The 72089-nt window shown below is 41.9% G+C and overlaps 1 protein-coding gene across 1 annotated transcript; it reads right to left on the minus strand.

Annotated features, from left to right (window-relative positions):
• Positions 1-267: 267 nt before the first annotated feature.
• Positions 268-21431, minus strand: Rbbp7 (RB binding protein 7, chromatin remodeling factor). Its single transcript, XM_042680428.1, has 12 exons — positions 21105-21431; positions 20101-20245; positions 12149-12294; positions 9927-10100; positions 8732-8847; positions 6678-6838; positions 5709-5835; positions 5518-5595; positions 4672-4748; positions 3133-3190; positions 1398-1508; positions 268-727 (listed from the first exon to the last, which is right to left on the minus strand). Exons 1-12 carry the CDS (start codon positions 21118-21120, stop codon positions 659-661), a joined length of 1278 nt encoding a protein of 425 aa, XP_042536362.1. The 5' UTR covers positions 21121-21431; the 3' UTR covers positions 268-658.
• Positions 21432-72089: the final 50658 nt, after the last annotated feature.

A 72089-nucleotide genomic window follows, 5' to 3' on the forward strand; every position in this document is an offset into this window, starting at 1 on the left:
AAGAGGCAGTCTTGTTTTGCTTTTCAAAGACATTTTGTAGAGATTTTTCACTAATGTGAATCTGATTTTATCTACTCAATTCTGTATAGATTAAGTAAATATGTATGATAAATTTAACAGCTTCTGTGTATTTTTTTTTGTTACTCATGTGGCCTTTGTTGTAGACTAGTAAGTCCAATGGTAAAATTCTGTCCATTCCTGCTGAAGAGGGGGTACACACCCCCATACCTCCCACCTTCCCCAGCTTCTGAATGAATGCAACAAAAATTTATTTTAAAACTTTTATTTCTGCAAAGCCAATCAAGAAGTGTCGGAAGGAAAAAGTGAAAAAAGTTATCCTTGCATATTTGGGAACTTGAGCAAGCACTTAGTTTGGGAAAATGAGGACTTAAAACATCTGAATCAAAAGGCAGTACCCTGCAACTTGTACTTTAAAACGATGATGATGTTCTCCTTTAAGCAACATTCCTTTTTTCCCTAATAGCTACAAATATGATACAGTACGCAACAGCTCACTTGAAAGTGCTAGAATCAGAGGGTAAAGAACGCCAGAAGCCATCCCACTTACATTTTCTACTATACAATGCCTTTTGGCGCTTGACAAATCAAGCATTCTTGTAAGCATTACATTCAACAGAAACATCTTATACTTTGGGGTTTAAGATCCTTGTCCCTGCAGTTCCGATGTTGTGACATCTGCCTCTTCATCATTGTAAATGTTTTCAGCCTGGAGATAATTAACAAAATCAATTCACAGATAAAACTCCCCCAAGGTGCTCACAAAACGGCCTAAAAATGGAATTTTCATCTGTGAATGCCAGATTTTAAGATTCATGTCAATGTGTCTCAGTGCTAGAAATTAAACACGACATGTTCTTAATTTGTTGACTGCTTTCATTGTATTTTGCATTTTCTAGACTTCAAGGAAGGAAAAAGCAGGCACAAATTAAGTTACCTGCCAATATGTAATTGGCACATACATACCCGGCCACCCACACACGAGTCATTCAGAGAAAGGTGCTCTTTGCAAACACTTCTGGCATCACTTACAGGAATGATAGGGAAGGCTTAGTTAACTCGGCACCTCAGAAGTGTCAAGTATTTACCGCTTGAACACTTCACCATTTCCTCCTTGTATTCTTGCCTATGGCACAACAGAGACACTGGAGACAGAGCAGTGATGCCAAGATGCCACTGGACAGAGGGCTGCAGTGACATTTCAAGCACATAGGCTGTGCATCTGTGTTTACATAGATGTGCAGAGACTGCCCCCAACCTGACTGGCGCTACAACATATTGAACAAAGCACCTGTATGTAATTGAGCGAAACCTGAAATGTCGTCTTTAGTGTCCTCACTTGAAATGTTTACTATAAATTACAGTCTATCCCAGCTTACCATCTGCCATATTTGCATGATGTTATCCTCTGACACTGAGCAAATGACCCAAGGCTCATTGGGGTTCCAGCTGAAGTCGGAAATCTTGGCAGTGTGCCCTCCATGAATGAACTGTTAAGGGTAAAGTCTTGGTTTCAAATCCTCTCTTGTTAATCCTAATACAGGTTTTAAAATAGTTTCTAGATCACATTTTTTGGAGGGGGGAATTGCCCCACAGTTTAGAGGGCAGCTGATTCAGCCTCCTGTGTCCCTATTCCATTACTTCAGAAACCTTGAAACCTTCAGATTGGGACATAGAAGTACCGTTTTTGTTTTCTTTTTAAAACAAGAACAAAAATATTATGATTTTGAATTGGGAAGTGACACTTGTGTGTGTGCTGTCTAAGAGTTTGAACTCAGGGCCTGGGTATTGTCCTTGACCTTCCCCCACTTCTAATAGCTAGCACTCTACCACTTGGGCCACAGATCCACTTCCATTTTGGTGGGGTTTTTTTTTGGTAATTTATTAGACATAGGAATCTCAGCTGGCTTCAAAACACAACCCTCAGATCCTAGCCTCACGAGCAGCTAGGATTATAGGTGTGAGCCACCGGTTCCTGACTTGAGAAGTGATGTGACGCTTTGACATTACTAGACTCTAGTTTGACAATGAGGTCTCAGCCAATTATTTGCCATGTTAGTTATCTAGTCATTTTATCCGTTAAAAAATGTGAGATGGGGTATACAAGCATCTCAAATATTAAGTACACAAGTGAAAAAAACCTCAAAAGTGGTACAAATGCTGAACATGAAAGAAGCTGAAGACTCTAGGATTTACTCCTAAGGGCTTTCTTTACTCCTCAAGACTTGTGAGTGAAGCACAAGTATACCCAAAATTAGTACTGTCATAAGAGCAATATAAAATGAGTGATGAATGCAGAAGACAAATGTTGAATGCAGAAGAAAGACAATGAATCATTGCTAAATCTGGCAATGCTTCATATGAAAGTGACGTGGATTTTTAAAATCAGGTCATTAAAATGTTTCCCATGGAGCTGGGAAGGTGGCTCAGTGGTAGAGCGCTTGTCTTGCATGCCTGAGGCCCTGGGTTCGATTCCTCAGCACCACATAAGCAAAAAGAAAAAAGCCGGAAGTGGCACTGTGGCTCAAGTGGTAGCGCACTAGCCTTGAGCTGAAGAGCTGAGGGACAGCGCCCAGGCCCAGAGTTCAGGCCCCACAAGTGGACCAAAAAAAAATAAAATAAAATGTTTCCCATAAATTACGTATTGCTAAATGAAGAACAATGCTATCACTGCTATCTTCTCTCACTACCAAAGGCCTTCAGGAAATATTACAACTAGAATAAGATCGTTTCCAGGACTCCAACTACTATTACTAAACTTCCCTATTTTGATAAGTGTCAAGGCCCAATCACAGTAATATTTAAGACTTCAATTTTGAAATCACCGGCACAAGTACAAATTGAAACTGCTTTTTCCCCCTCCACCTGTACTGGGATTTAAACCCAAGGTCTCATGTTTGCTCAGTTGGCATTCTACTATTTGAGTCATGGCTCCATCCCAGCCTTTTGCTGGTTATTTTAGGGATGGAGTCTTGCAGACTTTTCTGCCTGGGTTGGTTTTAAATCAAACTCCTGAATACTTAGGATATTACAGGCATGAGCCATTAGCTCCCAGCTTGACACCTGATAACCTAATCTGTATATTTCATGTGGAATAAGAGAACTAATGCATACCAGGAGTTCTGGAGGTCCATCTTCTGCATCTTCGGCAGATTGCTCTTCTCCAATTTTGCTATTAACAAAGAATGTAATGTTTTCATTATTGTATCTTAGCACATATGAAAGTACATTAAACCAGAATCAGGCCAAAAAGTTCATACACAGATGTGCACATTCACTCTACAAACAACTTATTTTTATATGATAATCAATTAGGTACTATTTGGTGAGAAGGTAGGATGTTTACTTTCTGGATGTGGTTTAGAGCTATTCATAACTGAACTGCAGAATGAAAAATTGTTCCTCACAATAAAACTCATTTCAAAATTCCTTCAGTATTTTAATGTGGTGTTTACTGTATTAGAATTAAAAAGCCAAATACATTAAAAAAAATCTGGGGGAGAAAGATGGAAGGAGTGACACTGATCAAGATGCATTGCATTACAACGTATTTGTTGAATTGAAACCCTTCTGTACAACTACTTAAAGCTAATAAATATAAATTTAAAAACTACATGTGTAGCCTTTATACTCTTGCAGCCTTTTGCATTTCTCGAATAAAATTATTATGCATTAGTAACATGAATGTCTAAATTGCTTTTGGGTTTTTTTCTTTTTTTTCTGGCTGGTTGTGGGGTTTGAACTGGGGGTCTGGATGCTGTAATGCTGTCCCTGAGCTCTTCAGCTCAAGGCAGGTGCTCTACCACTTAAGCCACAGAGTCACTTTGGGTTTCCACAGACTTTCCTGCCTGGGCTGACTCTGAACCATGATCCTCAGATCTCAGCCTCCTGAGTAGCTAGGATGACAGGCGCCTGGCTAGCTTTGTCTTTTTTGGTGGAGGTAGAATTTAAACTTATCGCCTTGCTGCTTCCTCAAGCAGGCACTCTACCATTTGAGCCACTTCAACAGCCGCCAACAAACACCTTCTCACTATGCAATGTGTAAGCCAAATAAAGCTGTTTGGGGGGCTTTTTTACTTTCTTGATGCTAGACTGAACTATGGCCTGACACATACTAGGCATGTTCGAACACTGAGCTATGCCCCAGCCCAAAATGAAACAATCCAAACACACTAAAATCTGAGGATCTTACTTGTTTCTATAGAAAGTGTATCTAGCTGGGCGCCTGTGGCTCACGCCTGTAATCCTAGCTACTCAGGAGGCTGAGATCTGAGGATCGTGGTTCAAAGCCAGCCCGGGCAGGAAGTCCATGAGACTCTTATCGCCAATAAACCACTAGAAAACCGGAAGTGCGCTGTAGCTCAAGCAGTATAGTGCTTGCCTTGAGCTGAAGAGCTTGAGGGATAGCTCCCAAGCCCAGAGTTCAAGACCCACGACAGACAAAAAACAAAAGTATCTACTATAATCATCTGGATGTAAACATACATATGAACAACCTCATGTCTAAATTATCAACAAACTGAAGGTACTTTAATGTTATTATTAGGTTTCCTGAAGTTAAATTACAGCAAGGTGCTTTTTGTTTACGGACTATTATAGGCTCTACCACATTTGCATATTTATGTAGTATTTGGCCCTCAGATTCTTCATTACCTTAAATCCCATACATTCAGGCGGCGATCAGTACCACTTGAAGCCAGAATGGTTTCATTATGTGGAGACCAGTGGACCTAATGATATAAATTTTGAAAGCACAGGTTAATCTCTGTTCCCAGGTTTGTAGCTATTGTTCTAATCGATAATAATATCTTCCCATCTCAAATTCTGTAACCACCTCTCAGTCTAGAGTTGTCATTATCCCAGTCTTTCAAGAATTCTTGGAGTGCCTGCCTTCCCAGCCTGTCCCTAGGAAGGCTATACTCCCCAATATGGAGAAAATCCACTAGGGAGTACCAATAAAGCTAAGTTTGTCCTAACTTATTCAAATTTTACAAAACTATCTACAAGAATATTTTTTTCATTAGTGACACACCTAACCGAAGAATCCTTGGATTTCACAGCTTCTGTTTTGCAAAAGTAAAATAAAATTATTTTTGGACTAAGGGCCTTTCACAAGAAGCCCTAAGCGATTTTCCACTGTATTATTTATATTGTAGAATTAAGAGCTTTAAAAATGATTATCCCATGCCCATCATATAAGAGGAAATATTAAAAAAAATGTCCTGGCTTGGGGCTGGGAAGGCGGCTCAGTGGTAGAGCGCTTGCCTTGCATGCATGAGGCCCTGGATTCCATTCCTCAGCACCACATAAAGCAGAAAAAAGAAGCCGGAACTGGCGCTGTGGCTCAAGTGGTAGAGTGCTAGCCTTGAGCTGAAGAGCTGAGGGACAGCGCCCAGGCCCAGAGTTCAGGTCCCACGACTGGACCCCCCCCAAAAAAAAATGTCCCGACCTTAAATGACTACAAATCTGAAAATAGACACCAGAAAATCTGTCACATACCTGGAAAATTTCATCCTTATGCGATTCAAAGGTATGGAGTTTTAACTTTAAGTTACGCAGGTCCCACAAAGCTACGGTCTGAAGATGGGGAGAAGAATGATTTTTATGATTTAAGACATTTGAAGTATCCAATTAAAACACAAAATAATCGAGTTTCTTGTACAGATCAAATAGGTGAAAAACTCTGAAACCTTATCCGCAGAGCCAGTTGCTAGAATGAATTCACTGTAGGGATTGAATGAGAGGCAGTTGACCTCAGCGGTGTGAGCATCCACCAAGTGGCTTGGCTTAGAGGTGGTATTAGATCTGGTGTCCCATCTAAAACACAAAGGTACAAGGTACACAGCACTCAAAGAGGACATCTATCTTCCACATCCTCTCACACATTCATGCTTGGCTGTTGGAGCAATTCCACTCTGCTGAAAGTTCTGCTATTCTCATCCGTCAGCAAAGACATCAACTACACAGCTGTCCATTGCGACTGGGACCACGAAATGATAATATCCTACACATTCACATAATAAACAAGAGCTATTATTTCTGGTTCCTTTCTTAGATCCTGTCCAAATTACCAACAATTTCAAGCATACACAATCTATATGTACAGAACAAGAAAACAATTTGATACCTATAACTAGATTGCATTTTCCTTCACATTTGCATAGATATTTTCAAAAATAAAACTGCACATTCATATAGCAGTTAAATCTTATGTAAAAAGATTACTACATATATACCACTAATTATTTTTTGTAGCAGTACTGGGGCTTGAACTCAGGGCCTGGATGTTATCCCTGAGCTTTGTTTGCTTAAGCCCACTTGTGGCTTTTTTGGTGGTTAAGTGAGAATCTCATGGACTTTCCAGCATGGGCTGGCCTTGAGATCCCCAGAACTCAGACTCCTGAGTAGCTAGGATTATAGGTGTGGGTCACTGGCATTGAGCTTACATAATTTTTTTTTAAAAGAAGACTAAGAGTGAGACTAATTGAAGCATCCTGTAAACATGTGTGGAAATGTAACAATAAATGAATCCCCTCTGTGTAATTAATGTAAGCTAATAAAGTGTAGAACTAAAAAAAAGTAATCAAACCAGTCTATATCACAATCACTGATGCCCATTCAGATCAGCTATCAATATCCCGCTGAACTTTCCGCCTTACATCATAAGTTTCTGATCGTCAGCAACAGATCCAAACAGTGACTCATGCAGCAGATGCCAGGCCACATCTTCGACAACAGCAGAGTGGCCGGTAAAGATTGCTTTGGCATCCACAATTTTGCCTTCCTTTGGTCCTGCATTAATATCCCACAGGCAGACAGTCTGAGGAAGAGGGGCAGGGGAAAGGAAATAAGATGTATGATACTAAAGTTCAAGGGTAACAGCTTATTTTAAAACATCACTAAAAACAAAACAATTTAACTACATAAACCATCAGCTTCCATGATAGGAAATGCAAAGTAAGGAAACTGAACTGGTGGTGGGTGAGGGACATTTGAGCTGAAATCTCCATCTAAACACAGACTTTCAAGTATTCCAAACTCATCAATATAAGCACAATAAATCTGAGCAACAGAACTCACTTAAAAAAAAAAATCACACTAGATTGGGAATATTTGGAATAAAAACTAAAACAAGGCTCTTAGATTATGCCTTTGAACAAGTTTCTTAATGGTACAAACCACTACCGACATCAGGAGGTACGGCCAGAAACGCCTACAAGGTCAAAGCTTAGAGTCTGCAGACAGATCCCAAAGGGCCTGATCCTTGAAACATCAGAAGAGTTCAAGGAGAGTACTTCAGGCCTCAGAGAACACATACATACATCATGAGGCTTCATGATCAAAGATTTCTTCTGATGTACAATCTTAAGTTTTAGAAAAAAAAATTGTTAAGCTATCAGGCAATGACTCACATCGAATGGTTTAAAATCCAAAGTAATTCCTTTGAAGCGTATTAGTACACTAATTATAAATCCGCGGATATTTGTACTGGCTTCATCTCTTTCTGAACCACTTTTTCTTTCCATGTTAGTCTGTTGCGACTTGTACATTCTGACATATCGTTAATAACTCGCACGAAAGAGAAAGGAATAATGCAGGGCTCCTATCACCCACGCCAGCCCCCACCTCAGAAAGGGCCTGGAAAGATTAACACCATGCCTGGCAGTTGGGAAGCCACTGTTAAATGTCAGCTATTATTATTAGTTAGTAATTTCCACTTGGTGTTTAAGGTTCACTTAAGTTAGAGTAAAGCCCTATCCAGGAAAGCGTCACAAATAGATTTAGAAGGAAACAGAAACCTCAAGGCAGACCCTTTTTCTGAGGTTCTCTGGCAGCTGAGTTCGGGAATACAACAAGGATGTTATCTACCTCCCCACCCCATGCTGACTTAAGAGCAATTGGAGGGTAGTTCTGACAATGGGGATGTGGGGGGAACCAACGGCCTCTTTCCATGGGGGACTGAGTGATATATGCACTGGCTTCATTTGGGTTGTGAATGTGGCAGAAGGGAAACAGGGAGTAACTGCTTATTGCTATGGAATTTCCTTTTGAGACACCTGGTGAAATATTTTGGGATAAGAATGGTCATAAAACTTTTTTTTTGGTGGGGGGGGGTCGGTCTTGGGGCTTAAACTCTGGCTCTGGGCACTGTCCCTGAGCTCTTCAGCTCAAGGCGAGTACTCTACCACTTGAGCCACAGTGCCACTTCCAATTTTCTGGTGGTTCACTGGAGATAAGTCTCACAGACTTTCCTGCCCCAGCTGGCTTTGAAATGTGATCCTCAGATCTCAGACCCCTGAGTAGCTAGGATTAGAGGCGTGAGCCACCAGCTCTTGGCATAAAAGACTTACAAATATATCAAAACCCACTGTATCTGAAACAAAAAAAATACTTTACAAGGATTCAACTCCACAAAAGCCCTAGAGAGGTTCCAATATAAGGACCTAGAGATCCTCTTTTAAACATTGAGAAGGCTTTTGCCCATCCTCCCTCTATTCTAAGGTTGCTTTAAAGGGCTTTGTCAAATCTCAAGACTTCAATAGAGTAGACAAGAACCACTACTCTGAGCCCTGAGAAAATGGTAGCACAATAATCAGCAGTGTTATCTTAGAAAACTTTTCATCTATTTAATGCTTCTTCAGTGCAGAGCTGAGTTGCCCTGTGACATTTTAACTCTCAGGAGTTGAGCAGTTAAGAAGAACATGGTTCTCACATGGTCATCGGATGCACTTAGGAGATGTCCACTCAGATTAGAGTTCCAGGAAAGACCATAACCTTCCTTTTGGTGACCTCTTAGCCTAAGATCAGGATTACACTCTCCACTTGGGTCTAAGAGAAAAAGAAATACGTTATGTTTACTAAAATTGGTAAGAGCAACTTTTCACTCCATTAAGTGAGTTTAACAGCAATTACACACAGGACTTTGTCTGACCCACAATAGCTTCGAAAAGCTTTTGTCTCCATTGGTTTTATATTATACACATAATGCAAAGTGAACCTCATGACTATTAAATGTTTTCCTTGGAAAACCTTTCACTATCTCCAACAGAAATACTAAAACTATAGTTATACCACAAATCTGTGTAGCAGCAACCCTATCCTCTCAGCCCTGGGGCATCTTTAGAAATAATTCTAACACAGCAGGTTGGATCACTCAGCTGTAGTATGTCTCTAGGGTAGCCTGTAACCATAAATGACCCTTGCCCAGTGCCTGAGAATGTGACCTTCAGAAAGCTTCTTAAGTCACTGTCTGACAAAAAAAACTGTATATATGCCCAGAGCAATGGGATACGCTGTAGCAACTTGTTAAGACTTGTAGGGTTGTTTAGCAAGAATTCACAATGTACCTAGCATCACTGTTGGATGCTGAGTTTTTATTACCACAGCTGGTCACAGAACAAGATGTGTCTGTGACCAAGACCTCCATAAAAACTCCAGTTCCTCAGACTCAAAACAGGCTCTTCTAGGCACACATTCAACACATGTTCTCGTGGTTTGCTGGTATAGAAAGAGCATGTCCTGTGTGGCCCCAGAGAGGAAGGCCTCAGAAGCCAATGCCTGACCTCTCCAGAGGGTTATCCACATTTGTATCTATCTTTTTAATCCTGCTGTGTTCTGGACCTTACCTTATAATAAATTTTCCCTGTGATAACCCGTTGTTAGAGCCTTCTGGCAAATCACTGACGTTGATTGGTCGTTATGGGACTCCCCAAACAATCTGCAAACCTTTAAGTGACTTTGAAAGGGTAGGGATATAACTCGGTGGTACGGTGCTTGCCTAGCATTGATGAGGCTGTGGATTAAATCCCAAAACCTCAATAACAACAAAAAAGATCTTAAAAGCATTATCATTTTGAATTAAAAAGGCTCCAGTAATGAATGGTCTGATAACTTTTATCATTACATACCTGGCTTAGCAGGATGCTTTGTATAGTCAAAAACCAACACATCAGAAGATGGTGTTTTTGTAGCAATGATGTGAGGATTCTGCGGCATGTAACGAGCACGGTTCACCTCTCCTTCATGGTTAATCTTAATCTCACATTCAATTTTTCCTGTCACAGAACCAAAGCCGCCAAATTCTAATGTGAGGGTAGAGAAAGAAACATATAAAGTTCAGTTTAAAATTCGTAAGTCACTCTATTTAATCAACCCAACAGAATTTACACTAAGAGTATCAGACAAATTGATGTGAAAAAAAGAAAAAACTAATGTGGGCCACCTGCCACTTGGAATTGATGTATTTTCAAAGCCCATCTGCACTGGAAAATACATTATTAATTCAGTTATTTACAGCAATTAAAAACAGTATTTCACAGTTGCTAAGTATGGCTATTTATATTTATTTCAAATAACTGGTACAAGGTCCTGATCTCAAATCCTAGTCCTGCCAAATAAAAAAACAATCAAGCTAGATGCTGGTGGCTCACACTTGTAATCCTAGCTACTTGGGAGACTGAGCTTGTTCCAAGGTTCAAGGTTCGAAGCTACTTTGAGCAGCAAAGTCCATGAGACTCATCTCCTCCCATTAACTATGAAAAAAGCCAGAAATGGAGTGCAGCCCAAGTGATAAGAGTGCTAGCCTATGGGCTGGGAAGGTGGCTCAGTGGTAGAGCACTTGCCTTGCATGCATGAGGCCCTGGGTTCGATTCCTCAGCACCACATAAGCAGAAAAAGCCAGAAGTGGCGCTGTGGCTCAAGTGGTAGAGCGCTAGCCTTGAGCTGAGGGACAGTGCCCAGGCCCAAAGTTCAGGCCCCACAAAGGACAAAAAAAAAAGATCCTAAATCATCTGAAGCTATACAGAATTAACCCGGTCTCTCTCTCTCTCTCACCACTACTGACCCACGGCCAACTCTTAGGAACATGGATCTCAAAATGTTCTTCCCATCACTGATGGATTGATGCTTCTGTTATGTACACTAGGAGCAACAGACCATGCTGTTCTAGTTTGCCAGGGTTGCTCTGCACAAATATCAAGGCTGATATGTACCAACTTTCATCACTGGGACCCTGAGTTTCAGTTGTCCTGGTTGCTGGCCAGCAGGGTATGCCAAGCAGCTATCCAAGAAAGCCTTAGATATAGAAGAGGGACTGACTCCCTATGGTCTTGTATGGGCAGAGATAACCCACATATGTCCTTATAGCTTCTGCCATAGAGAAAACATATCTTGTGTGGCCTTGGATGAGACTGTGCCAGACCTCCTTGGACTTGCAAGTACTTATCTTGTTCCCGTTGCTTTTGTTCTGCAGTCTTTAATAACAAACTTTAATCATAAATATAATTTGTTATTGAAATGTTTTGAGTCCTACTAGCAAAAAACACCAGACTTGAGGTGGTCATGGGAGTACTAAAACAGAAATATTTGACATTTTCAAAAAGTCAATTGCTTCCTAGATTAGTGCCTCTCCCCTAAAAACAAAACTATTCCGAGTTTTTTCTATGCATCTACCCAACACATATTGCTTTTACCCAAATAGGTATAATAATAATTATACTCTTTAGTAATTCACTCATCTTGGATACCTTTACTAGTGAATACTTATTTTTTTTCTCTCACGTTTTTGTTGCCCTTGTGCCAGTAATGGGACTTGAATGCGCCTCATAGCTGGTGCTCTATCACTTGAGTCATGCCTTGAGTTATGACTTTTTGCTGGTTAACTGGACATAAGAATCTTCCTGATTTATCTACCTGGACTTCAAACTGTGATTCCCAGAAGATCTTACAGGCATCTAGTTTTTTTTTTTTTTCTCATTCTTATTAAGAGCCTAGACACTGGACTGAGCTTTTTCTTTTCTGCTCAAGGCTAGTGCTGAGGCAAAGCTCTACTTCTGGCTTTATGGTGGTAAATTAGAGATTAAGAGTCTCATGGACTTTCCTGCCTATGTTGGCTTCAAATCACAATCCTCAGATCTCAAGTCTCCTGGGAGGCTGGCGTGAGCCACCAGTGCCCAGCTGATCTCAATGTTTCAATCCTGTAAATAATTTAATGTGAAATCCTTGCACACATGTAAGTAACTCTGTAGAAGTTATGCTGAGTCAAAAGCTAATAGCATACACTTTTAATAGTATATGCTTTGAAAAAGGCATACTCATTCTGACAGCAAACTAGAATATATGGAATACCTACCACCCTTGTCACTGTCACAATGGGAAGCATCAAACTGTGCATCATCATTGGGAATATGAACTCGAGCAACCACCAAATGATTCTGCTCATCAGATGTATGAGTTCCCAGCACCAGCCAGTGAAGAGCATAATCCTTTCCTTCCGGCCTGTTTAAGGAAGAAAACAAGTCACACTAAGCCTACAGGTATCTTCACTTGTTAACAATTTAGGATATTCCCTCAAAATATATTAAAATTTCTTTAGCAAATATATGCTGAGGATGGACTCAAACCTATTCCCTAATTTACCAACTGTTAAGTCACCACATATTCAAAAGAAAGATTCAAATCACAACATAGAGTGCTTGCTTCTTCCCCCCAAATCCACTCTCCTCTGCCTAAATTAATGTGAATAATATCTTTTCTGGAGCAGCCCTATGGAGAAGGAAGACCCAACAAACCATCTACACAAGAGTCCATCACTGATTCCACCTTAGTCTTTTTCTTGAGCGGGGAAAAATTCTACCAATAAGCCATGCTAACAGTTCCTTACAATTTTTAACAAGGCAAGCAATGTGCATGAGCACATGTCCACATTTTTGGAGGAGGTGCCAGTCCTAGGGCTTGAACTCAGGACTGAGGCACTGTCCCTAAGCTATGTTTCCCCCTCATAAAGGCTAGTGTTCTACCATTTGAGCCACAGTTCCATTTCCAACATTTTGGTGGTTAACTGGATTAAAAGAGTCTCACGGATTTTTCCTGCCCAGGCTGGCTTCAAACTGTGATCCTGAGATCTCAGCTACTTGAGTAGCTAGGACTACAGGTGTGATCCACTGGCATCACTTTTTTAGTACTTAGAAAGTCTGGCTTTGAACAATGTCCTTCAGATCTCAGGAAAAATACTGTTAGAGGGAATAGTGCCTTAGAGTGAAAGGAATTTAAACATATCTCATAAAAATACTGGAAAACAATACGAATGCCAGAAAGGAGGTACACCACAGAACAATATCAGAACCGATATAAATGATGTGCATGGTTGGTGGAAGGGAGAAAACTACAACAAAAACTTGTTTTGGTGAAGTAGGAAAAATAAGACTAAAAGGTAAAAGTGACAGATTGATAGAACTTTTCTAAGGAGCACTGTCTCAAGTAGACTAGAGGTTATTTTAAAAAAATCATCTAACCTAAATTCAATTGTTCCAGTTTCTCCTGACTTTTTTTCTTAACCATGCATGGGCTTCTTTCATTATAAATCCTTTATTATAAATCCTTTTGATTTTTGTCATTAAAACATAGCTTAGGAAATGGAGGTATGACTAAAGTAGTAGAATGCTAGCAGTAAACAGAAAGGCCTTGAGAGCATGAGGCCCTGAATCCAAGCCCCAGTACTGGTATAAAAAATAAACATCCCAGGCTGGGAAGGTGGCTCAGTGGTAGAGCTTGCCTTGCACGCATGAGGCCCTGGGTTTGATTCCGCAGAACCACATAAGCAGAAAAATCCCGAAGTGGTGCCATGGCTCAAGTGATAGAGCGCCAGCCTTGAGCTGAAGAGCTGAGGGACAGCACCCAGGCCCAGAGTTCAGGCCCCATGACCAACAAAAAAATAAAAATAACCATCCCACAGCCTACTTCTTAAAACGACTCTACATGACACTGTTCTCTAATTCTAGAGATTCCTAATAGTTGAAGAAGCACTAATGGCAAAAGAGCTTATTCAGCTGGACACTGGTGGTGCATGCCTGTAATCCTACCTAGTCAGGAGACTTGACATCTGAGGTTCAAAGCCAGTCTGGGCAGACAAAATCCATGAGACTTCAAGTTCAGAAAAAGTAGGGTCCCAAATTTGAATCCCATTACCTACCTACCTACCTACCAACCAACCAAGAGCCTACCCATCTTCAGTTATCACAATCCTTTGATCCTGTAACTCTACTGGAAAGAAACTCAACAATTGCAAAACTGCTCTATTTCAAGATCTGTGTATGTACATTTGCCTAATATGTGCAAGGCCTTAGGTCCAATCCTCAACTTTTAATATATGCCAAAATAAAGTTGCCAAACTTTTAAGAGAACAGCTTGGAAAATCATTAGAAAATATGTTAAGTACAGGTACATGAGATAGAGCACCGTCCTTCAATGAGCCAGGCAGTTAGAACAGGCAACATTTCTATGGCTGTGTATGGTAATAAAACACAATCATAATTCCTTCAAACTCTATAAAATGGAACTCTGCAGAGCACCACATAGTCCCCAATATGCAAGAAAGAAGACTGCCTGGCATTTTTCTTTCCAGGACACTAAATATCCTACAATTCAACCCCTTAAGTTTTCCCCCCGCTTTTTGGCTTGTCCTGGGGCTTGAACTCAGGGTCTGGGTGCTGTCCCCAAGCCTCTTTGTGCTCAAGGCCTTTGCTCTTACCACTTCAGCCACAGCACCACTTCCAGCTTTTTCTGAGTAGTTCATTGGAGATAAGAGTCTCACGGACTTTCCTGCCTGGGCTGGCTTTGAACCATGATCCTCAGATCTCAGGCTCCTGAGTAGCTAGGATTATAGGCATAAGCCACTGGCACCCAGCCCACAAATTCTTTTTAAAATATCGTACAGAGGGGTTACAATCACATGAGCAAGGTAATGAGTACATTTCTTATCAAGCATTGTTGCCTCCTTTGTTTTTCCCTTACCATTCCCCCCCCCCCTTCCCTCCCATCTCCACAACTACATTCCCACAAATTCTTTATATATGAATCCTATAACATAAAAGCAAACCATCTGGGCTGAGAGTAACATAGCTGAATAACCCTAATTCAAAAATTTGAGTTTTTGTTTTATTGGCAGGAAAGCCCGTGAAACTCTTATCTCCAATAAAACAGAGAAAACCGAAGTGGCACTGTAGCTCAAGTGGTAGCGTGCTAGCCTTGAGGTGAAGAGCTAAGAGACAGCGCCCAGGCCCAGAGTTCAAGCCCCACGACCAACCCAAAAAAAAAAATTGAAATGCCCCAATATTGGAAATTTGCTGAGTGCTGACATGACATCACAAGTTGAAAATGCCACACCTGACCTCATGTGATTACTCAGTCACAACACAGGTATACTAAAAATATTGTTTAAAATTACTTTCAGGGGCTAGGAATGTGGCTTAGTGGTAAAGTGCTTGCCTAGTGTACATGAAGCCCTGGGTTCAATTCCTAAGTACTATATAAAGAGAAAAGGCTGGAAGTGGCAATGTGGCTCAACTGGTAGAATGCTTGCCTTGAGCTGAAGAATGAAGGGATAGCGCCCAGGCCCAGAGTTCAAGTCCCACAACTGGCAAAAAAAGGTCATAGACAGTGTCCAGGCCCTGAATTCAAGCCCTAGGACTGGCAAAAACATTGCTTTCAGGTTATGTGTAGACTTGAGTCCCAGCCCCAGGATATCTTGATAAGTATATGCATATAATATGCCAAAATAAAAAAAGTTGCCAAACTTTAAATGCTTGTAGTCCCAGCCATTTCACATAAGGAATATTCAGTCTGTTTAAAATTAAGTAAAACATTATAGCTTTTAAAATAGTTTTATATAACTGTTTGAAGATAAGATAAAAAGTGGTTTTTATTGAAATTAAAAAATCCTACACTTTTACAAATTATTGTTTAACAGAAAGGGGTAGGAGAATCAGCCTTCGTCACCACTTCTACAGATCTTACTCTGCCAAACACACTTTAACATGTAGCACCTTATTTAATTCCCTCAAATGTAAGCAGTTATTTAATACAAATATTCATCCACTACAGACCAGACAATTCAGGGACAGAAAGGCTAAACAATTTGCCTTAGCTCATAAACCACCTAACAGGATCAGAATTCAAGCCTAAGTCTCTGACCTTGAAGTCCCTTCCCTTTGCTATTATACTGTAGTAGTTTCAAAAGATCCAAAAAGGATAACTTGTTATTAAAAAGGCTTAAAGCACATTAGCAAGAAGAAAAAAGCAAATGCACACAAAGCTCCAAACCATATGAATATTGTTCAATATATGATGCTCAATCTACTTTTAAAAAATTGATATAGGTGCCGGGCGCTGGTGGCTCACGCCTGTAATCCTAGCTACTCAGGAGGCTGAGATCTGAGGATCACGGTTCAAAGCCAGCCCGGGCAGGAGAGACTGTGAGACTCCTATCTCCAATAAACCACCAGAAAACCAGAAGTGGTGCTGTAGCTCAAGTGGTAGAGCACTCCCCTTGAGCTGAAGAGCTGAGGGACAGCGCCCAGGCCCAGAGTTCAAGCCCCACGACCGACAAAAAAAAAAAAAAAAAGTGATATAGGAACTCATTTGTGTTGCTCAGACTGTCCCTGAACTTAGGATCCTCCTGGCTGAAGAGATTTGAAAACAGACTGTGCTAGGTATGGTGCTGCACACCTGCAGTCCCAGATACTTGAGAGGCAGTAAGGATCTCAGTTTGAGCCTAGTTGAGGTAATATTAGTGAAGAACACACCTTAAAAAAAGGACTAGGAAGCCAGGCGCTGGTGGCTCATGCTTGTAATCCTAGCTATTCAGGAGGCAGAGATCTGAGGATCATGGTTCAAAGGCAGCCCGTGCAGGAAAGTCCGTGATACTGTTATCTCCAATAAACCACCAGAAAACCAGAAGTGGCCCAGTGGCTCAAGTGGTAGAGCACTTGCCTTGAGCTGAAGAACTGAGGGACAGCACCCAGGCCCAGAGTTCAAGCCCCAGGATGATTGGGGGGGGGGAGGTCTAGGAGCTTACTTCAAGTGTAGAACAATAATAGAGCACTTGCTTAGTATGCATAAGGTCCTGGGTTCAATCCCCACCACCGCAAAACATTTTTAAGGCGGGAACCAGCTGCCCATGTCTATAATCCTAGCTATGCAAGAGGCTGAGCTCTCAGGATTAGTTTGAGGCCAGGCAGGACAGACAAATCTGAGATACTTCTTTTGTGTTGTCCCTGAGTTTTTTTACTCAAGGACAGCACTCTACCACTTGAGCCACAGTTCTACTTCTGGCTTTTTCTTTGGAGCTTAACTGGAGATAAGAGTTTCAAGACTTTCCGGTCTAGGCTGGCAGCTTCGAACTATGATCCTCAGATCTCAGCCTCCTGAGTAGTTAGGATTTATAGGCATGAACCACCAATAACTGGAAAATCAACTGTCCAGCAAAAAGCTGGAAATGGAGGTGTGGATCCACTGGTAGAGCAGCAGGAACAGAACAGGACTAGTGAGAGCACAAACCCGAATTTAAGCTCTAGTACTGCTGCACATGCACAAGCGCATGTACACACACTATCTACAAATGTCCATTATTTAGCACTCCCAGATTCTTTCACGTCTGTACATTCACTTTTCTTTTTTTTCTTTTTTCTTTTGTCGGTCGTGGGGCTTGAACTCTGGGCCTGGGCGCTGTCCCTCAGCTCTTCAGCTCAAGGCGAGCGCTCTACCACTTGAGCTACAGCGCCACTTCCAGTTTTCTGGTGGTTTATTGGAGATAGGAGTCTCAAGGTCTCTCTTGCCCGGGCTGGCTTTGAACCGCGATCCTCAGATCTCAGCCTCCTGAGTAGCTAGGATTACAGGCGTGAGCTACCAGCGCCCGGCTACATTCACTTTTCTAAAATAGCTTTGTGCAGTGGCAGTATCATAGCCACTGAGGTTTATAGGAGAAGTCAATGTTCACATATGAAATCTGGACATCATGCATCATTTTATGTAAAATTACCTCTTATTTTTATAACATCAGAAAATCCTATGAGTTTGCCTTAATCTTTAAATTTCAGGTTTCACAATACGCAACTTCAATATATGCGGCTATTAGAAAAGGTGCAAGTCTGAGAAAAGTAGGTAGCCTGATGAAGTACTGTCTTCCTTCTAGAAAGAACTGGTCGGAGTTGTTAAGTTAGGGTTTGTACATGGCTAGGCCCAAGCAATCACTTACCAGCTGCTGCATGGTTTTGGTTGCAGTACTAACCTCTCAGGCTAATGAGTACAACTTCAATTTCCTCATTGGTAAATCAACGATGATTAAAATGTACGTACATCATAGTAGGATTAAAGCAAATAACTGACAGAACTCCTCAGATACATCAAGACCTGTTCTTAGTGTGCAATAAATGCCAACAATTATTACCAGAGTTATTTATTTTTGTGCCAGTCTCTTTATTTTTTGTCAGTCGTGGGGTTTGAACTCTGGGCTTGGGTGCTGTCCCTGTGATCTTCAGCTCAAGGCTAGCCCTCTACTGCTTGAGCTACAGCGCCACTTCTGGTTTTCTAGTAGTTTATTGGAGATAAAATTCTCCAGGCAGGGCTGGGAAGTTGGCTCAGTGGAAGAACGCTTGCTTTGCATGCCTGAGGCCCAGTTCAATTCCTCAGCACAACATAAGAAAAAAGAAAAAAGCCAGAAGTGGCGCTGTGGCTCAAGTGTTAGACCACTATCCTTGAGCTGAAAATCTGAGGGACAGCGTTCAGACCCAGAGTACAGGCCCCAGTTCAGACCCAGAGTACAGGCCCCACAACCGGACCCAAAAAAAAAAAAAGTCTCAGGGGCAGGGCACCAGTGGCTCCTGCCTGTAATCCTAGCTACTCAGGAGGCTGAGATCTGAAGATCGCCGTTCAAAGCCAGCCCAGGCAGGAAAGTCCCTGGGACTCTTATCTCCAATAAACCATTAGAAACCTGGAAGTGGTGCTATGGCTCAAGCTGTAGAGCACTAGCCTTGAGCTGAGGGACAGTGCCCAGGCCCAGAGTTCAAGCCCCACAACCGATAAAACAAAAAAAAATCTCATGGACTTTCCTTGCTGGGCTGGCTTTGAACTGTGATCCTCAGATCTCAGCTCCTGAGTAGCTAAGATTACAGGCTTGAGCCACTGGCACCCGGCTTGAACTCGAGTGTCTTGCTCCCACTTGGCTTTTTCTGCTCAAGGCTGGCATGCTACCACTTAAGTCATACCTCCACTAGTGGCTTTTCACTAGTTAACTGGAGACAATGTCCTGGATTTTTCTGTTGGGTAGCTTTACTGAGATCTCAACCTCTTGAGGAGGAAGGACTGTAGGCACAAGCCAATGAAGTGTATTCTCAAATAGATCAACAGCAATCTCGAACTGTATTCCACACAATAAACAAATAGCACTTTTCTTTTGTTGTCAATGATTGCCAAATGATTTGCCCTTTTGCTAATTTTTTTTTGGGGGGGGGGTCTGGTCGTGGGGCCTGAACTCTGGGCCTGCGCGCTGTCCCTCAGCTCTTCAGCTCAAGGCTAGCGCTCTACCACTTGAGCCACAGCGCCACTTCCAACTTTTTTCTTTTTGTTTATGTGGTGCTGAGGAATCGAACCCAGGGCCTCATGCATGCAAGGCAAGCGCTCTACCACTGAGCCACCTTTCCAGCTCCCCTTTTGCTAATTTTTAAAAAACATTCATGGAAGTGGGGGTGTGGCTCAAGTAGTAGAGCTTTAGCCTTGAGTTAGAAAAAAGCCAGGCTAGAATGGAAGGCTCTGAGTTCAAACCCCAATACTGGCAGGGAGGTATGTAGGTGTGTACATGGAGGTACACACAAACCAAAACCAACTAAAATAACAACAAAAAACCAAAAACATTCATTTTGGATATGATTTACATTTCTGTTCATTTTCCAAACATTTGTCAAGCCATAAGCTTTTTATGTGTTTATCTTTCTGAATGTATGCTATTTTCCAATAAAGTTTTAAGGAAATGCATTGGTTTACTATCCAGAGATTCAGATCTACACTTAACTCCAAGTAATGTCCAATATATTCAGTATTTCCTACAAACATCATGAATACCTCTTTTTAATGTCGCACTTACATGCCAGAAATCTCATAAATCACGTAAGTTTTGAAGATGAAAACCACGTGCCACCTCATCTAAGGGTTGAATACATTGTTGATGCTCTATGCATAAAATGCCAGGACTAGAAAATTTAAAACGACGGATAATTTTATGCAAAATAAAAGTTGTCCGAAACCCCTTACTTAGTCACTTCAGGAAGCCACTGAACAGTAAGACTGGGCCACTGAAGAGCATGGGTCATAACCAGGTCATAGAGAAATGGTGTATTCTTCTTCCAGATTTTATATTCTTCATTGATGACACGCTCCTCCACAGTATCTTCAAACACTGAAAATTTGGAGAAAGCCCACACGATTAAATGGTTGAGAGAGATCAAGGTCTGAATCCGTACATAGATACTGGAGGTCACCTCGTGATGGCCACACCTATTGCTTCCTTTTACTTGTAATATGGACAAGGGCAAAACTAACTGGTCTTTGAGAACATGGAGAAAACACAAGCACCAGGAAGCTTCTATTCTTCACTTCGGGGATCACTATCTCCAGCGTGAAACGAATTGGATTATTCATTTCTTGGATATGGAGATTTGTTTGGCTGGTTACAGCCGTTCGCACCTGTTCTAAGATGACGACTTGTTCGTAAAGGGGCTCCACGACCCACTAGGAAAAGGCAAATCCACGTGCAGCAGAAACCCGTAGGGCTGCTTCCTCCATTCCCCCCAACCCCCCCCACCACACACACATCAGGAGAGGCCTCAGCTTGCACGACGCCAGCGTCGGCAGCCATAGACTGGCAGGATCCAGAACCCCCACCCCCACCCCCCGGACAAGGGCCGCGACCCCGGAGCGGATGACGAGCACGCGCACGCGCGCGCGGAAAAAGCCACCGTGATCGTTTTTCAGCACTGACCGCCTCCGCCCTGGGGCCGAGGGCGCTGGAGGGAGCGAAGCTGCCAAAGGGAGGGGTGGGGGGGAGGGGGGCCTACCCTGGGCCCCGCGCCCGGCTCCGGAAGTGCTCGGGGCCCTCCGCAAGGAGGCCCGGTCCGGCGCAGGCCCCACGAGGCGCGCGCCCAGCCCCGCCCCCTCCTCCTCACGCCAATTCGCGCCTTTCAGCGGCGCGTGCCGCGGCCTCGAGCGCCCGCCGCCCCCCGCAGCCCCGGCGCGCGCCACCCGGATGGGCCTCTTACTCTCTTTACTCGCCATCTTGCGTCGTGCTGTTCGCCCCTCGTCGCCGCCTCGGACTCTTTTCGCTAGCCAAGAGCAGCCCGATTACTGGCGCTCTTGCTTTTCCGAGGAGCGTCACACACTCCTAGCTGTGGAAGCTGGAGCTCCGTCCAGTCTGGGGGCTCCCCAGACGCTGCGTCCTTTTCTGCTGCCTCCTCCCCGCTAGCGAGTACCGAGGGCTAAGGCGCTCTTCTCTCTCTCCCTCTCTCTCCAAACTTGGAACGAGACTTTTCAACCCGCGCCTCAGCCCGCCCAGGCAGCTGAGCGCAGGCGCAGCGGTCCTGGGAAAAATGAGAGGCGGTGGAGAGGCGGGCCTGGGAGTCGACGACTCAGCCGTTACCACCAATCACAGGCAGCGGGTGGGCTTTACGCATTGTTCGGAGGCGGGCTTTGGAGAGGATGGGTGGGACGTTCCGCGACAGGAAGTTAGCAAGGCGCAAGCGCGAGGATTCGCCCGGCGCTCCCAGGGCTGGCCGCGGGGGTGGATGGGGGCGCGCGGGGGTGGGGCGGATGGAGATTCGGTGTGTGCTGGCTGCGCGGGGGCCGTGAGCCCCAAGGCCGGCCAGCCCTGGGGCCCGCGGGGCGTGGTTGCTCGAAGCAGCCCAGCAACAGCGGTGGGGGTTGGAGGGGGCAGGGAGACTGCTGCAGCTTAGCCAAGCAAAATCTCTGAGTAAGAGAGGAAAATGGTTCCTATTCTCGAGAGATTACAGTGCCCTCAAAGTCTCCCCCAAAATCACCGACACGCAATTCTGTACCCCTCCCCCCCAAAAAAAGGTTCCCATCCAGAGGCCGGCCAGAACGGAGGCGACCAGCGTCTAGGGCCCAGGGGACTCTTTTGGAGAGGCCATAGGCGTTTTCTATCTCGGGAAGCTGCCTGCCGCCCTGTTAGGCCTGTGGTAGCTGAGGCCTCCAGAGTCAGAAAGACCAAAGTCGATTTAAATTACATCCCCCTTTGTTTGCATGTTTGAGTCTTTAAAAATGTTGGTTTTCGCCCTTTGTGCTTCAGGGGCTTTTGCTACTGCCCAAGCGTTTCTCTCTGTCCCTGCCCAGACCCCTGCTGAGTCATTCTTTTCAAGTACTTGGGGGGTCCCTGGGTGATCTTCTCTCTCTAAGCTGGGTTAGCTGTGGGGGGCTAGACTCAGCACGAGGCCTTTACTTGCCTAGGGCTTTGGAATGTAGGGGTAAAGAGAAGGGGGGGGGGGCTGTACGACCAAAAGGGGAATGGAGAGAAGAAAGTGAGGCCCAGAGCAGAGGGGAGGCGGCCAAAGTGCCTAGGAGCAGAGGGAACTGCAGTCTACATTTACACAGAGAGGCACCCCTTGCAAATGCACCCCCGAAACATTTGCTGCCTTGATATTTTTCCAAAGTGCCTTCATGCTCAAATGCAGTCGTGCCTCTGTGATGCCCGCTTTTCTGACCTGAAAAAAAAAACAAAACAGAACCAGTCATACTTCCTTATATAGAAATCCACTGTCTTATTGTCTCTGGTTTTCTATAAGGTAAAATTCGTTATTACAATGTCCCCTCTCCATGTCTGGTCCAGGAGTCTTGTTAGAAACTAACGCTCAGGCAGTAGCTTGGAGAAGGGAAGAGGGTTAAGGCAGAACGGTATTCCAGCCAGATCCCTCCTGTTGGAGAGTCTTAGTAGGCAAACATTTTCTAAAAGGAGCCTGATAAATAGTTGGGCTTTTTGTGGAGGTGGGGGGCAACCGTATTGTAGGGCAACATCAATCACAATGTGGATAAACTTGGCCATTCGCCAGTGAAGCTATAGACACTGCAATTTGAACTTCATACACTTTGCACGGATCACAAAGCCATCTTTCGATTTTTTTTTTCAGCCACTTGAAAATGCAAAAATCATGCTCCACTCAAAGGCCACACAAAAACACAGGGTGGGTTACACTTAACCAAAGACTAGAATTGGTTCAGAGCTGTAGTAGAACAATTCTCTTTGTACAGCTTTGCTTCAATAAGAAGTTCATATGCACAGCAAGAAGAAGCTTGGTAAATAATTTTCTGTCTCCCTTTAATATAATTTACTTACTTTTCATGAGCATGAGTTCTAAAACTTATTAAATGTTTAAAAGACTGAAAGAAAATAAATCTTCCCAGGGGTTGGGGATTTAGCCCAGTGGAAGAATGCTTGCTTGGGCAAGTGTAAGGTCCTGAGTTCGGTCCTCAGCTCTGCAACAAAGGAAAAAGAAAAGAAAAAAAATCTTTTCAGACAACATGACTTTAATGTTTTTATATTGTCTACCTCATTGAGGATCAGAGAAGAAAGTATAGAGCAGATATTTTAGAACTTTCTGAGACTGTTATCCATTTTCATGCATGTAATCTGAAAGAATCATGTATGTACACCATGTTTTGTTATCTTTGGGGGTTTGTTGTTAAATTGAATTTGTCAATTTTATTTTTATGATTTGGGGGTTCTTTTTTCTCACAAGGTGCTTTTATCATAAAAACATAATATCAGTTTTCTCTCTTGAGTTGATTAGCTGTTTGGTTTGGTTTTGCCTGTCTCCCCAAACTCCTAGCTATATTCTGTCTTTTGGGGCACTTTTTTCTGTTTGTCTCTTTGTTTTTCCTACATTAATTGAGTTAGGCAAAATCGGTGCACACAGGATGCATGAATTATCTTAATTAAGTGAGGCCTCCTAAAGGAGAGGGGGAGGTTCAAGTGGTAGAGTGCCTGCCTAGCAAACACAAGGCCCTGAGAAAGAGCAAGGAAAGGGACAGGAAGGTGGCTCAGTAGTAGAGTGTTTGCCTTGCAGCATGAGACCCTGGGTTGGATTCCTTAGCACCACATAAGCAGAAAAAGCTGGAAGTGGTGTTGTGGGTCAAGTGGTAGAGTGCTAGCCTTGAGCTGAGGGACAGCGCCCAGGTCCAGAGTTCAGGCACCATGACCGATAAAAGAGAGGGGCGGGGGAGGGAGAGAGAGGAAGAGAGAGGGCAGAGGGAGAGAAAAAGAGGCCTTTTTTTTTTAAGGTACCTTTCCCCAAGACTGCTTACCTAATACCACATAGTTGCCATAGCATTAACCATCTTTTTCTGCAAGCTTTTCTGTTTTGCAAACTAGTAGATGTGTATATAAGATGAAACAAGTTAAGCAAAACAAGTGCTGACCTTCATGCATGTGGTGCATTCGGGTATTTTATTTCATTTTTTAAAGTGTAGATTAATCTCTAAATTGATTTCATCGTTGCATTTAATCACAACCTGAAGTTTGAAAAACATGAGGATATTTTTTAAACCTTTAGCTGTTCTTAACTAGTCTTTATAGCCACATGTGCCTCCACAGGTGAATAGTTTTCTATCCTTTGCATTTATTTATTTTTTCCATAGCACACCATCACCACTTGACATAAGTTTTGACCATAGGCTTCCTCTACAGAAGTGAAATATTTGTTTTGTTATACTCTCAACAGCTGTAACAGTGGTTAACTGATGTGGAAGCTAAGGCAAAGTGTTTCTTGCTGAGGTCATATAGGTAATGAGTGCGAGCTTTGGAATTGCAGTTGAAGTCAGTGTTTGGGCAGTATGACTCAAGTGGTAAAGCATTTGCCTAGCAAGCACAAGACTTTGAGTTCACACTCTTAGCACTATCAAAAACAAAAATATGCATATTCTTGTTTACTAAAAGGAGTGTGTGAGAGGCCAAACACTGGTACAAAACTGCAGAGCGATTCCTTGTTTATTAGTAACCATGTTGCCCTAGCTCTGGGGTGAATGTATTAGCTATGAAAAAAAAAAGAGTTCTTTTTTGGAGTACCTACTGTGTGCTGAGCCAGTGTTCTCAGAACTAGAGGTATCTATCTGGACGAACAAGACACACAGAGATCCTATTGTTTGATCTTTCTTTATCATTTTTCTCCTTCAAAAATCATCCCTTCTTTGCAGGAAAATCTACAAATTACTCAAGCAAACACAAAGCATAATGAATACTAATTTCATTTCGGGTCGAACTATTTTCACCCAAATCTTTAGGAGTAGATAAGTGTTAAAGTATGAATAGCCATTTTTGGTACTGGTTTATCTTCATATTTTTCTATTTTAAAATGTTCTCCGTGGATACATAATCGTTTTGTAAACAGGAAAATGCCATACATTTTAGAAAAACAATAAGGAACTTGTAGCAGAGTAATATAAATGGGAAGAGTAGTCTTAGTGTGATAGATTAAATACTACTTAATGTAATCGTGCAAGAGGGAGTTGAAAGGAAATTCTTATAATAGGAAACACCATAGTTGTTTGAATTTATGCTTTTCACTTTCCATTTTATTAGGTAAAGTGAAGTGATTCTTTCATATTTATACATGCATTAATATTTAACTATTGTTGGATATCCCTCTGGATATCCAAGGCCAAGCAAGGACTTATTCCCTTGTGCTAGCTATTAATGTTAAGCAATAGGCACTTCACATTGGTGACAATGAATAAAGGAAATGACCTAAACCAGACTCACTGGGGCTTAGATTTAGACTCACTGGGGCATAGTAATTAAATATTTATCCAACGAAAAATAATGAATAAGAAAATTCTGGGCTTGTCTCAACCTATAAGCAGTGATTAGAAGACATCACATATAAAATCTTTTAATTTGTTTTTGTTTATTTTAGTAAGTTTTTTATTGTGAAAATACTGTACAGAGGGGTTACAGTTACATGAGCAAGGTAATGAGTACATTTCTTATCAAGCATTGTTGCCTCCTCCTTTGTTTTTCCCCTACCATCCCTTCCCTCCCACCTCCACAACTACACTCCACCCTCTCCCCCATTTTAATTTGTTTTTAATTCACAACTAATAATTGCATCTGTTTCTGAGGTAAAAATGTGATATTTTGATATGTGCTTTATTGTGGAATGATTAAACCAATGTAACATCTATCATGCCAGATACTTTTTTTTTTTTGCTAGTTCTGGGGTTTGACCTCAGGGCCTGGACACTGTCCCTGAGCTCCTTTTGCCCAAGGCTAGCGCTCTACTACTAGAGCCACAGGGCCACTTCCGGCTTTTTCTGTTGATGTGGTACTAAGAAATGGAACCCAGGGCTTTATGCATACTAGGCAAGCACTCTAGCACTAAGCCACATCCCCAGCCCCACAGTTACATTTTTGTGGAGAAAACTTTTTAAATCTCAGAAATTTTGAAATATGTAATGAATTATTATTGTTTTTCTGTACAATAGATCATTAAAACTTATTTCTCTTGTTTAACTATTCAACCTTTTAAAAATATTGCTCTGAACTGTCTACCCTAAGCACATTGTGTTCAGTACATTCTTTTTTCTTTTTTTTCAGTGCTGGGAATTGTACCCATGGACTTGAACATTGTAGACAAATATTCTACCACTAAATAAAGCTTAACCCCTGGTCCCAATGCATTTTTTTGTTTGGCAGTCTTAAGGATGGATCTCAAATCCTCAAGATTGCTGGGCAAAGGCTCTTCTACTTAAGCTACACCTACAGCCCTTACATTTCTATTTTGTTTTTGAGATAGGGCCTAGATAACTTTGTCCCAGCTGGCTTTGAACTGAGAATTTTCCTACCTCCACCTCCAGAATAGCTAGAATTCCAGACATGAACCACACTTGCCCCAGTACATTCTTATTTACAGTTAAAGACCTCTTCTAAAGTTCACTGTAGTTAAAGTTTGTTGTCACGGTTGGCCACTATCCTGTTTCTGCAGGAAACAGCATGCTGTATTTCTTTTGGGTGAACTACTCTTCTCCACCCAGTCACAGTTTGAGAAGACTGTCCATCAGGATGTCCTGTTCTCCTCCAGCCAAAAGGTAAGCACTTGACCTCAGGTCACACCTTCTCTCGAATGTGGATGCATTCAGAGCAATGTGATTGATCCATTGGTTTCTACTCTCAGCAATGGCTCCTTTGGATCTGTTGGTTCCTCAGGTCATTCCAAAGATTGTCTTTTCCTTGCCTAATGCCATGCATTGCTTTCTATCAAAGAATTCTGAAATTTGCCTAGCCTTAGTCTCTTCCCTTTCTGAGTCTTCAATTCAACCCGATTTCTGAGTAGGGAACATGACCAGTGTAGTTGGAGAAGATATACACGTACGAATACTAAAAATGTGCTCTTAGCTAGTGCCAGTGGTAGCTCACCCCTGTAATCCTAGCTACTCAGGAGGCTGAGATGTGAGGATCATGGTACAAAGCCAGCCCAGGCAGAAAACTACATGAGACTCTTGTCTCCAATTAACCAGTGAAACCAGTGGAACTGTGGCACAAGTGGTAGAGCACCAGCCTTGAGCAAAAAAGGCAAACAAGACACACATCCACATAACCATCAACCACCAAAGTGCATGCCTAAGGCTCAGTGCATATCTTGAGGCTTGAACCAGGAATCTGGGTGCTATCCCTGAGTGAGCTTTTTTGCTCAAGGCTAGTGTTCTACCACTTGAGCCACAGCTCTACTTCTGGATTTTTTTTCTGATAGTTTATTGGAGATAAGATTATCACAGATGCCTCTGCCTGAATTTTGAATGGCAATCCTTAAAGTTCACCCTCTTGAGTAGCTAGGATTACAGGCGTGAGCCACCAATATCCAACTTCTTAATGTTCTGTTGAGTTATGAATGTAGAAAAACACTGATTGGTTCTAACAGAACCATTTAATTCCTAAAGAATCACGATAATGAAATAATGGAGCCCTGACCTTAAATTTACATTAAATACTATTTAGTACAGTGTAGGATCAGTTACTTTTCTGGGGAGTGACTGTTAATACTAGTTTTTTGCTCATGTTATATTAATTGTTCTATTTTAATCAAGAAAGAACAGACTTGTGCCATGTACCACTCCATTCCTATTATAGAAAGGAATGTTATAACTATATATTTAGATTGCTTACTGCAATGGCTTTTAAATCTTTCTTGGCTGCAACGTGCGGTAACACATACATTTTACATCTAGCTAGCTAGCTAGCCGATGCTGAAATAAATTTCCTACAGAGTAGTTCCTCTCTTTGTTATGTGTGTAATATGCTCTGATTTGATCTATTGTATCTATTTCAATTTAAAAAATAAGAATCATGACCCTCTAATTTGATTCCACAAGGGCTTAGACTGGTGGTTTGACAAATGTGGCTTGAAGAACTCCAGATGAAATGTGCACCAAACAGACTAATTTATCACATGTAATGAAAAAAGGGGATTTTCCCATTTTGCCTTCACATAAATATAATAACTTATGCCAAGTAGTGGTGGTTCATGCCTTTAATCCTAGCCAAGATCTGAGGATCCTGGTTCAAAAACAGCCTGGGTAGAGAAGTCCATGAGACTTTTGTCTCCAATACCCCAGAAAAGTCAGAAGTAGAGCTGTGACTCAAGTGGTAGAATGCTGGCCTTGAGCAAAATAAACTAAGGGATAGCACCCAGGACCTGAGTTTAAGCCCTAGGACCAGCAAAAAATAAAAAAATATTAAACTGACATTCCATGGTGTATTTCTAGGGAGTAGAATTGAAAGAAACTTCTTATCACCCAAACTGCTGGGAATTTTTTTTCAAATTTTTTTATTGTGATTAAGTGGTTACATAATTTCCCAAATTTCACAGTATTGTGGGATAGTTATGCTCAGTTAAAGTCACAAACACATTCTAACTTTCATGGAGCAAATTGTCTATCATGTCTATAACATTCATGAGTTCTATGAGCTTTGCAATACAGTTATTTCTTCCACATTGGGTGACATGTACTTTTCCTTTGTTTTGCATAGCGTCAGCTGTTCCCTCTTTCCCACTTGTTCCCTCCCTCCCATCACTGCCATTGAGTTGTTTAGTTCATTTTGGTCAATGTCCAGTGCAGCTGATGGGTCCCGCTGTTGTATGTTTTTCCCTGATCCCCTCTAATACACATTCCATGGTGTATTTCTAGGGAGTGGAATTGAAAGATAGAAACTTATTATCATCCAAACTGCTGGGAATTTTTTTACATGTATATCTTTTATATTTAAAAAAATCTAGGCCAGGCACTGGTGGATTGCGATTCAAAGCCAGCCTGGGCAGGAAAGGCCATGAGACTCCTATCTCCAATAAAGGACCAGAAAACCAGAAGTGGCACTGTGGCTCAAGTGGTAGAGCACTAGCCTTGAGCTGAAGAGCTCAGGGACAGCTCCCAGGCCTAGAGTTCAGGCCCCACAACCGACAAAAAATGTCTAGCATGATATAGTTATTTATCTTAAGGAACTGGTATATTTTCTAAGTTATGCTTCATAGAAAATAATAAAAAATGCACACAACCAGAATGTACAATTACAGAGCATTAATTGCATAAGTTATAGATTATTCATGGCCTGTACTATATAAACATGAAAACTAACTGTGTAAAGTATACCTCAGTGGTTCTCAAAACCAGGGGCAATTTTTTATCCTACAGAAGATTTGGCAAAGTATGGCCACATTTTTAGCTGTTATAACTGGAGGAGGGAGGGGTATTAACTGATATCCAGTGATGGAGGCCAGAGATGTGACTAAAGATGTTTGAACCCACAAGTCAGCCTCCACAACAAACAATAATCCTGAAATAACAATAATGCTTAGGCTGAGGAATCCTAGTCTAGTCAAATATCTGTACCTACAGGTAAGCTTTAGCTCATTCTTCATATTTATAATCTTTTTTGTGTGTTGGTACTGAGATTTGAACCTAGGGTCTTACCAGGCCTTATAGGTACTTACTAGGTAGGAGTTCTATCACTTGAGTCATGCCCCCATCCACCTCCCACATTTTGGTGCCTGTCCTGGGTGGGGATTGAACTCAGGACCTGGGCACTGTCACTGAGCTTCTTTTGCTCATGGCTAGTGCTCTAACACTTGAGCCACAGCTCCACTTCTGGCTTTTGGAGGGTAGTTTATTGGAGATAATAGTCTCACAGACTTTCTTGCGTGGGCTGGCTTTAATCTTATCCTCAGATCTCAGCCTCCTGAGTAGCTAAGATTACAGGCATGAACCACCAGTGCTCAGCTATCCCCTCTTTTTAAATATAGGGTCACATTATGTAGCCCAGGATTGTCTAGAACTGTAGGTCCTCTTGCGTTAGCCTTTCAAGTGCTGGGATTATAGGCTACCAAACCTGGATTTTGCAGCATTTTTTATCTATACCTTATATTTGGAGTACAACTATTTATTTATTTAATTTTTGTTCATTTAAGATATGTGCAGAAAGTTAATTGACCAGTGATCTCAAAAATAAAAACTGTAAGAAAATGAGGGAAGCAAAAGTACAAAGAAATGCAGGTGAAAAACAAAAGCATCAGTAATTTTTACAGGGAGCTCTAAAATGGAATACCCATGCAGATATTGCTGAGGAGAAAGAAGTGCATTGAATGGCTTGGATATTGGATGAAGGCTTCCCTTGGGTTGCAATTTGACTTTCATCAGCCAAGAATAATGCCCAGGAAATTGACATGGCTGCAAGCTCTCTGTGGCTAAGAGTAGAGCCCTGAGTTCAAACCCCATTTCAAAGAGGAAGAGGGGAAGAGAAAGAATAAGTTGAATGCTAGATAGGAATGAAATGAGAAATGACTGGTTTTTAACGTTGTGAAGATTTTCCTTTAGTTGTGCAAGAACTCAAGATAAATTCAAAAATGGAGAATTCAAGTAATACACTCTTCTTCTTCCAGTTATACATTTGCTTTCTTTCTCTCCTACTCTTTATTCCTTCTGTCTATCCTGTAAGTCTGGCTTTAAACTATATTTAGACAGTCATTACTTTGATCTTAAGTATTTATCTCCTGCCTGGATACCAGGAGTAGACTCTTAATAGATTTTCCTGTTTCATCTGGTAAAAAGAAAAAAAAGTCCATGGTCAATGATTACAAGTGACAAAAGAAAGAAATAAGAAAAACTTTGTTCAAGACTATTGTAATAGGGAGGAGCAATTGAATCCTATTCCTGAAACAAGAGTCTTAAGCATTGGGTGAGCAAGCAGGACATTAGTAGAGGGGCACATTAGAAACGCAGCTTGCTGATAGGATTACACTGTGTTTGCTAATTGGGGCTTATAGATGTTAGACTTCTACTTTCCCACATACTGGGAAGTAGGGGTACTCCTGATTACAGTTCCTGAGTCCTTGAAAAAGACATTCATAGGTTGCAAAATTGGCAAGAGCCTGGGAGATTTACATCCCAAAGATTCAGAGAATGCTTTTATAATTACCAATTTTCTTTTTTTGGGGGGTCTGGTTGTGGGGCCTGAACTCTGGGCCTGGGTGCTGTCCCTCAGCTCTTCAGCTCAAGGCTAGCGCTCTACCACTTGAGCCACAGTGCCACTTTCAGCTTTTTTCTTTTTGCTTCTGTGGTGCTGAGGAATCGAACCCAGGGCCTCAAGCATGCAAGGCAAGCGCTCTACCAGTGAGCCACCTTCCCAGCCCAATATAATTACCAATTTTCTAAAGTGAATGCTTTAAGAAAGGGAGGAGACTATAGTCATAACGGAACTTGTTGAAGTTTAGTCAGGCTAAGAGGAATGTTAAGGCCATCCTCCTCATTATTTCCACATCTACAATCTCCTCTCAACCCAACAATTGGACTAATCCTTTTAAAACATAGCTTAAACCATTCTACTCTGCTCAAAACTTTCTAATGATATTCTCTTTGCTTAGAACAACTTTTTTCTAGATTAGAATACAGTTTATTTATGATTCCTCCCTAGGTAGAAAGTGTGTGTGTGTGTGCGCACGCATTCTAGTCCTGGGGCTTAAACTCAGGGCTTGTGTTCTGTCATTGAGCTCTTTGTGCTCAAGGCTAGCACTGTACCACTTGAGTCACAGCTCCATTTCTAGCTTTTTGGTAGTTAATTGGAGATAAGAGTCTTATGGAATTTCCTGCCAGGGCTGGATTTTAAGTACAATTCTCAGATCTCAGCCTCATGAGTAGCTAGGATTATAGGTGTGAGCTACCAGAGCCTGGCTTTGGACTTCAGACTCTTGTTTGGCTTTTTCTGCTCAAGGCTGGTGGGAGCTACAGCTCCACTTCCAGGTTTTTGATGGTTAGTTGGAGGTAAAGAATTTCACATAGAAAACAAGTCGTTTAAGGATTCAGGTGGACCTGTTGCAACAATGAGAAGTACAAAATGTCATGTCAAAAACGAGCTTTACAATGTCGGTGTGGGGGGGGGGAGGGGGGGAAGGATTGGGTGGGGGAGGGGGGAGGCTGGGAAGGGAGGTGAAGGGTAAACAAAGGAGGAGGCTGCAATGCTTGGTAAGAAATGTATGCATTATCCTGCCCATGTAATTGTAACCCCTCTGTACAGTATGTTCTCAAATAAAATAAAATTAAATTAAAAAAAAAAAAGAATTTCACATAGTTATCTGCCTGGGCTGGCTTGAAACTTGATGCCTATGTCTCATCTTCCTAAGTAGCTAGGATCACAGGCCTGAGCCAACATCACCAGGCCTTAAAACTATTATAGGTGGGATATGTACATGATTCATCTCAGTATACATAGCATCTTGTGTCCTATAATTGCTGATAAATACTTGTCATTATATAAGAAAAAATGACCTATAATTACTGAAATGGAGAGCTTTCTATCATATATTTATCAGAACAAAACAAAACGACCAAACCAAACAAAAATGGTGAAAAGGTAGACTCAATAATATATGACAATAACTCAATGTGAAAATGGGCAAAGGACCCAAATAAACATTTCTCCAATAAAGATGTACAAATAGCCAACAAGGATATAAAGAGGAAAATGCAAACTGGGTACCAGTGGCTCATGCCTGTAATCCTAGCTATTCAGAAGGCTGAGATCTGAGGATTGCAGTTCAAAGCCAGCCCAGGTAGGCAAGTCTGTGAGACTCTTATCCCTAATACCAAAAAAGCCAGAAGTGGAACTATGGCTCAAGTGGTAGCATACTAGCCTTAAACAAAAGAGCTCAGGGACAGTGCTCAGACCCTGAGTTCCAGCACCAGGACCAGCACACAAAAAATAGGAAAATGCTCCGGGTGCCGGTGGCCCATGCCTGTAATCCTAGCTACTCAGGAAGCTGAAATCTGAGGATCACGGTTCAAAGCAAGCCTGGGCAGGAAAGACTGTTATCTCTAATAAACCACTCAGAAAATCAGAAATGGTGCTGTAGCTCAAGTGGTAGAGCGCTTGCCTTGAGCTGAAGAGCTGAGGGATAGTGCCCAGGCCCAGAGTTCAAGCTCCATGATGGACGGACACACACACACACACACACACACACACACACACACACACACAAGAGGAAAATGCATACAACTACAGTGAGAAGCCAATTCACATACAGAAGAATAGCTATAATTAAAAAGACAATAGTGTGCTTGTGGTGGAACATAGTTGCAATCCTAACATTTGGGAGGAAGAGGCAAGGCGATCATGATCCATATCGACCCTATCAAAAAAAACCCTCAAAAAACTAAAAGAATAAAAAGTATTAGTGAGGATAAGAAGAAACAAAGAACCCTCACACACTGTTATGGGAATGTAAAAAGGGGCTGGAAAATTTGGCAAACATGTTATCAGTTCCTCAAAAAGTTAAGATTTGGAATTATTTTATAAATCTACAGTTCTATTCTTCGGTAGTATTTTCCCATGAGAAATGAGAACAGAAAAAGTTCACAGAAAAACTCATATATAAATGCTTATAGTAGCAGTGTTTTTAAGAGCTAAGAAGTATAAACAATCCAGGTGTCCATCAATTAATACAAAAATAAAATGAAGTATACCACACAATGCAGTGTTATTTTGCAATAAAAATAAAGTATCAATCTATGTCACATCATTAATAATTTACACTAAGCTAGGTACCAGTGGCTCACACTTGCAATCTTAGCTATTCAGGAGGCTGAGATCTGAGGCTGGAAGTCTGGAGCCAGGCAGGGCAGGGAAGTCCATGACTCTTTTATTTTTGCCAGTCCTGGAGCCTGAACTCTGGGCCTAGGTGCTGTCCCTCTGCTCCACAACACCACTTCCTGCTTTTTCTGCTTATGTGGTGCTGAGGAATCAAACCCAGGGCCTCATGCATGTAAGGCAAGCACTCCACTACTGAGCCACCTCCCCAGCCCCAACTCCATAACTCTTATCTCTGGTTAACCAGCAAAAAGCTAGAAGTGGATCTGTGGCTCAAGTGGTAGAGCATCAACCTTGAGGAAAAAAGCTAAAAGACAGCATCCAGGCACTGAGTCAAGCATCAGTACCAACACACACATGCACACACACATGCATACATACACACACTGTACTACACTAAAAGAAGCCAGATGCAAGAAATAGCCAGAATAGGCAAATCCATAGACAGTGATTGCCTAGGGCTGGGAGGTTTCAGGGAGAATAGCAGTGACTGTTGCTGATTTGTTCAGGTTCTTTTTAGGGGGAATGAAATGGTTCTAAAATTAGATTGTAAATATACTAAAAACTAGTCACTAGTACACTTTAAATGGGTGAATTGTGTAGAATGTGAATTACAGCTCAGTAAAGCTAAAAAAAAAAAAAAGCAACACTGTATCCACTCCCCGGAATGTACTGAGCTCAGATAAATTTGGAATGTTTAGCGGTTCAGCTTGTACCTGGTTTCCAAAAACATTCGTTGTGAAACCCCTGATTGATGAATTGCAGCTGTACTAGGAGGGATGTGACTTGGCACTTTTTCCCAGACAGAGACAATGTACTGAGTATAGTACACACGTAGCTGCTCAATCTAGGGGGAGGGGGGTCTCAGCATCAGTTTTACAGCAACTGTGGCACTGAGCATGCTCCATGTGGGAGAGGGACCCGGAAGCTGCACCTGACCCCAAGGCCAGACCCCAGGAGGCCTCTGTGTTTGGCCTTAGTGCATTGATTTACTTCCAGCCTTGAAGCTAAATGAATGTGTGTGTGTGTGTGTGTGTGTGTGTGTGTATGTGTAACCACTAAGCGTAATACGATATTATATTTAGTTAAGTGATTCTCACTGGGTGACAGGATTATGAGTGTTTATTTTCTTTGTATTTCAGATTTGTGTGTGTGCCTGTGTGTGTGAGGGAGAGACAGAGAGAGAGAGAGAAATAATATTTACATATCTTAAGTAAAAGCTTTACATTGAGGTTTCCATTCCCTGCCCCATCCCCAGGATTAAGGGATCTTTGATGAAGCTGAAACCCCAGGCAGAGAGGTCAGTGGCGGCCCAGACTCCCAGCATCCCGGAGAACAGTGGCAGATCCCTCCTAGGGAAGCTCCACCCCACACCACCGCACTCCATGTTTACCGCGCAAGCGCAAGAATAGCCTTGGGGGCTGGAGAGGTGAGACATAAACTGTTTTGAGTTCAGACGCTGAGGCGGGCTGAGGTTAAATGCTGGCTATGAAAGGGAGTGCCAGGGACAGGCCAGGTGGCTGGGACCCAGAAACAGAAGTCCCCTTCATCCAGCAGGAAGTGGAGTTTTACTTTAGCCTTGTTACTCTCAACAGGGACAGCCTCAAGTTCCAGCTTGTTTGTGGCCAGATACCACCGAGTGAGCGCCTTGGTCACTCTCAAATAATCCTTCTTTCTCCACATTTCACCAACGTCCTTTGTTTAAACGGATTGTTTTTAGCTTACTAGTATAAGTAGTATAGGAAACGCTAAGATTTAGCTCGAATATGATTACTCGATCAAACCTTGAAAATGTTCCTTCAGAGGCCCCTAGAGCATTCAGCATGCATACACTATATAACGCTTTCTTTCTCGAGGTCAGATTGTTAAAGATTGCTAAACTATCCCTTGTGTAAAAGTCCTGCTTCAGAAAATGCAGACCAGTTCCCACCTCTAGCCACAGGAGGGAGCACAAATACATTCGGTCAGCTTGAGACATCTTCACTTGAGTTTAAACAGAGTGGACAGTGTTATACTCTGGTTGGTGTGGAGCAGTGTTGTCCCATGGACATTTCTATGATGATGGAAATATTGTGTACCTGTGTTGTCTGGCATATCAACCACTAGCCACATGTGGATATCAAACCGATGAAAGTGGCTAATGCAAATGAGGAAAGAGTTTTCATTTTAATTAATTTCATTATAAACCTAAATAGTCACATGTGGCTGAGGTCTACCATACCAACCTGCACATATCTACAGCGCTAGACTTTATAGGAAAAGTGATGTTCCTTTCTTTTATTTTCTTTTCATTTTTTTTTGTGCCAGTGCTAGGGCTTGAACTCAGGGCCTGAGCACTGTCTCTGAGCTTCTTTTGCTCAAGGCTAGTGCTCTACCACTTGAGCCACAGCACCACTTTTGACTTTTTCTGTGTATGTGGTACTGAGGAATCGAACCCAGCGCCACCTAAGGGAGTGTTCAGATCAGAGGTACTGTGTGCCATCTGCCACAGTGCCTGGTCCCTGAGTCTAACCTTCAGAGTTTCAAAACAGTGGTGTACAACAGCCTTAAACATCACCTCCAGAATGTCTCTTGGTGCTAGCGCTAATCTAGAGCCAGACATGGAAGAGAATTCTGGGAAGCAGTTTGGCCTGGCTAAATTGATGCAATACAAAGCTACCACATGAGGTGCAATGAATGCGGAGTTGGAATGGAGAGAAAAAATATTTTAGGCCATTATAGCCTAAGCCTTTCACTTTTTCAAATTTAAATGTCTGGCCGGGAAGACATGTTGCTGGGACCTTTCCTGAAATCTCAGTTGCTTTGTGGCAAATTATCCTCATCAAGACAGGCAATAGAATAATAGAATTCAGTTCCAACCTTATATGACATCCCTTTCTCTCCCCCCCCACTCTCCCTTCTGCCCTCCCCCAGCTGTTTGTCTCTGTCTCTTTGTCTCACATAGACATGCACAACCAATTTACAGAAAAATCTCATGTGCCAGGCCTCTCCTAGGCACTGGAGATCCATCACTTGTATGGAAATGCCCAACTTATGGCTCTTAGATTCTAGTAGGGTGATGCAGACAAAATAAAGATGCCTATTTGCATGGCAGATATTTGTTTGGAAGGGCCTTGGAGCAAAGGAAGTGAGAAAGCACAAGAAAAATGAGTACAAGGGAGACAAAGGACTGACTTACCTAACTACCTTCCTCCTTTCCTCCCTCCCTCCCTCCCTCCCTTCCTACCTCCTTCCCTCCCTCCCTCCCTCCCTTCCTCCCTCCCTTCTTTCTTCCTTCTCTCTTTCTTTCTTTCCTTCCTTCCTTCCCTCCTCCCTTCTTTCCTTCCTTCCTTCTCTCCCTCCCTCCCTCTTTTCTTCCTTCCTTCCTCCCTCACTCCCTCCATCTCTTCCTCCCTCCTTTCCTCCCTTAGTTCTTTTCTTCCTTCTTTGAAAGTTTTAGCATATTTCTTTTACTGTATAACAAGGTTAAAGGATGGAGAAAGAAACATTTCATGCTCCCCATGCAGAAAATGGGAGCTAAAGACTCCAAGGAATTTTCGTGGATGCTCAGACAAGGCCTCATTTTGATGGGAGGGAGGGAGGGGCCCACAAGGCTATCTGAGACACCATGTTCCAGGCCCAGTGAAGTGGAACGAAGTACCAAAGGCAAGGCTAGACAAGTGGGAGAGCTTGCTTTGTTCTCACAGGCTGGGAGCAGAGCAGTTGGGTGAATTTGGTGGGGGGCAAGGTCAAAAAGGTAGGTGGGGTCTCTCATACAGAGCTCTAAGAACCATATCCTTCACTGTGTTTAATGGGCCATGGCTGCATAAAGACTTTTTTTATTCTCAGTTTTATTTTTACTGTACTGGGGATTAAACCAGGGTCTTGTGCAGGTTAGGCAAGTGCTTTGCCATTGAGCTATATCTTCTACACCTTTAAAAATATATGTTTCGGGCTGGGAAGGTGGCTCCGTGGTAGAGTGCTTGCCTTGTATGGATGAGGCCCTGGGTTCGATTCCTCAACACCACATAAGCAAAAAGAAAAAAGCTGGAAGTGGCACTGTGGCTCAAGTGGTAGAGCACTAGCCTTTAGCTGAAGAGCTGAGGGACAGTGCCCCAGGCCCAGAGTTCAGGCCCCACGACTGACAAAATAAATAAATGAATAAAAGAAAAAAATATATTTTGAGAAAGACAATATTTTGATAGCTGGGCACAGTAGTTCATGCCTATAATTCTAGCTACTCAGGAGGCTGAGATCTAAGGATCAGGGTTTGAAGCCAGCTCTGGCAGGTAGGTCTTTGAAACTCTTATTTCCAGTTGACAACAAAAAGCTAGAAGTGGAGCTGTGGCTCAAGTGGTAGAGCACTATCCTTCAGGCACAATAACCAGTCCCTGAGTTTCAGCCCCAGGACTGGCACAAAAATTGTTTTGAGGCTGGGAAGGTGGCTCAGCGGTAGAGTGCTTGCCTTGCATGCCTGAGGCCCTGGGTTCGATTCCTCAGCACCACATAAGCAAAAAGAAAAAAGCCAGAAGTGGTGCTGTGGCTCAAGTGGTAGAGCACTAGCCTTGAGCTGAAGAGCTGAGGGACAGCGCCCAGGCCCAGAGTTCAGGCCCCACAATCAACCAAAAAAAATGTTTTGAGCTAGACACTAGTGGTTAATGCTTACAACCCTAGCTATTCAGGATGCTGAGCTCTGAGGGTTGCATTTCAAAATCAGCCTGGGCAGAAAAGTCCATGAGACTCTTATCTCCCAACTAACTAGCAAAAAGTCTGAAGTGGAGGTATGGCTCAAGGGGTAGGGTACCACTCTTGCCGAGTGAAAAAGCTGAAAAAGGGCATGAGGCTCCTAGGTCAAGCCCCATTCCTGGCATACACACACACACACACACACACACACACACACACACACACACACACACACACATCAGTATTGTTTTGAGATAGGGTCTGACTATGTTACCCAGGCTGGCTTCTGTCTCAGGATCTTTTTGCCTTGGTCCCCTAGGTAGCTAGGATTACAGGCGAGTTCAACCAACCTGGATGCATAGTGGTATTTTGATGCAGGATTGCTTGGGATTCTATGTGGAGATGAAGCAGGAGTAAAGGGGACCAGTAAGAAGGCCCTGGCCAGCATCCTGTGCTCCAAGCACCAAGGACTTTTTGCTTGACATATTCTGCCTTTTCCTGCTTCCTTGGCTTTTGTTCTTTTGATCTCCAGCTACCAGATTTACTCTTCTTGTTTCCTCTTTTTTTCCCCCTCTTCCTTTCATTTAAAGTTGATGCCGTAGTGTGATTTGAATTTTCTTTCTAAAATTAGATAGCATAATTTTATCTTTGGAAGATTTCCTTCTCAGCCTGGTAAGTGATGGTAGGTGAATTGCTTATGCAATTTTATTTTATTTTATTTTTGTGTCTAGTCGTGGGGTCTGAACTCTGGGCCTGGGTGCTGTCCTTCAGCTCTTCAGCTCAAGGCTGGCGCTCTACCACTTGAGCCACAGCTCCATTTCCGGCTTTTTTCTTTTTGCTTATGTGGTGCTGAGGAATGGAACCCAGGGCCTCAGGCATGTAAGGCAAGCCCTCTACTACTGAGCCACCTTCCCAGCCCCTGCTTATGCAATTTTAGAAAGGGACACTAGCAGATCCCTCTTAGGGCTTGGACTATGCTCAGATGTCCCTAAGCACTTCATTCTCTTCAGCCTAGTCCTGACCCTGCAGGTCCCTACAAATGGCACGAACCTCCTGGTGTGGCACCCAAACATGATGCAAGGTTTCTTATGTCTATCCCCATAAAAATGCGTAATTAAATCTAATTATGAGAAAAGCTTATACAAATCCATATTGAGGGTCCTTTCCTAGCATAACTTGCCTATGTTCATCACCACTGTCAATACTGAAGAAGGCCAAGAAGTTCAGGTGTGAGGTACATGTCTATAATCCCAGTGCTAAGAAGGCTGAGTCAGGACAGTTACACGCAGGTCTGGGCTACAGGGAGAGTCTCTCTCAAATAAACAAGGCCCGAAGGAGGCGGAGGGACTGTTTTAGTTGAAAGGAGATTGAAGAGATATGAGCTAAATGTCATGTGTACTCTTGGGTTTGAAAAAGTTCTAGAAAGGGCATTATTGGGACAATTTGAATATGAACTATAGCTTGGATAATGCCAACACTGATTTTTTCAGTATTATGTCAACACTGAATTTCTTGATTCTTATGATTGTACTGTGGTTATGTGAAGGGATGGTCTTGGGATGTGTACTCTGAAGTATTTAGCCAGTACTTACTTCCTTATGGATTAGCACCATCTATTTATAGCTGTCTACATCTTTCTGTCTGTGTAGTGATAAAGCCAATATGGCCAAAATTTAATGATCCAATTTAGGTGAATGGGGATATATGGACAATTTTATGCTATTTTTGCAAACTTTCTGAATTTCGAAAGGATTTCACAATTAAACGTTTTTCAGCCACAGTGGCTTACATGTGTAACCCCAATTACTCAGGAGGGAGGAGTCAGTAGGATTAGGATTGTTGGTTAAGGCTGGCCTGGAGAAAGTTATCAAGACTCCATCTCAGTCAATAAGGTGGGTATGGTTGGCATATAACTGTGACCACTGCTACTTAGGAGGACATAGGTAGGAGGATAGAGGTCTGAGGCCAGCTGCAGGTAAAAACAGAGATCCTATTTGAAAAGTCACTAAAGCAAAAAAAGGTTGAGGTGTGGCTTAAGTGTTAGAATGCCTGTCTAGCAAGGGTAAGATAAATCTCAGTACTGTCAAACAACAACCACCACCCCCTTTTTCAGGTTAGGGTTGTAGTAGCTCAGTGGTATAGTGCTTGTTCAGAATGCACAAGGCTCTGAATTTAATCTCCAGCACGTCCAAAACAAAATCTGGATGTGGTGGTATTTTTCTGTCATCCTAGCACTTGAGAGGCTGGGATGGGAGAATCAAGAGTTTAAGGCCAGTCTACACTACATAGGGAGACACTTAAAAAAGTGAAACAGGCACAAGTTTTTCAAAAAACAAATGGCTGAAATTCCCTTCTAGATGAAGAGAGTAGAGATTGGAATCCTTCTTTAAAACAGATATCTCCTTTGTTGTCTAAGGCCATACCACCAGAGAACCTGCTGGATCTTGTCAGATAATCTCCTTTGCCTTCCACATAAACAAAGGGTTATCAAATAGTCATCTTTCTGCAACAACAAGGAGGGAGGTAAATCATTTACTTTTTGATTACTTTGAACTTCCAGTTCCCATTTGCATCTTAAGTCCACTGGCTCTGTTGGAGCGGGCAATTAATAAGGAACAAACAGTTATAAGTTCAAATGACTAACCATCCGGTTTATCTTTAATTGCCTGAACAGAGAGAAATGTTCAAGGAAAAATAGCTTTATGTAAGAAGAACATGTTATTAATAAATGAAATACGTCCACCCACAGGCATGCATTTTATGTGTGTTTACAGCACTAGAAGTTAGTTTAGGAATTTGAATACAGTAATAGACTGTTGACTCTTGGCTCACATTGGAATCTATTATCGAATGGTTCAAATTGCTGATAGGTGGGGTCCTTTCCCCCATATTTAGACTTCATAGGCTTCAGTGTGCCACAAGAACTTTAAAGAGATTTTAGAGGATTCTAACATATAGTCAAGGAGAACTGGTCTAGAGACCTTTTCTATTTTGGATTGTCATGTTACTGCAGTATTATTAAGGACTACTGGACATATGATTATTATTTTTCATTTTATATACCAGCTTTTGTTTCCCTAATATTCACCAAAGATGGTCAGTGAATTTTTCAGTGCTACTTTTGAGAAGAATTATGATCTAAATTCATTGATTGAAATTATTGAGAATGGTAATGAAGAACAGAGATACCGAAAGGTGTTGATGTCTCACATCTGTAACACTAGCTATTCTAGAGGCTAAGATCTGAGAATCATGGTTTAAAGCTATCCTGGACAGGAATGTCCATGAGACTATTATCTCCAATTAAGCAGCAAAAAATTGGAAGCGGAGGTTTAGTTCCAGTGGTAGAGTGCTAGCCTGAGCAAAAAGTGAAGGGATACTTACCCAGGCCCTGAGTTCAAGTCCCAGTACTGGTGCATGTGCAAACATGCACACACACACACACACACACACACACACACACACACACACACACACACACACACACACACACACACCAGAAATGACTTAGAATATAACTCAGACTAGGAATGCAGCATCTTGGGAAGGTGATGTGATCAACAAAACCCAACTCTTCTCAAATTCAAAATTCATTATTCATTATTTTATAAGCATATATTTAGTTGTCTCAATACCATTTATTGTAGAGACTCTTCTTTGCCCCATTAATAGACTTGGTATCCTGGTCAGATATTAATTGGCATGGGCATCGTGGTGCACATCTGCAATCTTAGCACTCAGAAAGCTGAGGAAGGGGCTGGGAAGGTGGCTCAGTGGTAGAGCACTTGCCTGGCATGCCAGAGGCCCTGGGTTCGATTCTTCAGCACCACAAAAGCAAAAAGAAAAAAGTGAAAGTGGCACTGTGACTCAAGTGATAGAGCGCTAGCCTTGAGCTGAAGAGCTGAGGGACAGCACCCAGGCCCAGAGTTCAAGCCCCATGACCGGACCCCCCCCCCAAAAAAAAAGAAAGCTGAGGAAGGAGGACGATGAGTTTGAGTTCAGCTTGGACTACATAGTGAGTTCCAGGCCAACCTGAGCTATAGACTTTGTCTCCAAAAAGAAATCAATTTGACACAGATGTGTGGATTTATTTTTGGAATCTCAATTCTGTTTCATTGGTTTCTTTTTTTTTTCAGCAGCAGATGCATATATTTGTATAGAGGTGGCAAAATATTTCCTATTTTTTTCTGAAGTTCCAACTATTTTCTGTTTGCCCCTCAAACATATTTCTATTAGCATATATCAGTTGCAGTAGTGTCCACTGTGATTTCTATACATGTGCACATAAATACACATACATAAATACAATATGTCTCCATCAAACTCACCCCTTCCATTTCTCTTCTTCATTCCCTCTACTCTGTTGTTTTATTTTGTGCCAGTCCTGGGACTTGAACTCAGAGTTTGGGTGTCCTTGAGCATTTTTGTCCAAGGCTAGTGCTCTACCATTTTAGAGACAGCTCCATTTCCTGCTTTTTTGCCAGTTAATTGGAGATAAGAGTCTCACAGACTTTCCTGCTCAGGCTGGCTTCGAACTGTGATCCTCAGATCTCAGCCTCCTCTTGAGTAGCTAGGTTTGCAGGTGTGAACCACCAGCACCTGGCTCACTACCCACTTCTTAAAACAGTATCATTGTGCTATTTTCATACATGTATATAAAGTATTTCAATCGTGTTCAATCACATTCATCTTAGCTGTTGGTCTTCACCTTCTTCCTAGTTCCTGCCCCCAACATAGTTTGTTTTATTTTCCTGTGATACCATTGTTTTCGGTTTCTGTCCTTATCCCATGGTCTTGATCACTGTAGCTTCAAGTGAGAGCAAAACTCTTCAACACACCCCACAAGGCCCTTTATGACTTGGTCTGTCTTTCCAGCCTTGCCTTTCAGGTCATTCCCTTTCATGCTCTCTACTCTTACCACATTGGCCTTTTCCTTTAATATCCATGCTTCCTCCTAGCAAATACCTTTTCCAAATGCTGTTCCCTTCTCTTTTTGCCTGGGAAGCTATGTATGTATGCTATTGATCTCAGTCCAAGGGATCCTTCTTCAGGTAAGCTTCCCATGACCCTCCTCGCCATGTTCCTTGCCGTTTATAAGCCTTCATGTGGAGCATGTGCTGATGCGACTAAACAAGATCAGATTTCTCTTCCAGATGGTAAGTCCCCAGAAAGAGAGCACTCTGATTTTGTTCTCCATTGTCGCCCTGATTCCTGATTGTGTCTTGTATAAGACTATATTAAAAGAATGTATGGTTTAGCAAATTGAGCCTGTTCTACTAGGATGGACCATATCACTGTCACATAGGCTGTGCTTTAACTGTTTTGCTGCTGAATGTACTAAACTTTTATTTAGGACTTAGCATCTGTATTCATAAGTGACATTGGCTGCTGTTAGATTATTTGGACTTTGCCAGAAAACCATGCAGACATTGAGCTACAGAGAGCAAAGGAAGGTTTATTGCCGGGAAAGGGGCCAGAAAGACTCCTTCTCACAAGGGAGGAGTGAGAAGAAGCGCCGGCTATGGTCTGGAGTGACCTACATAACCTAGAGGTTTAGGAGGGGCTAGAAGGGCTAGGAGACGGAGACCCCAGTGTGGATGTGAGGGCCAGGGGCTTCATCATGGCGGACTAGGATTTATGGCTGCTGTCCAAATAGCAGATAAGGCCCCTGCAGCTGCCCAGACCTGAAGGTCACTCTAAGGGGCTCTTGCTGCCTTCTATGGTAGTAGCTGCCCCAAAGAAGTGCTATCCTAGGGTACAGGGGGGTTGGAGGCTGATTATTAACTGTCTTTACTACATGGGCCTAGTGTTGCCTAGGAAGGGAGCGTGCTAAGCTATGGAGAGGGAAAGGAACATGCTAAGCTATGGGAAGGGAGCTCATTTCGCTAACAGCTGGTATTTTCTATTTTTCAAGCCTACAGCAGCCATGATTGTCATGAGACTGGAACCATATTAGTTGTTTTAAAGAGAATTTAACACAGAGTATCTTTAAGTTGAAAAGGCTAAAATGAGAACACTAAGGTGTCATGTCTCAGTGAACAAAAGAAAGTGGTTGGAATTATTAAAACTTTAGAAACTTAGAGAGGAGGGGTACCTGAATTTCAGACCGTGAGGAGAGAGCGCTGTCCACTCAGGGAAGGAACAATGTCTGCCAAAGTATGGAAAGCAGATGAGGAAGAACAAGTCTTTCTCCCGATTTTTACTCTCACTCTCTAGCACCCTCTACTGGCAGAATCTGAGAGGGAGCAGCTGATAAAGCATAAATATTTGCAGAATTCCACACTAACATCATAGGTTAGAGCATTGTGAAGGCTGGAGACAAGATCACAGAGAAGTAATGTAATCTTTCCCTACATTGATCATAATTGGTTGAAATTTATATAATTCTAACTTGTCTGTTACCTGTATAGTTTTGGATAAGTTTCTACTCTGTCCACTTACCTGTTATGAGAGCAACAATCTTTTGACTACCTTATAGTTAGTACTATTATTTGAAAGTTCCAAATACATTCTTTAAGAAATAAAATAGTTCTGGGTGATTTTATTTTTGTAAGGTCTTTTTATAAATACCCCTCCTTCCCTGGCTCTGTTAGTTCTCAATTTGTTGTTGTTTCAATCTAGATCATATATTTGTATGTGTGCATGTGTGCGTGTGCGCGCGCGCGTGTGTTTGTGTGTGTGTGTGTGTGTGTGTTGGTACTGGGGCTTGAACACAGGATCTCAAATTTCCACTCACCCTTTGGAATTCAAGGTCTCACATTCTCACTCAGCTTTTTTTTTGCTCATAGCTGGTGCTCAGCCACTTAGGCCCTGCCTCCAGTCCAGCTTTTTTGCTGGGTAATTGGATATAAAATCTCATGGACTTTTCTGCCTGGGCTGGCTTTGAATCATGATCCTCAAATTTCAGTTTCTTGAGGAGCTAGAATTATAGGCATGAGCCACTGACACACAGCTTAGATTATATTTATTTTCATAAGAACCATCTTGTGGGCTGGGAAGATGGCTTAGTGGTAGAGTGCTTGCCTAGCATGCATGAAGCCACTGGGTTTGATTCCTCAGTATCACATACACAGGAAAAGCTGCAAGTGGCACTGTGGCTCAAGTGGTAGAGTACTAGCCTTGAGTAAAAGAAGCTCAGGGACAGTGCCCAGACCCTGAGTTCAAGCCACAGCACTGGCAACAACAAAAAAAAGGGAACCATCTTGTGTTTGCCTTATTCAGAGTCTAGAGGACTAAGCTCATCTCCAACTGAACCTGTGCAGTGCGGAATCTTTAAATACTGTGCACAGCCTTTATCTTGGGCCTTCCCAGTAAAGGCAATTGATACTACCTTTTACATTCAATCTGTAAGCAATTTCTCTCTCTCCCCCTCTCTCTGTCTCTGTCTGTCTGTCGGCACCCCCCCTCTTTCTCCTGGCTTGAACTAAGGGTCTCTTACTCTCACTTGGCCTTTTCACTCAAGGTTCGTGCTTTACTCAATAAATTAGAGATGAGTGTCATGGACTTTTCTGCAGTCTCTTGAGTAGCTAGGATTACAGACTGAGCCTCAATGCAGGGTTTCCTTTCAGTGCTTTCCCTTTTCCCATTTATAAAATGCCAACTCCTTACCATGGTTCCTAAAGTCTCACTTGATTTACCAGTTCCTTTATTCTTAGACACATTTCATGTCAAACTTCCTCTTGCTCACTGTGCAACAACATCTTGAGGTCTTCTTTCAGTTCACTGAACTTGTCAATTTTTTATTCTACTTCGAAGTATTTGTGTTTTTTTATCAGTCCTTCTAGACACCGCCCCCCTTGCCGCCCGCCTCCCCTCTTCCTTTCTCTTCAAATCTCAGCTTAGCTGCCACTTTCCCAGAGCAGCCTTTGTCAACCCCTCAGTCTAAGTTGGTTTCCTCTCGTTTTCTTCCTAGTGCTTATCACACTGTGAATTTTCTCTTTGTTTATTTACTTTTACCAAGATACTTCTCTAGAATGTAAGTGTCTGAATATGAGGATCATTTGTGTCTTCTTTACTGTCCTGTCTCTTAGCAGATACTCAAGATTTATGAGATGAACAAACAAAAGAAAGTTTTTCCCCCCTCCATCTTAAAATTGAGGTTCTGCCAACAACGAGGAAGAGTGTAATGTGGCTGAGTCAATGCTCAGCCTGATTTTCCACCCAGGAATGGGCAAGGCCTAAGTCCAAAATGGGTTAACTTGGGCTTAAATTCCCTTCCCCCGCTCAGAGATGATGGGGACAATGTGTGCGTGGAGGCTGATTGGAGTCACCTCAGCAAGTTTATTTTCTGCTAAATGACTGAAAAGAAGACTGCCAAGGAGCTCAGATGGGACCAGGAAGGCGGTTCTAGGCTCTGTGGTAGTGCAAGTGATTTGCAGATATGCTTTGGTTGGAATGGTGATAATGGAGATGTGGGAAGTAGCTGATTTGATATACACTATATAAGAAGCATCTTGTGCTGGGTGCTGGTGGCACATGCCTGTAATCCTAGCTACTCAGGAGGCTGAGATCTGAGGATCGCAGTTCAAAGCCAGCCTGGGCAGGAAAGTCCGTGAGACTCTTATCTCCAGTAAACCACCAGAAAACCGGAAGTGGGTGTGGACCAAGTAGTAGAGCACTAGCCTTAAAGCTGAAGAGCTGAGGGACAGCATTCAGGCACCACAGCCGACCCCCCCCCCAAAAAAAATCTTGTAATTGTTAGATCTTAATTAAGTTTGCCAAAAAGAGACTACCACGAGGTCTTCAGGCAGAAAAGGCAAGTTTATTCCTAACCGTGGGTCCCCAGAGCAGGATGGAGATGCAGGAGGAAAAAGAGGCCAGTCCCTGGCCACCCAGGTTTAAGTAAGGAAGAGGGTAGGTGGGGGGAAATGTGTGACCATGCTGGATGCAGATGTGATCCCAGAGCCTGAGAACCTCCCACCACCTGGAGGAAGCATGATAAGGGCATCCAAGAAGGTGACTCAGAAAAGAGGAAGGCAACTGCGTCGAGGTGTGCCAGTTACCTAGGTAATGCAGGTGCTGGATGGAGATTGAAACAGGCTGGGGAGGCTTGTCTACTTTTAGATTCACCCTGGGACTCGCACAGGGGCCTTTCATGGTGCATCTTAGAGTAATGGTATTTTATCATCACTTGCTACTTTATTTGATTGATATTTTGTTCTATGAACTAAGGATGTCACTTACCATGTCCCAGAGTCTATACACATTCTGTGGTGCTTATGTATCTGTGGGACTCGAGTAAATTTCTTAACATATTTAAGGCTTAGAATACATACATGCAAATTAGACAATACCGGCCTGCAGATTGCCTGGCGATGGGCAGCTTGGGAGACTTCAGTCCGCTTGACAATAATCTTTGTGCAGAGAGTTCCAGTCTTCGAACTGGACCACTGGCATTTTCTCAATATTTGTGAATTGCTGTGCAAACACAAGTTTCAAACAGATAGCTATTTCTAGATACTTCCCATATAGAAAACAATTGGACGCAGCTATTGTGTGGATTGTATGAATATATTTTAAGAAATAACTCCCAGCCAGGTCCCCATAGCTCATGCCAGTAATCCTACATACTCAGGAGGCTGAGATCTGAGGATTGTGCTTTGAAGCCAGCCTTGACAACAAAGTTTATGAGATTCTTATCTCCAATTAACCATTCTTGAAAGCTGAAAGTGGAGGTATGGCTCAAGTGGTAGAGCACTAGTGTTGAACAAAAAAGCTCAGGGATAGCGCCCAGGCTTTGAGTTCAAGCCCCAGTCTGGCACCCCCCTGACACTCCCCCACCCCCCACACGTTATTAACCTATATGTTATAGGGGGGGAATTTCATCTCCACACTATATTCCAATCAAGCTCCCCCCCTCTATCATGCTTCCTTTCCCCCTTTCCCTAAAAAAAGTTTCCTTTAATTTCAGTGGGTTATACATAATTATAGGATTATAATTATGTATAATCATGATTAACACAGATATTTCCAAGCTGGGTGCTAGTGGCTCATGCCTATAAGTCTAACTATTCAGGAGGCTGAGGCCTGAAGATCGCAGTTCAAAGCTAGCCTGGGCAAGAAAGTCTGTGAGACTCTCCAATCAATCACCAGAAAACCAGAAGTGAAGCTGTGGCTCAAAGTGGTAGAGCTTGAGCAAAAGAGCTCAGAGACAGTGTCCAGGCCTTAAGTTTAAGCCTCGTGACTGACAAAAAAATATTCCAAATCACATATGCTTTGTTTTACTTCCTTTGTAAGACTGCAGACTTGAAATCCTAAAAATACCACCACAAATTTTCAGTGTAAGTAACGCGGAAAACAGAAATATAGAACTGTGTAGTTCTACCAGACACAGACCTCAGCCTCACATATTAAAGGCAGGAATTACACATTAGGTGGATAAATGAAAATCTTGTCAATGTCTTTTAGAATGGACACCCAGTAAGAGTTATAGTAATTCATGAACTGGAGGCATAGATCATGTGATAGAGTGAAAAAGCCCAGCAAGAGCATGCAGCCCTGAGTTCAAGCCCCGGTACTGGCACATACACACACAAAAGAATTATAAGAAATCAGAAAATCAACTATCTAAAAAAATTTTAAGAGTCTAAATGTTTTTCATTTTGTATTTATGAAAAAAAGAATATGAAAACTCAGGAAGTGGGTGATAGTGTTCGTAGTTATAATTTCTATTTTTAACACCCTAAATTGCTTAGTTCTCATTTCTTTTTGTATGTCAGCTCGTGGTTGGTTTTGCAGAGCTAACATTTTCTTTCGTGACAGCTTTTAAAAATAAGCCAGAAGAATTTGGTCAGTAGCTTCCCCATTCCATAGAATATATGACAGCCGCACCTCAGTGGCTCACACCTGCAATTCAAGCTACTCAGGAGGCTAAGATCTGAGGATCACGATTTGAAGAAAAGTTTCCATGACTCTTTTATCTCCAATTAACCACTCAAAAACTGGAAGTGGAGCTGTGACTCAAATGGTAGAGCCCTAGCCTTGAACTAGATAGTTCAGGGACAGCACCCAGGCCCCTTAGTTTAAGCCCCAAAACTTATCAAAAAGAACACATGACAGCTTAAAAATGCCATTTAAATTGGATTAAAAAGAAAAGGTAATGTGATAGTAGTTTAGTGTTTATTTTTGTTCTTTTTTTTAATCTTCTAGAAATATCCTGATGTTTTCCAGGATACAGGGTTTGAGCTCAGGGCCTTGTACTTGCTAGGTGGCAGGTGCTCTACCACTTAAACCACTTCTCTAGTCTTTAAACATTTTAAAGCCCTTTTTTGCTTGGGTTATTTATTTACTTGCAAGTTTGTGCTTGCTCCTTTGGTTATTTTTGAGTCAAGGCCTCATATTTTTGCTCAGGCTTGTCTGGACTTTAATATTGCTTCTTATACTTCCTGTATGGTTGGGATTATAAGTGTAATCATCAGGCCTAACCTTTCCTGTTTGTTGAGATTGGAGCACACTTACTTTTTTTTTTTGCCCAACCTGACCTCAAACTATGTTCCTACCTATCTTCACCTTCCAAGTAGCTGGGACTACATGTGTGACCCACCATGCCTTGTGAGGGTGACCTTTTTAAAAACCAGCTCTTTTGTAACAGAGTACATTATTGGCAAATTATCTACGTTTTATATTATGAACTCATCAAAAATATGACTAGAAAGACAACCTTTTCTTTTTTTTTTTTTGGGTCCGGTCGTGGGGCCCGAACTCTGGGCCTGGGTGCTGTCCCTCAGCTCTTCAGCTCAAGGCTAGCGCTCTACCACTTGAGCCACAGCGCCACTTCCGGCTTTTTTCTTTTTGCTTATGTGGTGCTGAAGAATTGAACCCAGGGCCTCAGGCATGCAAGGCAAGCGCTCTACCACTGAGCCACCTTCCCAGACCTTCTTTGCTTTTCTTTATAGCTAGTCAGGCCCTACATTTTATATTCCAATCTTTAGGCTACAAAAGAGATGAGAGTTCCTTTGTTTTGTTCATTTTCCCAGAGTGACAAGCAGGAGATGGTAGACTTCTGGTGGTTTAGCCAAACTCAGAAGGGACAGTTGGCCTCCCTGGGATTGGAGAGCAGAGCTGGCTTCAAAGGCGAGTGATCCGTGTAGCTATCCAGTACTCACTGCTTGGTTCAATGCTCTGATGTCCTCTTTTCTTTTTCTTTCTTTCTTTTTTTTTGTCGGTTGTAGGGCCTGAACTCTGGGCCTGGGTGCTGTCCCTGAGCTCTTCAGCTCAAAGTGTGCACTCTACCACTTGAGTCACAGGTCCATGTCCAGCTTTTTCTGAATAGTTTATTGGAGTAAGAGTCTCGTAGACTTTTGTCTGTAAGTCTGCCCAGCCTGGTTTTGAACTGTGGTCTTCAGATCTCAGCTTTCTGAATAGCTAGGATTACAGGTGTGAACCAGCAACTCTTGGCTCATTGTTCTATTTTCATAGATGCAAATAAACTGCTTCAACCATATTTATTTGTCATTCCTCTTCCTGTTGGTAACCACCTCCCCTATCTGAGTCTGTGGTACTTTCATGTTACTTGTTACTTTTAAATATTCTTATTTTTGAATGGACTCAGATTTAGAAATAGGATCTCTCAGAGAGCCTGTGTCTGTTAGCCATCTATTTTTGACATTTTTCTTTTGCTCTCTACATTTTCTTGGACAAAAATTTAGTTTATTCAGTAGTCTCTTTCTTACTTTTTTTCAATACATTGTTCAGAGCTGGTTTGTGTTGCAGGGCAGGTAGACCACAAAATCTTAATATTTTTATTTTTATGTCAGTCCCAGGGCTTGAACTAAGAGCCTTGGCTCTGTCCCTGAGTGATTGTGCTCAAGCTTGTGCTCTATCATTTTGACAGCCACACGCCATTTCTGGCTCTTTGGTAGTTAATTGGAGACAAGAGTCTCACAGACTTTGCTGCCTGGGCTGGTTTTTTTTTTTTTTTTTTTTTTTTTTGGGTCTGGTCGTGGGGTCTAAACTCTGGGCCTGGGCGCTGTCCCTCAGCTCTTCAGCTCAAGGCTAGCTCTACCACTTGAGCCACAGCGCCACTTCCGGCTTTTTTTCTTTTTGCTTATGTGGTACTGGGGAATCGAACCCAGGGCCTCATGCATGCAAGGCAAATGCTCTACCACTGAGCCACCTTCCCAGCCCCCTGGGCTGGTTTTGAGACATGATTCTCAGATCACATCTTCCTGAGTAGCTAGGTGTGAGCCACTTAGGCCCAGTTAAAATCTTAATTTCTAAACAAGGGGTCCTATATTTTTATTCGTTCCCATGCTCACAAATCTTGTCACTAGATCTGCTGGGAAGAACAGAGACTATAGCTATGATAGAAAGGATTTGAAACTGATTTTCTGGACTTTTGACACATACTAGGTACTCCGTGAGCAAAAGGGTAAGAGTAGAATGAATAGTATTTGAAACTATATAAACAGGATGTTTGGACTTAAAATTTATAGTCAGAAATGATGGGTGATAGGGAGTTAGGTCACTACAAATGAGTATCACTAATTTGAGGAAAAGGTAATTCTAATCCATAAAAAGTAAGGGAGTGTTACAACAGCATACAATATCTCATCTTTTTGTCCTTAATTTAACACCTTAATTTTATTCTGGTGTGCAAACCTTATCCCCAAGAAAATGTGTCTGGGGCATATGGGTGGTTAGATCATGGGTTTAAGGTTTTATAAAAATGCATATGGCTACCTGTAATGTTTAACTTTCAATTAAACAGATGTCAGTTTGGTGCTATGAATGGCATGTACCCAACTCTGTCTGTGTGAATGTTTAAGATCTTGCATTTGTCTTTAGGGAGCTACTTATTTTAAATAGATGAAATTCACAAGATCCTAAAACAAAGCCCCTGTCCCCAATTGATTTCTAATTTATGTGTTTAATTTGTCCTTGAATATACTTGGTTTGGTAATCATTGTAGGGGGGGGAGGAAAATCATATAAAAAATTCTTACTGGTTTCTAAATTAAAACAATGTACTGTAAGAGCAGCTAGAGCAAGGATTATCTCCAGAGGTGACAATGCTCTCAAAAGGTGCTTGGCCTTCACCTTTGTCTGTGAAGTGAATGATGATGGGTTTTGCAAGGATACAGGAAGAGAATAGCCAGAGGATTTCATTTATTTCCTGAAGTAAATTCTGTCTTTAGTTGTAAAGTCTTATTTTTAAATGTTGCTACTTACTAACTTATTTAATGAATTTCCATCAATAACTGGACTTTTTTAAACAAATAGAATTATTCTTCCATTTGTGTTCAGAGTCATTTAATTCCATAAAGATTCTGAAGAAGAGGGAACAGTTCATTCATAAAGTCAATTATTAAACTCAAAATTTTATTTCTAAAAAAATTTTTTTTTGAAAAAAAAAAAAAACAGAGACTAAAAGATGGCAGTAGTGGAGACTTTCTTTTTTCTCATTGAGAGGCCACAGAGGACTTGAGGACAGATCATAGTGTAAGTGGCCATAAGTGCCACTGTGAGTATTCCCAAAGATAAGTTTGGCAATGACAAAAGTAGATCTAGACTGGGAAGGTGGCTCAGTGGTAGAGTGCTTGCCTCGCAAGCATGAGGCCCTGGGTTCGATTCCTCAGCACCACATAAACAGAAAAACCCGGAAGTGGTGCTGTGGCTCAAGTGGTAGAGCACTAGCCTTGAGCTGAAGAGCTGAGGGATAGCTCCCAGGCCCAGAGTTAAAAAAAAAAAAGTAGCTCTACCAGGAGAGTTCTTTGCTTCTATGAAGACACGAGAGCTTGAATAGTGACTGTAGTGGACTGAAATGAGTCTCTTTTCTAAATGTCCTGGATTTAACGTGGTCCAGGAGTCAAGTCTGAGCTAAAGGAAGATTTCTCTTTGCAAAGGCAGCTTAAGGCCTTTTAGGTTTAATGGGATCCTCTAAAAGCTATATCTGCCTGAAAGTCCCAAATATGAACTTATTTGAAGGAAAGGCCTCTGTAGATGTAAGTAAGAGAAAGATCTGAGGATGAGATCATTTGGGTTAGGATGAACTCTAAACCCAATGACTGGCAGAGCCTTAAGAAAGAGAAAAGAAGAAGACACATAGAGACACACAGAGAAAAGTCCATATGAAGTTGAAGGCAAGGATTGGAGTGATACATGAACAAGCCAAGGAATTCCAAGGATTCCTGTCTACCTCCCCGAGGAGAGAAGCAACCCCAGCAACACATTGATTTCAGATTTTGCCTTCCAGGCTTGTAAGGGAATGATTTCGGTTGTCTTATGGCACAGATGTGTGGTAATTAGTTACAGCAGCACTAGGAGACTATCATCAAGCCAGTGTCAGTGAAGTGCTTGGTTGTTAAGATCTAATTTGATTTAGAGAGAGAATAAGAATTTTTTATATCATAATCTCTTTTAGTAGAAATGGAAGGACATTCCGAGAAACCTCTTAGGAAAAATTTTTTCTTTCTATCTTCTCGGCCAGTCTTGGGTCTCATGGTCACTGGGGGATGAAAGAGAGGTTGGGAATGTGGATAGTTAGCAAACAGGAGCGCAATAGCTAACATTGCATTGCTGCTTGAGATGAACTGGGAGTCCTGCTAGCAAACAGAAGGTTTGTGGGGGTTGGAGATGAAGAGATGGAAGTTAGGTAGGTAAAGTACATCACCTGTCATAATGTAATATTTATATCATTAATACTTTGGAATGACAGCCAGATGCTGGTAGCCCATGCCTGTAATCCTAGCTATAAACCAGGCATTTAATTAATTAATTTACCAGTTTACCAGTCCTGGGGCTTGAACTCAGGGCTTGGGCACTGTCCCTGAGTTTCTTTTGCTCAAGGCTAGCACTCCACCACTTGAGCCACAGTGCCACTTCTGGCCTTTTCTGGTTATGTGGTACTGAGGAATCAAACCCAGGGCTTCATGCATGCTAGACAACACTCTACCACTAAGCCACATTCCCAGCCCAAACCAGGTATTTTAATAATCACTAAAAAGAGGGAGACCGAGGCACAAACAGAGTAGTGATTCTTCACCTTGGCTACATCTTGAACTGTCCTGGGAGTTTTTAAAACTGCCGATGTAATCCAGGAATCAGGTGGCTCATGCCTGTCATCCTAGCCACTGAGGAGGATCACATCTGAGGCTCACAGCAGCCCAGGCAGCCAAAAACTGTGAGATACTTAACTCCAATTACCCACCAAAAAGCCAGAAGTGGAGCTGTGGCTTGAGTGATAGAGTACTATCCTTGAGCAAAAAAAAAAACTCAGGGCCCAGATAATTGGAATGACAAATTACACTTGAATATCAGTCAGCATGAGGAAAATATATACTGTAGTCTTTTACAACTCAGGTGAGATTCATGAACAAGCAGAATGTATATTCTCTGCTTATTTAAAAAAATGTAGAATCTACCATAAAGGTCAAATGTTACAAAAGCCAGGAACCATGGTATGCACTTTTAACACTAGTATTTGGAAGGCTGAGGCAAGATGATTGCAAATTCAAAGCCAGTCTGAGCTACATAGTGAGACTATCTCAACACACACACACACACAAACACACACACAAGCAAAATCTTGTACTGCTCCTCAGACCTATTGAATTAGAATTTGCAATTTAATAAGATCTTCACGCGGTTCCTATGGACTTGAAGGCTAAAGAAGCACTGGTCTAAGTGACTCACTATAATATGACTAAACTACTCTGTATACTTCCTTTATTTTTTGTGGGGGAGGGCAGTTTCTGGGGATCAAACCTAGGACCACAGACATGTTAGGCAAGTGTTGAAACACTAAGCTACAGCCCCATCTGTGATTAAATCACTCTAGACAAAACAAGTTACTTTTTATGAAACAGGAATTTTTGTCATCTACTCATAAACACAGAAAATAAAAGCCCAAATATAAGCATAGGAGGCAAAAATGAAAAAAATGTAGGTAATATGACCATAATGCAGTAGATATAGAAGAAGAAAAAATTATTTTTTGGTCAAGTTTCAGTGGAATGAGGCATATCTGATGGCTATTGGACTGTGTATCACATTTATGATTACATTCATTATATTAAATTCCTTCTAGCACATAGTTACCAATTAATGTCTCTACCAGCAAAGACACACACACACACACACACACACACACACACACACACACACACACACACACACACACACACACACACACATTACCTCAGCTTCTTTGTGAGACTAGAATCTGTTATGATTTGCAATATACCTCCAGGAATAGTTTATTCAAAATCAAATATATTGTTTTTTTAAAACATAGTTTATTTATACTAGACCATATCCTCCAGTTGTCATGTTTGGAGTGAAACTGTTTCTACCCCAAAATTTGAAATAAAACACTGGGGTCATCATTTTACTTTGGAAAGGTTATAACAATTTATTTGAGCAAGGATATTTGCTTTTAAACAAGTGAAATTGAGCCAGTATTTTTGCATAAATATGTTGTTCAAATTGATCTGTTTCATCATGAGAACTCTTTTAGGCAGCAAGTTGGATAACTTTGTCTTTCAGTGATATGGTGGAGGACGTAAAGATGGAATATGATATTTGACTTGGATTGTGTAAAATGGATAATGAATGATTTTAAGATATAAATGTAAGTGTGCTGTGGATAAGACTTCCCTGATAACTTGTTACTTTAGCTAGTAACTGTAATTGTAACTCTGCTTCTGCTGTTTTCTGAGCAATGGGAGCCCTAACCTAGTGGAACCATCACCACCCTTTATTCTATTCCCCTGCTTCCCACCAGCAAAACCTTGGCGGGAAATTTAAACTTAAGGTGCACATTTCTTGTAATAATCATTGGCTAAAACCAACACCCAGCCTCCCCCTTACCCAGCCTCCCCCTTTCCCCGCCCTAGCCCAAAAATGCTTAAAAGCCCATGTGGGCTGGCCCTCGGGGCCGTTTCCTGGATCCCAACTCCAGGTGCGGTCCTGGCGCGTCAGCACTTTTCGCTCAATAAAATCTTTTACATTTTCACTGCAGACTGAGTGGTCTCACTGTCCCTCCCCACTACATAAGGAGGAATATAACAGGCTACAAGGCTGGGCACTGGTGGCTACTCAGGAGGCTGAGATTTAAGGATTGAGGTTCAAAGTCAGCCTGGGTAGAAAAGTCTGTGAGACTCTTATCTCCAATTAATCACCAGAAAACTGGAAGTGGAGCTGTGGCTCAAGTGGTAGACTGCTAGCCTTGAGCAAAAGAGCTCAGGAACAGTGCCCAGGCCCTGAGTTCAAGCCCCATGACTGATAAAACCAAACAACACACACACACACAACCAACACACAAAACCCCACAAAAACTCAAATAAACAAAAAACAGAACACAAAAAATCCCCCCAAAACAACCTCCCCAGAAGAACCCAACACCCCCCCAAAACTCACAATAAAACAGGATGCAGAAGTGATACAAAGAAGGTATTAAAAGCAGACATTCCACAAAAGAAGGTTTAGGGATATCCAATAAGCAATGTAATGCTGCTCAGTATCATTAGTCACCGTGGAAATGATGTTAAGGTAGCATTATTATTGCTGAGTTTCTTTAAACTGACAATGACAACTGTTAGAAAGGATGTAGAACAACTGAGATTTTCTTGAATTTCCAGTAGGAATGTAAAAATGTTATGGCTTTGGAGACTTTTTAATAACCGTTTATTATCAAGTTAAGCATACACTGCACTTCAGGACCCGCACATCTCACGCCTGGATATTTTCTCATGAGTCATAAAAATGTTTGATAAAGAAGAACCTGTACAAAATGTTCATTGCCAATTTTCTTCATAAGAACTCAAATATCTATCAGCAGGAGAATGGATAACCAATTTAGCCTATGGAATACTACCAAAGCAATAAAAAAGAAATCAGATATGACCTATGCAATAGCATGGATTAGTCTTAAAAAAAACCCCATTATGTTGAATGGAAGAAATCATTCTTTTGGTGTCTATGTAAATGAAATTCAGTACTAGGGTTTGAACTCAGGGCCTTCATCTTGCTAGACAGGCATTCTACCACTTGAGCCATACTTCCAGTTCCTAGACATCTTTTATTTTTTATTTTTTTTCCGGTCATGGGCTTGAACTCTGAGCTTGGGCACTGTCCCTGTGCTCTTCAGCTCAAGGTGAGTGCTCTACCATTTGAGCCACAGCACCACTTCTGATTTTCTAGTGGTTTATTGGAGACAAGAGTCTCATGGACTTTCCTGCCTGGCCTGGCTTTGAACCATGATCCTCAGATCTCAGCCTCCTGAGTAGCTAGGATTACAGGCGTGAGCCAACGGCACCCGGCCCTAGACATCTTAAAATGCAAAAGATTCTGTTTCAGGCTAAGGCCCCAGGGGTATAGGACTTCACCAATTCATTCTGTGCCTCTAACTTGTTGGACCTGATGATCTTGTGGTTTAACTTTCAGATACCTTAGTGTTTTAGTAATAGCTTCCTTTCCTGCCTCGTTTTTTAAATTCTCAATGAAAAGCCTTCACTCTTTCTAGGTCCTGTAAGTACAATGCAATATTTGTTGCTGTGACACTCTATATAGGAAAAGAAAAAGAAAAAAAGTCTCTTTTGAATCTTATTCCCTTGCTTTTATATTGAAGAAAACACAAAGATGTGTTCGATTTTTTTCAACCGTCAAATGTGATATTGTCTAATTAGTTAATTAGATCAGATTACTGTTTATATTAAACACAAACAATGACAACAGAATTTTACCACAAGAGCTCACAGGTGAAATTAGTGGAAATCAGTCAGCGCTTGTCTGAATCTGTCCTAAATGGTGTATCCTGCCACAATCGTCTGAGCTGACAGATGCATGGCCTCTGTGAATGAAACGCAGAGTTCACGGAGGAAGCCACTTGCAGAGCTCAGTAGCAGTTGCAGACTTCTCCCTTTCAGTGCTATTGCACAACAGGAACATAGGTGGTATCTTCCAGAGTGTGCTCTGTCTCTGTCTCTGTCTCTCTCTCGTTGACTTCTACAGTAAACTCTTCCTCTAGAGCTCAAGACCAAGGTCTCTACATCTGACAGAATTATTTTGATGGCTATTCCTTTACCAATTTTTTTTGTGGTTTTCAGGATTTTTATTTTATTTTATTTTAAAGGTGATGTACAAAGGGGTTACAGTTACGTAAATAACGAGTATATTTCTTGCATATGACAGATTTTTTTTTTAAAGAGAAACTTTGTGTGTGTGTGTATGTGTGTGTGTGTGTGTGTGTGTGTGTGTGAGTGTATGTGCACGCGTGTGCTGGTCCTGAGACTTGAACTCAGGGCCTGAGCACTGTCCCTGAACTTTTGTGCTCAAGGCTAGCACTCTACCACTTGAGTCACATCTCCACTTTCAGTTTTTTGGTGGTTCACTGGGGATAAGAATCTCACAGACTTTATTGCCTAGACTGGCTTCAAACTGTGATTCTCATAACTCAGCCTCCTGAGTAGTTAGGACTACAGAAGTAAGCGTCCAGCAAGAAAGAGAGTTTTAAATTTGAGGTATGACATATGTCTTTGAGGAGAACATCAATATTCATGCTGGGAGGGGGATGTAGCTTAGTGGTAGAGCTCTTGTCTAGCACATGTGAGGGCATGACTTCCATGCCTAACGCTGTTCTGATAATTCTGTCTCACATTGAGTCAAGGTGACTTGTCATTTGAGTTAATAATGGAGTTTAGCCAAAGTGGCTCTTGGGCCAGTTGTAGGCCAGGTTTTTAGGAGAACTGATGGGTTCTGCTTCATTTCTCTTGAAACATCCAGTTTTGATTCTTTCAGAAGCAAACACTAGCCAGGCATGGTGGCATATGCTTTGTAATCTTAGCACTTGGGAAGCAGAAGTAGCAGGATTGGGAGTTTGAGGCCCGCCTGGGCTATGTAATGAGATAGTATCTCAAAAAAAGAGGAAGAATATGAAGGAGAAGGAAGGAGTATAAACTCCAGTGTCTCATGACAGTAATTGTAGCTAGTCAGGAGGCTGAGGTCTGAGGATCACAGTATGTTAGTAAGCACTGCCAGAAGTGGAGCTATGGTTCAAGTGGTAGAGTGCCAGACTTGAGCAAAGAAGCTAAGTTCAAGCCCCAGTACCAGCACCAGAAAGAAAGAATAAAAGAGAGAGAGAGAGAGAGAGAGAGAGAGAGAGAGAGAGAGAGAGAGAGAGAGAGGAAGGAAGGAAAAAGAAAAAAAGAGGAGGAATGATGGAAGGAAGGAAGGAAGGAAGGAAGGAAGCAAGCAAGCAAGCAAGCAAGCAAGCAAGCAAGCAAGCAAACAAGCAAGCAAGCAAGCAGTATATCACCATTAGGGAAAATGTTAGTGAAAGAAAAGGGAAGAGAGAGCAAGAGTATCCTAGGGAAGGCTTCTAATCTTGCTGCACCAACCACCATCAAGGCTTGAATTCAATGCCTCATGCTTTCACTCAGCTTTTTCTACTCTTAGAGGTCTACTATTTGAGCCATGATTCTACTTCTGGTATTTTGCTGGTTAATTGGAGATATGAGCCTCTGGGATTTGTTTTTTTTTTTTGGTCCGGTCATGGGGCCTGAACTCTGGGCCTGGGCGCTGTCCCTCAGCTCTTCAGCTCAAGGCTAGCACTCTACCACTTGAGCCACAGCACCACTTCCGGCTTTTTTCTTTTTGCTTATGTGGTACTGAGGAATCGAACCCAGGGCCTCTGGCATGCAAGGCAAGCGCTCTACCACTGAGCCACCTTCCCAGCCCGCCTCTGGGATTTGTTTGTTCCAGCTGGCTCCAAACAAAGATTCTTAGATTTTAGTCTCCTGAGTAGCTAATATTATAGGTGTAAGCTACCAGTCCACGGGTTTGCATTGCAGGTTTTACACTTGTCAAAGGGAGAGAGAGAAGGAAAGAGCAAAGAGGTAGAGGGGGAGAAAGAAGGAGAGAGAGGGAGCGGGAGAGAGGGAGAGAGGGAAAGAGAGAGAGAGAGGGAGGGAGAGAAAGAGAGACAACATAGAAAAGACTGCATTTGAGAAGCTTCTCAATGGGTAGGAATGACCCAGTTCCATCCTCCCTGTTGTCTCAATCATTGGCTGGGAAAAGGCCATGGTGTCAGGCGCCTGTGGCTCACATCTGTAATCCTAGCTACTCAGGAGGCTGAGATCTGAGGACTGAGGTTCAAAGCCAGCCCAGGCAGGAAAGGCCGTGAGACTCATCTCCAGAACTACCAGAAAACCGGAAGTGGCGCTGTGGCTCAAGTGGTAGAGTGCCAGCCTTGAGCTGAAGAGCTGAGGGACAGAGCCCAAGCCGAGTTCAAGTCCCACTACTGACAAAAAAAAAGGCCCTGGAAAACATGGCGTCAGTGTGATGAAGGTAGTAAATTTAAAGTCACAGCACTTGGAGGCTGTCATGTACTTGCGCTCCCTGCCTGTGGCAGGTTGTGTCTTGAAGGGAAGTCTAAGTGGCACCCTGTGTGGCTGTACATCTTGCTACCCTGCTGGAATGGGTAGCTGGAATGTCTTGAAGAGAGGCATTGAGTCTGCACCAAGAGTGAGGCCCAAGGTGCATGTGAGGTGAGCCTCTAGTCAACTGCAGCCCAGCTGCAGCAGAGGGAAGCCTCCAGAAGATGAAGCTGCCTGTCAACGCATAGAATTGTGAGTGATAATAAATGGCCACCACTGTGTTGAGCCTACTGCATTTTGGGGTGGTTTGCTATGCCACAGTCGATACCAAAACAACATAGAGTGCACTAACCTCACGAATAACACTTAATGAATTTTTGCATAAATCCATATATTAAAGATATAATCTAGTGAAGGTCACCTACATAACAAAGAGCACCCCTCATAGCAACCTGAAAGGTACCTTCATCCCGTCATCATGGTGAATATTATTCCTCACTCAGAAATGAACTATTATCCTTGAGCTTTGCATTGTAACTTAAGTTTTCCGTATTTTCGCCAGTACTGAGGTTTGAACTTAGGGCTTCATGCTTAGTAGGCTGGTAATGCAGCCCAACTGTTTTTTTGCTGGTTATTTGGAGCTAGAGTCTGTCCAACTTTTCTATGTAGAATGATCTCAAACTGAGTTCCTCCAGATTTCAGCCTCTTGATTAGTGAGGATTATGGATGTGAACCACTTGAGCCTGAGGTCAGCCCTACATGTTCTTAGACATCAGATAAATGGAAGTATACAGTGCTTAGTATATGTTGTCTGGCTTCTTCCACTTAGGTCTGTGATTCATCTATGTGCTTGAATGTAGCAGAGATTTGTTTTTATTTTATTGCACCATGGTTTACTATTTGTATGGCTACACCATAATTTGTTACTCTGTTACCCAGTTGGTGGGTATTTGAGTTATTTCTAATTTTTGGCTACTATGGACAAAACTACTCTAAACATTTTCATATAAGTCTTTTGGCAAACATATACATCATTTTTTCTGGAGTCTATTTCTAGAAGTGTGATTGTTGGGTTGTGAGATGGCATATGTTTAGCATTAGTAGATAATGCCAAATTGATTCATTACTTTAAAATGAATTTCTTACATAATGTAATAAATGATAATGGTGCATCAGGGGTGTTTCAATAAGAGACCTCCTGCTTGCTTGTTTTCCTCAGCCACTTGACTTCCAGTTCCCTGGAGTCATGAATCATAGCTAGATCCATGTAGTGCGGTGTCCATGTGAGAAAAATACAAATGAAGTGTCTTCATTGTATACTGATACATACAAGTTTTAAGACTGGGTTCTAGGTACTCTGGTGATCCAATAGAAGAAATAAAAAAGGCCATAGATACATAATAGAGACTGATGAACACAACAAACTTTCAGTATTGTGGAGATAAACCCAGAGAAAATGAGTAATTAAGCTTCTTTCTGGTACTTGGAGGTAGAATTCAAGGCCATGTACATACTAAGCAAGTGCTTTACCACTGAGCCACACCTCTAGCCCATAAATAAGTTCTTTTCCTTTTTCTATAAATTAAGATATGGGGTCTTCTTATGTTGCCAAACTAGCCGTGAATTTCTGGGCCCAAGTCATTTTTAGCCTCTTGAGTAGCTGGAACTGCAGATGTGTATTACCATACCAGGCCTTTTAGTTTCTTAAAGGATCTTTGACCAGCTTTGCTGTACTTCATATTTCTTTACAAATTAAGTACATTTTTCCTTTTCAAATACTATCTTCAAGTAGTTTTACAAAGGGATTTCAACTTATCAAATCAGTCTATAAGTAAAATGGACCCTGACCAATGTCATCATAAGTACAATTTTTTAATGCTGGTACTGAGGCTTGAACTCAGGACCTGGGCACTGTCCCTTAGCTTTTTTCATCAAAACTGGCACTACACCAATTGAGCTACATCTCTATTTCTGGCTTTTTTGAAAGTTAATTGGAGATAAGTCTTATGGACTTTTATGCCCAGGCTGGCTTTAAACTGTAATCTTTGAATCTCAGCCTCCTGAGTATTTAGGATTACAGATGTGAGCCATCAAGGCCTAGCCTATGTATATTTTTAAAACACATTCATTTTCTAGAACTATGTAGGTAGGGGTAGGATAAGGATCTGGCATCTTATCTAGCTGTTCTTTTCATCGATTCTGTTTTTGGCTCTATCCCACACATCACCTTCAGAAGACAATCTCTCTCCTTCCAGTTTCTAAGCCTTTCTGAGGTTTGTAGCATGAATCATCATGTTTCTTATTAGCTTCCCACCTGGCAGTCTTTTCTGCTTCATTATGGCATTTGATGATCCACTTTCTGGCTTTCAAAAATTGTCACATCTCATCTACTGTCTCATGTGTGTGTGTGTGTGTGTGTGTGTGTGTGTGTGTGTGTGTGTGTGTGTGTGTGTGTGTATCCACTTTCTTGGGACTATGTTTGAAGAATGTCCTTCCTGTCTCTCTACTGAGGTTTGAAGGACTCATATATGTATGAAATTATACTGGTTTAACTAACCCTGGATGAGATTTTATAATATACCTCAAAATAAAGCAGTAGTTCTTTTTCCTAGCAAGGCCAGAAATATATCAAAGGCAGAGAGAGGGAGAGAGGGAAGGAGGGAGGGAGAGACTAAGAATAAGGGACAGAGAGAGAAGAAAGACTGTCCTAGTGGCTGGGCCAGTTGATCTTTAAAAGTATATTAAAAGTATTTATGTTCAACATTCTGAATAATAGAAATAATAGTATCTTGGATCCTAAGTGGCAAGCTCAGGTTATCCAATCGTTACTGAATTATAGCTTGGAATGTGGCAAAGTGCTACAATGTGCAGATATATTTTTTGCTGGCATTATTAGTTTCACACTTACACATGCTGGGCTCACTCCTTCCTTCCTGTCTTCCTTTCTTCCCTTCCTTCCTTCCTTCCTTCCTTCCTTCCTTCCTTCCTTCCTTCCTTCCTTCCTTCCTTCCTTCCTTCCTTCCTTCCTTCCTTCCTTCCTTCCTTCCCTACCTTCCTTCCTTCCTTCCTTCCTTCCTTCCTTCCTTCCCTCCCTAGAGTTTGAATTCAGTGTCCTGTGTATGCTTGCTGGACTGGTGCTCTAAATCGGAGCCGTTCCTTCAGCCTGTTTTTTGCTAGTTAATTGAAAATGGAGTCTTGTGTATTTTCTTCAAAGCCTATTCTGTCCAGGTTCACTTTGAAGCACAATCCTTTAGTTCTCAGCCTCTTGAAGTTTGAATTAGGTGTGTGAGCCACCAGCACCCAGGCAGAGCATATTCTTGTGGGTAGTTAATGCATTCAGCATGGCAAAGCCCTTTTCTCCATACTGGGTGTGTTTTCAGATGACTTCTCCACGGAAGCAAAAAGCCTATTGCTGACAGCCAGCCATCCAGAGTGTGGAAAATGCTCTTCTTTTATGCTATAATTGCAACTATTATTACCCCTGTCTCCATTACCCACTCAACCTTTTCTTGGTATGGTTCTCCGATTTTCCTGTAGAAAACCAGCTCTTCTGACATATTAGACTGTTCGTTGGGGACAGTTGAATCCATTCTCAACACCAAAGGTACATGGTTACTTAGGAGTGGCCAGTCACAGACACTGATTCATGGATGAGCATATGACCCAGTTAGACTTAGCCAATAAATTAAAATAGATTTGGTGGTGCTATTAGATGGTATGTTGGAATTTGACCTGAGAGCATACATATGTGATTGGGACAACTAAAAATGAAGCTAATGGCATAAGGTAGAGGAAACTAAGCCAGTTGTGATGATTGCACTCAGATATCTGAAGTCAATTGTGTGAGCCATCAACTGCTCTTGAGGCAGGTGCAATTATTTTTCTGCCACCAACTGGACTCACCTAGCAAAGGTGTTGTGGGGGTTGAAGGCCAGTGAGTGAAAATGGAAGTTCAAGTCCTAGTCTCATACCTGAACAAAACCCAACAAACTCGTCTCTCTCTTTCTGCTTGCCTCTATTGCTTCTCCCTCTTCTCTTCTCTACACACCTCCATCTTTTGTGGGCCGGCAGTTTACTCTCCCCCTAATAAATTATTTTCTGCCTGAAAGAAAAGAAAAGAAAAGGGAAGAAAAGCATAGAATAACGCTACCTAGCTTCTTGTTTTCCCAGTACTGGCTCCTACAAAAATTACTTTTGTAATGTGGGCATTTAGAAGTAGATTAGCAAGAGAAAATAATAAGCCCCTTTCACTCATGTAGGTTAATTATATAGCTAAAAAGCAAACGTGAATATCACTCAAGTAAATATTCACAGAAAGAGATCTGAATGCTAAGAAATACTTGTTTCTGCAGAACGCCATTTGATATTAGGTGATGTCCGCGCTGTCGTTTGATAGGAAAATATTTGCCAATAAAGCATCTCATTTTCCCTTGTAGCAAATTTTATTATGTTTGTGACTTGTTTACCCACTTTGGCAGAGGTACAACTTGAACCTTTAGCATCCTGGAAAGCACATTTTTTAGCTTATTTTGGGAAATCTCAGTGGGTTCATTAGAGAGGTCATTGTGCTTTGTTTTTGAAAAGCATCCAAAGGCTCTGATGTTTTCCTGCCACTATTTGACAGTTTCATAACAGACAAAGCACAGGGGTCTTATAGCCAAATAACAGCTAATGCTCATAAAAGCAATTCTGTTTCATATTCCTAGGACTTTCCATCTGCCTATTACTTTATTTTTTTTTGGGTCCGGTCATGGGACCTGAACTCTGGGCCTGGGCGCTGTCCCTCAGCTCTTCAGCTCAAGGCTAGCACTCTACCACTTGAGCCACAGTGCCACTTCCGGCTTTATTCTTTTTGCTTATGTGGTGCTGGGGAATCGAACCCAGGGCCTCATGCATGCAAGGCACTCGCTCTACCACTGAGCCACCTTCCTAGCCCTGCCTATTACTTTTTGCTTTGGCAGTATGCAAACTTGAACGCAAGCTGTTTAGCTTGCTATGGAAATACTCTACCACTTAAGCCTCACCTCCAGCCTTTTTTGCTTTAGGTGGATATTATTATTGTTGTTGTTGTTGTTGTTATTATTACGCTTGAACCTAGGGCCTGGGCACTGTCCCTGAGCATTTTTTGCTCAAGGGTAGTGCTGTACCACTTGAGCCACAGCTCCATTTCCTGCTTTTGGTGGTTAGTTGGAGATGAGTTTCATGGACTGATCTGGGTTAGCTTCAAACTGCCATCCTCAGATCTCTGTCTCTTGAGTAGCTAGGATTACAGGTATGAGCCACTAGTGCCTACCTTTCTTAACTGGCTTTACTCTTCAATGAAATGCAGATCTGTTTTTATAGTGCAGGAATATAATGAAGCATAGCAAAAATAGCAAACTGGACAAATGCAAGTAATTACTATGCAAATGATATAAAAACCTATTAGCCGAGATCACATGCATCCTAGCAACTGAATATTACCAAAAGGAACTGATTAATCACCTGTTTCTGATAAAGATACAAACAGTGGGATCGTAATAATACTTGACATAATGAGATTTCTGTGAAATCCTAATTTATCTTATGTTTTCAAATTCATGAATGTCTATGGATAACATTTTTTTCCTGAGACTGTGTGCAGACCATTTTGTATACTGCAGGTAAAAATAATGGTGTGAGATTCAGACTTGGCCAACACTTCTGAGAGGATAATTATTGGAGGATGACCAAGAGCAATTGGAAAGCCTTGACAGTAGGAAGGACAAGCATTGGCATCAATATTCACCAATCGTAGTTTGTCAAAATAGCAGCAGCTCACAGGTTGGGTGGGAAGTATGTTTAAGAGTAGGTTTCGGGCTGGGAAGGTGGCTCTGTGGTAGAGCGCTTGCCTTGCATGCATGAGGCCCTGGGTTTGATTCCTCAGCACCACATAAGCAAAAAGAAAAAAGCCGGAAGTGGCGCTGTGGCTCAAGTGGTAGAGCGCTTGCCTTGAGCTGAAGAGCTGAGGGACAGCGCCCAGGCCCAGAGTTCAGGCCCACGACCGGATCCAAAAAAAAAAAAAAAAAAAGAGTAGGTTTCAAGCCAGTGTCTCAGGTGCCAGTGTCTCACACCTGTAATCCTAGCTACCCAGGAGCCTGAGATTTGAGAATCCCAGTTTGAAGCCAGCTTGGGCAGGCAAGATTTGAGACTCATATCTCCAATTAGCTACCCAAAACGCTGTGGCTCAAATGGTACAGTGCTAGTCTTGAAAAAAAAAAATCCTCAAGGAGGGCTGGGAATGTGGCTTAGTGGTAGAGCACTTGTCTAGTATGCATGAAACCGGGGTTCAATTCCTCAGCATCACATAAACAGAAAAAGCTGGAAGTGGTACTGTGGCTCAAGTGGTAGAGTATTAGCCTTGAGCAAAAGAAGCTCAGGAACAGTGCCCAGGCCCTGAGTTCAAGCCCCAGGACTGGCAAACAAACAAACAAAAAAAGCTCAAGGACAGTGCCTAGACCCTGAATTCAAGCCCCAGGACCAGCCCAGGTTTCATGAAGTTAAAAATTGGTCCATTCCAAAACAGTTACTTATTTTTAGCTAAAACTTACATTAAATTGTGGCACAATATAAATTATATAGAGTGTGTGTGTGTGTGTGTGTGTGTGTGTGTGTGTGTGTGTGTGTATTGGGGGTTTGAACTCAGGGCCTTATGCTCCTGTTTGGCTGTTTTACTCATAGCTGGTGCTCTACCACGTAAGCCATGCTTCTAGTTGGGCTTTCTGCTGGTATTTTGGAGATGGAGTCTTTTGGATTTTCTGCCTTGGCTGGCTTTGAAACATGGTCCTCAGATCTAAGCCTCCTAATTAGCTAGGATTACAGGAATGATCCACCAGTGCCTGGCACATTACATAGATTTTATTATTTTAGCTACTCAAGTGTACAGTTTAAGTGTATTGCATATTTTCACATTGTTATGCAGTAGATTTATGGAACATTTTTATCGTGCAGAATTGAAACTCTATTGCATATATATGCCACTTTTTTTTTGCTGGTCCTAGGGCTTGAACTAAGGGTCTGGGCTCTGTCCCAGAGCCTCTTTGTGCTCAAGGCTAGCACTCAATCATTTGAGCCATAGCACCACTTATGGCCTTTTCTGTTTATGTGGTACTGAGGAATCAAACTGACAGCTTCATGCATGCTAGGCAAACAATCTGCCACTAAGCCATATCCCTAGCACTCCACATTTTCTTGATTTATTCATCTACTGAGGGGCATCTGGGTTGATTCCATATCTTAGCTATGGTAAATAATGCTGCAATGAATATAGTTGTGCTGGTAGCTTTAGTGTGTCCTTGCTTGTGACAATGCTCCATTCTTAAGAAAGTGGGAAGACTTGGAAAAAAAAAAACATTAAGTAAAGTAAGCCAGACCCAAAGAAACATAGGCTCCCTGGTTTCCCTCATTTATAATAATTAGTATATGCCTGGGATAGTCCCAGCAGAGGTGCACAATAGCCCAATAGCTATGTACATATGACCACATAAGTCCCTTGGTTCAATCTTCAATACAGAGGAAAAAAAGAAAAAGAAACTGGGCTCAGTAGTATGTATTTGAGAGGGTGAGGCAGGAGGATTGTGAGTTTGAGGCCACTCTGGGCTATATAATATGACCCCATTTCAAAATAATCAATTCAAATGAAATGTGAACCTAGCTATTTTCTATGATCACAAAACCCTTTTCTCATGAATTATATAGCTATAAATAAATATCCAGATATGAATAAATGTGTCTGTATATCTGTAATGTAGACTCTGCCATGGTTTAAGTAAACTAGGTATGTGAAAATGAAAGATGACACAACAAAGTAATAAGCATAGTCTTTTAAAAATATAATGCATAATAAAACTTACTATTTAAACTTGTCCTGAATTTGTTCAAATTTCATCTATTTTTTTAAATACTAAAAAGCATTTTTTCCCCTGAACTTTAAAAGGTTGTACAAGGGAGTTACAACGTAACATGTCCATTTAAGTGATTTCTTGATCAGAGTCACCCCTGCCATTATTTAAAAATCAGGTTTACATAGACATTTCAGAAATGTATTTGAGACATATCCACTGAGTTATGTAAGATCCACTGAGTGTGTTATTAAAGTGTTTGCCAATCACATTGTAAGAAAGAGAAGTAGCTTTCAGGATATCTGGGTACAAAGTTGGAGAACTATCTTCCTTAGCTGCCTTATATGGTCCCATTTTCTGGAGCCTTGGAGCTATGCAAATCTGTTAGGGACCCTGATCTAGGATAAGAAAGAGGTAGGAAGAGGCACTATTTTAGAAAGGGCACCATTTGAGAAAGTTCAGTTCTAGTGGTCTCACTGTAATCTTTGTTTGCTTTGAATTGACACAATCCAAAATAATCATGGCATTTGCAAAATGTAATGAAGTGTTGGAAGTATGGCAACACCCGGTGTAAAGTGTTGCCTGTTTGGATCACATAAATCAGTGTGTTTGCAGAGTTAAATTCCAAGCATGATTAAGGCAGTGGAGAGGAACTAGATTGTTATCTTAACCACTGCACAACCATCTCCATTTTGCTTCTCCAAAGAAATTAATAGGGATGTGGTAGAGACATGGTAAATATTTTAAACATGTTTTTCTCTTATTTATTTATGATCTGTCTTTCTATTTACTTATTTGTGATGCTGCGATTGGACCTACCGCCTCTAACTTGGAAAGCAAATACTCTACCCCTTGAGCTATGTCACCTGCCCTTTTGTTTTTGTTCAAGAGTGGCCTTAAAATTGAAATCTTCTTTCTTCACTTTTCAAATAGATGGGATTATAGGCATGAGTTACCATGCCTAGCAATCATTATTTTCAAATTGGAACAGAATTTACACACCATGAAACTCACATGTTCAAGTTGATAATTCAATAGGTTTTAAGTCTGTTCATAAGGTTGTACAGTTATGAATACTATTCCTATAACATTTTTATTACCCCTAAAGGAAAACCTGTAAACTAGCAGTCACCTTTCATTTCTCCCAAACCTTTTTTTTTGTCAGTAGTGGGGCTTGAACTCAAGGCCTTGGTGCTGTCCCTGAACTCTTTTTGCACAAGGCTAGTGATCTACCACTTTGAGCCACAGCACCACTTCCAATTTTTTGGGTGGTTAATTGGAGATAAGAGTCTCAGGGGGACTTTTCAGCCTGGGCTGGCTTTGAGCTACAATCCTCAGCTCTCAGCCTCCTGAGTAGCTAGGATTACAGGCATGAGCCACTGGCGCCCAGCCCCAAACCTATCTTTACTCAGCCAGGGGCAACTAGTCTCTGTTTGGATTTGACTGTTTTGGATAATTCATATCAATAAACGCACATGTTATTTGTCCTTTGTGTCTGACTTTATTCTCTTAGTATGTTGTCAGTGTTCAGCCATATTGTAGCATATCTTCACTGGATAATACTCATTGTATGGTTTGGTCAAATTTTATTTATACATTTATCATTTGAAAAGTTAGGTTATTTCCACTTTATGACTATGATGAATAATGCTGCTATGACCATCTGTGGACAAGTTTTATATAAATGTATGCTTTTTTCTTTCTTGGGCATAAACCTAGGAGTATAATTACTGGGTCATTTGGAACCTCTATATTTAAATATGTGTGTGTGTGTGTGTGTGTGTGTGTGTGTGTGTGTGTTTGTTGGTACTAAGGCTTGAACTCAGGGCTTGAGCTGCTTGTTTTCACTCGAGGCTGGCGCTCTACCACTTGAGCTACTGTTCAACTTCTGGCTTTTAGTTAATTGGAAATAAAAGTCTCACAGATTTACCTCTCCAAGCTGGCTTTGTACCATAATGATCAGATCTCAGCTTCCTGAGTAGTCAGAATTACAGATATATGCTACCAGAACCCAACTATATTAAACATTTTTTTTTTTTGTCAGTCGTGGGGCTTGACCTCTGGGCCTGGGTGCTGTCCCTCAACTCTTCAGCTCAAGGCTAGTGCTCTCCCACTTGAGCCATAGCGCCACTTCTGGTTTTCTGGTGGTTAACTGGAGATAAGAGTCTCATGGACTTTCCTGCCTTGGCTGGCTTTGAACCATGATCCTCAGATCTCATCCTCCTGAGTAGCTAGGATTACAGGTGTGAGCCATGGGTGCCAGGCCTATATTTAACATTTTGAGAAAGTGCCAGACCCCCTTTTCAAATTGACACCATTTTGTATTCCCACCAGCAGTGGGAACATTATTGCCCTTTCCTAGTGAGTCATGCTATATAGTTGACGGAGTCTCACATATTGGGTTACATATGTTTTAAGACAAACTTTAAGAAAAACCTGTGAGGGCTGTGGGCATCGTTCAACAAGGCTCTGAGTTCAAACTCTGGTACTGTCTCAAACAACAACAACAACAACAACAAACTAAACAGCCTATGAGGATGTATCAGGCTTGTGAAAGCTTTGTAACAATGCTTTCCTAAAGGATGAGAAGTCTGTTAAGACATTGCTAGGTACGATCTGTTCCAGAAATAATAGTTTTTTGAAAAGTCCCTGTTGCCTTAAATGAAACAGCTGCTTGGAGTCAAAATTGAGAATAAGTTTCATGAACTCAAAAACGCTTCCAACTTTTCTATGGTCTAGAGCTTCAGATTAAAGCCTCATTGTGTGTTAAGGCCTTTTTCTATCAATAAAAGTACAGTCCTCTGGTTCCAAAATGGGAAAAAAAGAGAGGTGATCAACTTCCTTATTTTTTAAAATCAGATATTATTGTTTTCATAGTTACTGAATTGCTATGTGGACTAATATGGAAAATGTTTGCAAACACATATCCCCCAAGAGGTTCTGAAACTGGAAAAAAGAAAGAAAGAAAAATCAGTCTTCTTAGCTTGTGCTCCTGTTTCTGGCTCTCACATTAGTTAAGGGGCAGAATCTAATGGGTGGAGTCAGATGAAGATAATACACCACATGGGAAATAAACATCCTCTCCAAAATGAACACTCACTTCTATATTTTCCAGTACAAAAGGAAAGCAGGCATTGTCATCCAGATGTGCTAACTTTCTCATGTAGTCACATTCTAAAACCCAAATGAAATCTCAATAGTTGCCAGTTATTTCAGCATTTTCAAAGAAAAAAGCATGGCTTAATCTTATTTTCTTTAACATTTTTTTTTTTTTTTG

Source organism: Dipodomys spectabilis, unplaced genomic scaffold (assembly GCF_019054845.1).
Source record: "Dipodomys spectabilis isolate Male_0828 unplaced genomic scaffold, ASM1905484v1 ptg000061l, whole genome shotgun sequence".
NCBI lineage: Eukaryota > Metazoa > Chordata > Mammalia > Rodentia > Heteromyidae > Dipodomys > Dipodomys spectabilis.

Coding starts and splice junctions, on each gene's coding strand:
- Rbbp7 (XM_042680428.1), bottom strand. Junction 6,839..8,731: donor TAAGTGCATCCGATGACCAT/GTGAGAACCATG, acceptor CCTCTTCCTCAG/ACTGTCTGCCTGTGGGATAT. Junction 728..1,397: donor TCATGCAAATATGGCAGATG/GTAAGCTGGGAT, acceptor AATTATCTCCAG/GCTGAAAACATTTACAATGA.